Consider the following 60,948-nt stretch of genomic DNA (forward strand, 5'->3'; position numbering starts at 1 on the left):
CACAACTCAAGCGCATCAATTAATGGAAAACATCCACATTCAGCAGCAAAGTAAGTCTTCTGGCTGGTCCCTTAGGAGGTACTGATCATGATTGCTAGATGATGGGATTTTTTTCCAGCTACGAGTATTTCAATTTTCATCTACTCTCTTAAGTTTTTGAGCTGATCTCCCAATGCTTCAGTGCCAGCGAGGTAGGATCCCTGCAAGGGTGATACCCATCCAGCACACTTGCTACAGCCCAGAGGCCAAATGTTTGACGTGGTGGCCAACCTCAACTCCTCTCGCTCTCCTGGCTGTGGTTTGGGGTACAGCACAGGCTTGAGGTCCTTCCCAACAGGTGGGAAGGGATGAGACCACCCTCTTGGGGGAGAGGCTCAGCACTGCAGGCTCCAGCGGTGCTGTGACACCACGTCTCTGGGCCAGGGAATGGGCCCTGGCTCCTTTTAGCTGCTGGAGTAGATGTAGTCCTGGAAGATGTGCAAGGTGGCAGAAAGTGAGTTTCATCTTACTCGTGGTTCAAGATGCTTTTCCGTCTAACCAACGAGTAGTGCAGAGCGAGGGCGAGGGTGAGGGCATTGCAAGGGAAATCCAGGAGAACGGGCAGAGAGAGGAGAGGATGTAGGGACATCAGCAAGGGGAGGAGATGCAGAAGGGATGCACCAGCCCCAAAAGTGATCAGCTCCTGTGAGGAGGCAGGTGAAAGCAAAAGTTTTAAAAGATCATGTGAGAAGCTATTGCATATCTCAGGAGGAAGAAAAATCAACGCAATACTGCCTAAGGATAGATGGTGGCATTATTTAGGCTCAAATGCCAGAAAAATTGTTGCAGTCCAAGTGATCCTTTCTACCGAATATATCACAAAAAGGCAGCTCATGGTGCAAGAGCTCTCCACCATCCCTCAGCAGCACCCATCAGAGGTCTTTGTTTGGGAATGGGTCCTTGCTGCTGATGCTCGCACCCTCCCAGTGCTCCGGTCCGGTGGCTCTTCTCACTGCTAGGAATGGCACTGGGGGAATCCCCAAAGTCGCTGGTGCAGTACGGGAACCCAAAATTATTGCTTCTGAAAGGGGAATCATTCACCCTCCCTGGGAGCAGGAATTAGTGGCACTAAAGAGCCATGACAGATATATGGAGGGCGTAGGATTTTCTTACAGTGCTGAATTCCTGGGAAACCATCTTCCACCTGATTTGACTCGAACAATAATTCTTTCACTGGGCCACCATCAGTGAACGGGGTGGGCTGAACCATTTTCCCTTCTTGTTTTTATTTCAACCCCCCCTGTGCTGGTAGTGCCATGTCAGCTGTATCAAAATGAAAATGTCTTTTGCTGTGGGTTTTTTTCCACTCTGTTTTTCTACAAGAGTAAAAGTCAATATGACAACATTTTGCTGAGCCCTGTTTCTGTCTCTTTTTTATCTATGTAACTCAAGCCAATGGAAACATTAGCCACTCTTTCAAACAGCAAGCTGCAGAGGCCAGCAAAACACATGTGGTTTGTTTTTATATATATATATATATATAAAAAAAAACATTAAAATCATGCCTACTTGCTTTTTTTCTTCCTTTTATTTTTAAAAACAGTAAAAAGTCATGGATGTTTGAGGGAAGATTTCAAGATGAAGCACTTTTCTAAGTGTTGTTTTGGTAAGAGGAAAGCCAAGAGTAGATTCTCAGCTGCTTACATGGATGTGGCTCCTTTCTGAGAGCAGGGATTGACACCAGGGAAGATCTAGTCTTTTGTGGGTTCAAAGATCAACCCATATAGAGTTTCTGCCCCCTGCGTGTCTTCCATTTTATGGGCAAACAAATGTTATCTATTGTTAGCTCTGCAGAGCCAAAAGAAGTACGGAAGGAAAAGCTGGATTGTGTTCCACCTTGTAGCACTGTATTTGTGTGTAAGTTATTACATAGGTCCCAATAGATGTATGTTATAGGCAGGTTTAGGTATTAGAGATATCTGTGTGTATATTATGATATATATAACACATATTACTACAGTCAGTGAAGCTCTGACAGACTGTCCATCATGTTAAGGGTGAGGCAGCCAACTCATGTCCCCTGGTAGTGACCGCCGCAGGCCCCAGACTTGGAAGGGTGGGAGGGAGGGAGGAGGTCCCAAATGCAGGATAGACACCTTTCCCCACGAGGCATCGCGTCCCTGTAGCAGGAGGAGGAGTGTGAGTCTTCATACTGTGGTCCCAGGTGGTTGCAGAGCATTTGTTTCTCAGCAGGCTTCAGCCTTTAAATATCTTTTATGTATTTTTCCAGTCAGTGCCCGTGTCTCATTGCTTTGTGCTCACTTGGTTGATTGACACTACAGAAGAGACTGGCTTGACGTTGGGGGTTTTATCGTGGAAAACTTAAGCTAATTCAGGGAATATAGGCATTTCTGCCACTTTTAGCAGGATTCTTTGGCTCTCCAAGGGACAGATGCTGTTGCTTTCATTTCTGTGTCCATCTGAGTGGTGTAAGGTCTCCCATGCACCTAGTCCTGGAAAGCTTTGTGGGTTACAGCAAGTGCTGGGGACAAGTAGGGATTTCAGTCAGAAATTCAGAAAATCTCCCTGTGGAGGAGTCATCCCGAGCCACCATTGGTGGGGAGGCACAGCAGGACCTCTGCCGAGCCCTGGGAACTGGGAACAGCACACTTTAGGCTGCCATTATCATACTTTTTTCAGAGCATTGGTCATTTTTTTTTTTCACTTAGCATCTTTCAACTGGCTGAAAATTATAACCTTCACAACATATAAATAGTACGTCCTTATAAACACCATGCACGGTTTAAAAACTCCTTTGGGCTCTTGCCCTGCAGCAGAAATACCCTGTAAAGGAGAATGAAAGTGTTATTTTTATGCCGGAGGACAGAGGTGCTCTGCACACCCGTGTGTCTGTAGGTGTAGAGGACCAGACTTAGTGGGAGCAGAGCGGGTGCGGGTCCCCAGGCGGCTGCTGTGGGGAGCTCCGGGGGGACCCTGCCCGGCCACCTCCACCAGCCCTTCAGGGCATCAGCAAAACGGCTATTGAAATATTTTGTGACCATTAAAATTCATGTGTTATATTGTCCGCTTTTGTGAAAGGGCCTTTAAAGGAACCAAAAACATTAAAATCTCCCCCAGGTGCAAACATTTTTGACAGACTAATAGAAAGTAATGCACTACACAGTGTTGAGGGATATCTTTTTAAACTGCAATCCCAAACTTTCTCTTGTATTGTACAAACATTGCCATTAAGTGAAAAAATACATCTGTATGTTATGGTACAATTTTATTGGTGGGTGTTGACATGAAGTTTCAGCCTTCTATACTGGATTAATATGTGTGATTATATGTAACATGTAGTAATCAGTGGGGTTTTTAAAATTCATTGCATTATTCTTGTTCTGTTAAACGGTCACGGGTTTCCCAGCTAATTGTGAATATTTTCTTTTTAAGGCATGAATTTTAGACAGTGGGGGCTGCCTTATTCTATTGTAATAACTCTTTGAGCCTCCTTCCCTGCTTTGCACCGAGGCCCGGGGCGCAGCTCACGATCCCAGAGGGCTTTGCCCCCTAATATGAACTGCCCCGGGAAGCCCCAGCACAGTGGTGGTGCTGAAAAGGTGGTTTATAAGCTGTGCTGGAGAAAGAGAGGCATGTCTCTCTAAATGAGACTCATCCAGTGCTGGATGTTGGTGATGTTGAGCTAAATATCCCAAGCACCTGCTGCTCTCGCACTTGGGAGAGGGATGCAGAGGAGGGCCATGGGGCTCAGCGGTCCCCCCACTGCCCGCCAGTCCCATGTCCCCACCATTCTCCCTCTGCCTTGGATGGGGGGAAGCCCTCCCCAGCACCTCTTTATGCCCCAACCCAGGTTGTCTTTTCATTTTTAATATTTTCTCTTTCACCTGTTGCAAAGGGGCCAAAGCCAACTTCAGCTGAGGATGCCCCAGTGTTTGCATTGTTTGCAGATCCCATGCAGCTTTATATCTGCTTCCACTTTCACCAGAGCCATCTATTGCAGTTGGTTCCTGGTATTGCGTATCCCGGGAACTGGTCAGTAACCATCACTGACTCAGATGAGCACAGGAATATTTTCTTGTTGCTGACACTTTGCCTTTCATCCCTGCTTCTTGCAGGTGAAAGTCTCTCACTCCTCCCGGCCTCTCCCGCGTCTTGCCCCTGGTGCGTGCATGTCCTGCGGGGCTCTGGTAAGGCGATGTGCAGAGAGAAAAAAAGGAAATGTGGGGGAAGGAGTGGATTTTAGCTAGAGTTACAAGGAAATCTGAGACACCAGTGTCGTGTGTCTGCCTGCAGGATAAGGCTGTGGAGGTGAGTCGGAGCCAGGTGGAGGCAGGCGCTGCTTCTTCCCCCTTCCCGAGATGTTTTGCTGGGAGCAGCAGGAGAAGCATCGCGGGCAGGCAAGCAGGAGGGGCCAGTGACCGAGGCTCAGGGATGCGAGGCTGAGCTGGCCAGGCACCTCTGGGGGCCAGCCCGCAGCCCCGCATTGCTGCCACCCTGCATCACTTCAGCAAGGACCACTGCTGCCTCGCCCCAAACCTGGGCAGAGATGCTGGCGACCAAACGTGCATCTCTGTGGCTATGAATAAAACCTCAGCCGTGTGTCATTTTGACAGACCCTAATTTTACCTAGCTGGTGCAGCGCCCAGCTGTGCTTCGTCGAGGTGCCCCGATACACACGGAGGGCAGCGCTTTTGCCCCTTTGCTTGGGCAAACGAGGCGTATGAGGGGGTTTTTTTCTGCCGGAGGCTGGGGATGCAGGAGGAAGAGGAAGAGGGAGGCGCGTTGTCTTAGGAGGACAGGGTTAAGAGAGTGTCGGCGATGGGACCAAGCCCCCGGCGCAGCCAGCTCCAGCGAGCCCTTGGTGTTTGGGTTGTCCAGGCGCCCGTGGTAGTTCCAATGTGCGCGCAGTATGACAGATGACCTATTGAAATAATTTCGGAGCAGTGCTGGGGTTGCCAGGACAACTAGTGCTCCCTGGGCTTGCGCCTGGCCATGTGACAGCCGCCTTGACGTCAGCTGGAGGCAGAGCCTGCGGTTTCAGCCGCGCAGCCAAAGCCTTGTGAGAACCTAGTGGATGCTGGATTTATCCCCGCCGCCGCCACCGCCGCTGCTGTTTCTCAGGGGCTGCCAGAGCATGGACTATTAAAAACTTGCATTTCTGCAGTGTGAGGTAACCATTTGCTTTATGTTCTCGTCAGGTATTTTTTTTTTTTCCTTTAAAAAAAAATAGAATAGAAAGCGGCTTATCGTGACTGATATTTTTTCACTTGTTTGTTTTGGCTGGAAGTTTGCCTTGATGTACAAGACCAGCACTATCAGATAAATGCAAAGCAGCTTCCAGTTACTAATTCTGTGTGCAGACGGCAAAGCGGAGTTAAATTTAGATTAATGATCCATGAAAGGAGAATAAAATGATATTGTTCTCGTTTGACACTTTAGGAATATAAATGAACACAAGTAATCCTAGGCTAATGCATTCGGGAGTTAAAAGAAATTATGTTTAGGTATTGTGTTGATTTGGGCTTCTCTACAGCTTTATACCTCTGTTGGAGCTTGTAGTTTTTTAGTGCTGCCCAATTCAGGTGGGTTTGTACCCAACGTGTTCAGTGAGGGGGAAGCCAGCAGCCGATGCAGCTAGGAACAGCTTGAAATCCAACTCCCAAAGTTGGAGTCTTTAAATCATCTTTGTTCACACAGAGTCCCCGCACCCTGCACGCTCCCCAGGCTTTCTGTCCCTCTCCGGGGGCACGCGGCACTCTTGACCGTATAGCGTTTACAGAGGAAAGGATCAAGAGCTTCCTGAAAAATTATCATCTGAAATATGCCAAGAGAGCAACATTGCTGTAACACAGGCTTTCACCCTTTTTCTCACATGCACATGCACAGCTTGGTTTTTGCCTTTTTTTTTTCTGTTGTGGGTTGAGAGCGGTTAGAATAGCTAAAAAAAGAACTGCAGCATGAACAGCACCACAGTAATTGAAAAATGAAAAGCTATTTGGGTCTTTTTGTAAAAAGAAGAGAGAGTTTGGGTCTGTTGCTGTATTGCACTTAGTTCGAGAGGGCTGTTGTGGGGAAGGAGATCCCAGGGCTCCTGAAGTTTAGTGCCACAGCCTGAGTTTGTTTGTGTGGGAACATATAGATTCATTTTAAGAACAAATTACAGCTGAAGCATCATGTGCATTGTTTCCTGGAAAAGTATGCTAGATTGTTCTTATCTTCTCTAATTATATACTGCTGTTCCCTTCCTCCCAAAGTTCAAAGGGTTTATTGATAATGGTAATGATTTTCTAAAGCAGCTGCCACTCTGAAACAATCACGGAGCTACAAAACAATTTAAAACACAGAGCAATAAAAGATAAAAAAATTCTATAAAAATTATTCTGATCTTACCAAATGCAGCAGAAGTAATTGTTTCAGAAAGGGAGCCATGGCAGAGATTAAAACTGAAAGCATTTCTGTAAGGAAAGTTATGGCTTAATGCTCTGGATTTCACTGCATTTGGCATTCTTAACAGAGCAACAAGGATAAATGCATCTGAAACCTCTAAACCATTTCACTTGGCGTTATTTCATCTGTTTTCTCGAATTTAACTCTTGTGCCTAAAATATCAATGTTTTGGGGGGCTGAAATATTTTAAATTTTCTCTGTTAAATTCTTCACCTGATGCTAATGCGTCAGTGCATGAGGAATCTCAGCTGGCTCCTCATAGGTGAGTTTAACCAAGGTTTACAGGAGCCTCGCAGCTTCAGTGTGGAGGTGCTAGCACCCCGTGCGCAGCATTCCCACGGGGAGTGGGGCTTTTGGCGTCCTCGCCCGGGTGACCCGCCTGGGCTGAGCTGGGCACAGCTGCTCCCCAGCCAATGTGGGGAGCCGTGTTTCGGCCGACAGCAGTCCGTGCCCCGCCACCTGCATGTGAGTCCCCCCGGCATCTGGGCAGTGGGGTAGGAGGGGAGGGCAGGGGGAGGTGGTCAATGCGACCCACCACCCTCCGAGGTCTGCTTGTTCACCAGCTTACACCGGTGGGGCAAGTCCGGCAAGGGACTGAGGCATGGAGTACGGGGACAGATTTGAGCTGAGCGGCACCTGCCATTCAAGAAAAGTCATTCACCTTCACGTCTGGAAGATTTGGCTCCATGTATAGCTGCAGTTGCCTGCCAGGTTTGACTTGAGTTATCAATGTGGCAATGATGCTCAGTGAGGGCTGGGGCTTCACCTCATTCATTTAGGCTTGAATACAGTGTCCTGTAGCATTCGATGCCTTGAAAACACCTGCAAGGGGAAAAATAATTGATGCAACTTTTGCTCAAGAGCTATTCATTAGAAATATTTTAAAAACAGGTTTCATATCTCCAGTTGGAATAGACAAGTCTTGCTTTAGCGACACTGAGCAAGTCTTCAAAAGGGACTAACTTGACTTGAGAGAGGAGGATGATAAGCTGCTCCACGTTTTACCAGAAGGGTCCCGGCTGTGTTGTGGCAGGAGGTCTGAGAGGCAGCGTTACTGGGGAAGCTGGTGAGTGCTGCTGAGGTTACAACAGGGATGTGTCCTGCTTGGCTGAGTAACCAGCTCTGTCCCCTCTCGCTGAGTCTTTGGGAGCTTTGGGCATCCCATCAGCCCAGGCTCCTTTGAGTCCCGGAGGTGGGGATGGCTGAGATGCGGTCAGGAAGGCAGCTTGCAGGCAGTGCGAGAGTCTGCAACTGGAGGAAAAGGCACAGGTCCCTCCTCAGGGGAAGGGCAGGGGACGGTGTGAGAGAGTTTTCCCAGGGCTGCATGCCTCTGCTTGGTGATTTCATGCTCTCCTTTTCGCTGGTCAGCTCTGTACCAAACCTTTTCAACAAAAACTTGGATTTTACCTTGGGAGTGTGTGAAATTGCCAGGCAATGTAATGCTAAGCATCCCGCTGTCTCTGCCCTGCCATGGTTTCACCCACCATGAGAAAAGAACAGTCTGTAGGTTCCTTCCTACCGCCGAGAGGCGGGGAAGATGGCTGCAGCCCATCCCTCATCTTCTGCCCAATGCCGCAACCGTGAGACTGCCAACTTACTTGGAATTGAAATCCTCTGACATAAAGAGAAAAAAATTAGATGCACACAGGCTCAGTGACACTCCACCTTCTTCTGGGGAGGCCAGGTTGACCCTCATACCTCCCATCAGGCTTCGTATAATTTGCAAATGTCACCCCCTTGCACACACACGAGGAGGAGATGATCTCTTCTGACAGTCTCCTTGTCCATGGAGAAAGGCGAGCAGACCAGCAATTCCTGAGGAATCGGAGCACTTCACCTTAGGAGAGGCCTTGACTGAAAACAGGACTGAGATCTCCTTGAGTCACTTCTCACACAACTGGATACAGTCAGGGAAATTAAAAACAGAGGCGAGCTGTTGATGCCTCTAGCCTAGTAATAATAACACACTCAAGCCTTTAGTGTGCTCTACCTTGATTTGGTTGAGTTGATGGGCAATGACAATCTAAATTTAGGCTAGAAGCATAATAAAACCTAAAAAAACCTTGCAACGCAGAACACTGACTCCTTCTTGCATTTTTCAAACAGAAGGAGATTTCTGCTGTCTTTTTAAAGGTCCTAGCCACTACTCAAGGCAATAATTTGGGGGGGGAATAAAATCCCCCATACGGGGGGGAATTGTCAGACAGTGGGAACTGATGTAGCAGTATGGAGTTTCAGTCTCTTAAATTACATATTGCAGAAGTTGGTTTCCACCCTGCTAAAAATCATTACGTTGTGCTAATTTAATGTCCTGCATCAACATTAGCAACAACTGGTTTAAATGATAACTGAGCTACAGACGAAATTCAGCATTTTAATCAACAGTTGCTTTTCCAATGAAACAGAGATGCCATGCGTATGGTACCCTGAATGCAAAATAAAAGTTGACCTGATTGTTGGTTCCAAGCTAAAGCAACAAAAATCCTAACTCTGGAATGTTTTTGGTAGTCATATTTTAGAAATAATCTTCCATGGTAAGCCCAAATCTATGCAGACAGTTATAGTCAGATAACAGTTAAAAAAATAGACTATGTTTTGGCTGTACTTTTGCTGCTGTTAAATTTATCTTCTTAAATAGCTGGGAGTAAGAGTTGAGGTTTGAGAAACAGTAGTTTTGTAATTATTTTACATGGATCGAATTATTCTGTCATCAAATTTGCATTTCAGACAGCCTTACAGTATGAAAATATAACTAGAAACTGTAATTCAGGAATTGCTGAATGTGATATTTCCCAGAGGGAGCACTGTGAAGAAGCTGCCCTCACTACAACTTTAGCAAATGTTGAAATCCTGTAGGTGGAAAATGTGAAGGCCAAGTTGTAAAGTTCCTCTCCCTTCTGCGGTCTGCACACGCTGTCAACTTTCTGCCGAACTTCATTTTTTGGTAAGATTCATTTCCACAGAAACATCTAATCATTAAGAGCTGAAGTGCTCAGATCCTGTTCTGCTGAATTTCAGTCTGGCTGTGCTGATAGTTGCTGAATTGCTTTCAGCCACAAAATGACACTGAGATAATGTAAGGATCTGATTTACGCACAGAAAAGCCAAGAAACTTGTAGTTGGGGCTGAAATGCTGGTTTTAATTTGCCCAGCGCCCGGAATTCCCAGCAATGCCTTCTCTCACAGGAGAGAGCAGAGGATGGGTCTCGGTTTAGCTCTGTTACTCTTATTTTGTAATTCAAGACTTTTTGCTCTACATATTCACAGACTTGCGCAAAGTTTTAGCTGCGTAAATCTCACTGATGTCAATCCTTACTTTTTTTACTATTCTTGTTATGATCTTTGGTTTATCATAGGCTTGTTAGCTGGAAACGAACACATCCTCTCTTTTTAATTGGGCTTGTGTTTATAAATCCTGTCCCATTTTGTCTGAGACACACACTTCTTTGGAGAGCATCATCCACGGCCAGTTTTTCTCACCACCTTGATGGGGCGTTGGACAGGCCCATATGTGGAGCAAAGCCTGTGATGCACAAAGCAAAGCCGGCATTGGAAGGAGGAAGAAGCTGAGTGTGTGACATGTTTGATGCTTCGATGTCCCCATACATCTCTCACAGTCCTGCTGAGAGACAGTCCCAGTGCTCCTCCAGAGGAAATGTCAAGGCAGGGCAGGAAAAGGAGAAGTGTGGACCTGTGAACTCAGGACTGCTTGGATAAATGGGCTGGCTGATGACATGGTTCCTAGTAACTCAGGGACACTGTCACCCCCCAGTGTGCTCTGAGGAACAAGACCGTTTTCCTGTGCCTGCCCAGGGTCATCTTCCTGCACCCTACACCCAGCCCTGGCGCTTTGCCTGGGCGCAGGGGAGGACGTCTGCCCCATCGCTCGCATTTTGAGTGATGCACGCCTGCAACCTGAGTCTGGTATTTGCAATGTGAGCAAAAGGCAGGAGCTGCAAGGCATCACTGCAGATGACCTGAGAAGGCATTTTTGTTAGGAAGGGTGCAATAAGCCAGGCTGGCTCTTTATGGATAAGTGGCCTCGCTTGGGGAGCCCTGTGTGAGTGCTGGTTTGCAGGTGGGGCACGAGCAGCTCCTGAGCATCACACCCATATTTTTGCGCACTTGCTTAGAAACTCTGGAGAGGCAGGAGACAGTGTTTCAGCCGGCTTTTTCTGTGCACGGAAGCAGGTGCGCACTGGGGCTGAAAGGCTTTGAGACAGGTTTATACGTGCCACATTTGTCACAAAGCATCTTAGCAGTGTGCTGAATTTCACCGTCAAGAGAACGAGGCCTTGGGAGCGGGCCAGAGCCAGGCCGGCCTGCCGCAGGGGCACGATGGACCAGGTGGGACGGGGCAAGTCGGGGAAGGAAAGCCCTGGGCAGGACTAAATGACCAGGTGATAGCGGGATGATGCCAGGAGCAGGCTTGCCACATCTTGGCTGTTCTGCTGTCACTGTTCCTGCACTGCTGCGTTTGCCCCAGCAGGGACCTCTGGTAGCATTGCCCAGTGTCCCTGGGCATCTGCGGTACAGGCCAGCCAACCCTCGTGTGAAATGGAGCTGTCTGAGGGAGTTAGGAAGCTAAATGCTTCCTATGTTCATAGTGATGCTCTGTCATTTTGCTGCCTTCTGATGTAACAGTGGCTAAAAGGGCTGCTCTCTCTGCTGGACTCTGGATTCAAAATGGGGCTGGAGAAACACTGCACAGTCAACCCTTGCACAGTACGTGCTACTGGAGGACAAAGATTTTGCCTTTAAGAGCTTCATGCTTGTTCTCATATTATAGAAGAGATCAGGTTTTGGAGAGACCCAAGATTACACGTACGGAGGTTTTATTAGACAAGCAGATCAGGTAGTTTACAGGCTTTCACTGCAGAGAAGACAAGTTAAAGCTGAAGAATGTCAAAGTTAGCTTCTTTCCTCGCCAAATTCCCTCGCTCCTAGAGCAGGCAGATTCCCTGATTATGCCTCACACGGCCTTTCTACGTCTCCTCCAGGACTGCAAAAACACAATGGATCCAGCTCATTTGAAGTGTCTAACTTCAGCTGAATAATACTCAAAGAGACTTCAGCCATGAAGCAATTCAGCCCCGAGAACCTTTAACTCGAAAGAAAATATTCTGTTCATGTTGTGTGCATATTCCTAATGGCAAATCCAAGATACCAGGGGGAAGCGAGCACAAAGCCGTTGATTATTTCCACAACTGCTATATGCTTTCTATCACAACACTATTCTTTTGTGCAGAATGGCAGCATGATTGCAGAGTCCTCTTTAACTTTACCATTTTAGCAAGCCCAGGTCCAATTAGAGCAATTATATCTCGGCAGAAACACTGTCTGTTGTCCTCTGGACCTGTCTGTCAACTGTCCTATTCATAGCTGTTTATCTTGTGTGAGGTTTTTCACGTAAAGTCGTTCTGACCCTACTAAAACGTCTCATCTGAAGGGTAGCCTGCATTTTTGTAGACTTATTTCACAGGCTGATGTGAACAAGAAGAGTGCAAAATTACGGCTGGCCAAGGATACATCTTTCAGTCTAACCACAGTCTCCTCTTGCTTGAGCGTTATTGCTGATTTGACACAGCACGCAGATTTCACTTTCAATTATTTCACTTCACCTTTCACTTTCAATTACTTAATGCTAAAAGTTGAGAACATTATCAGAATTTGCAGTTCTTCCTTGCCGCATTGGAGGGTTTCCTCAATCAAAATCCCCACCGTGAGTTGCAAGGCATATAATGTTTGACGGCACATGATATTAAACTACTTACAGCTCTGAGGTCTGTGTGGGACTATCTGGTCACTGAGTTATTGAAGAGCCACTGGGTAGTGGGCACTTCTGCAGAAAGCCTATCTAAGTTTTGCTTTACCTCGGCTATCAGAGCCTGATGAAGGAGCTGAGTGACTCCTGCTAAGGAAGTCTCCCTTGTCCCTGCTAAGGTAAAAGCTGAGAAGCAGAGCTCAGTGAAAGGAAGAAGTGCTGGGACTTGGGAAGGTCAGGGGCAGTGGAAAGAAGAACTCTTCTCTTTCTGAACAAAAAATAGATTTTTATTTTCTCATACTTGTCCTGGAAGGGAAAATCCAGGGAGCAGTGTTTGGAATCTTTTTCCTGAAACAAAATGAATTCTTTTCTGACAATTCAGAAATGAGATTGCCTGTGAGAGAGCAGCCCCCATCCCTGCCGCTGGCTCCATGGCATCCATGGGAGTCCCAACCAACACACACAGCAGCACTTGGGCAGAGCAGTGTCACTTTAGGAACTGAAAACACAAGCTCAGACCTCAGTCATTCTTCTTCCAGCATCATCAGGGAAGCAACTCCACCACATTTATTTCCTATTTTGCCTCTCTTCTGCTAGATTTTAGCCCACAAGGGAAGGCAGCCGGTCTCTTTTGTCAGGAGGACCTGCAGAGCCGCCCGCAGTGGTGGCCCAGACGTCACCTGTGCCTTCCCTTGGCACAGGATGCTGCAGGCAGGAGACCCATGCCAGTGCTGACCAGGGCTGCAAAGAGACCTTGCAGACCTGGTCATGCTAGTGGCAAGGATAAATGAGAGCTGATGAAACAGCAGTATAACATGCTCCACACCAGCTCCGTGGGGGTCTTGGTGAATTTGTTAAGATAAGTTTACAATGTTTACCTGGATCTGCAGCCTTGGCAGATTCAGTTTCTTTTCTTGTAGCAGTGATGGCATTTTCTCTGTGAATCACGGGCAGTGAGCTGCTGTGCAGGGTTAGACACCCCCCCTCACCATGTTCACATAATGCTTGTGATGCCCCAATTAGAAAAATACAATTCTTTCAGAGATGACAAAAAGTGACAGAAGCACTAGTAGGGTGACTGCTGCCTGACTTTTGCTCTTTTTATTAGACACTGGGAGCCTTGCAGAAACTCCCACCTCACTTAATTCAAAGTGTCTGATTAAAAATTGAAGTGTATTTTGCTATTAGTTCACCCTGTGTCAGTTATTAGTTCACTGTGGTGTTGCTCCCGCACCGAAAGCCTTTAGTAAATCACAGCTTTCCTGTGCTTGTGGATGGCACTCCAGGCAGGGTGGTGGAGAGGCAGAGGGGAGGGAAAGGGTTAAAACAAGCCACAGTTACCACTTTGAGGCATTTTCGAAAATAGCAGCTTTTCTTTTGTTTGCTGAATTCCCCGTGCTTTTCCAGTGCTGTTCCCATTATTCATTTCTTTCCCAAAATAACATTTTTAAGCAGAGGAATGGCTTGAGCGGGGAGAGGAGGGGATCTGCAGCCCGAGCCGGACAGCTGCACGCGCTCCTGTGTCTGCACCGAGGGGGCTCCGAGCTGCCCTTGGATGCTAATGGCAGACTACCAGGCAGGTGGCAATTCCCAGTATTTCAGGCAATTTTGCCTCCTTGGTGGCGAGCCTGGCAATTCCTTCCTGACAGCCCTCAGCGGTGCTTCTCGGGGGCAAGCTTTGGGTTTGCACAGCTTGCAGCTGCCCTTGCAGAGAAACGTTTATTATTCTTTCAAAAGGGAAGCCTGAACACATCCGAATGGCTTCCAGCTACACAGGGGACGTGCTCATGGCCAGCGTGATGGGAAGCGTGCTCCTGCCGTCCAGCGTCTTTGCAGCCCAACTTGACCAGAAGCATCTCTTGCTGGTGGACGCTCCTTTGAAGGAGAAGGAGGGGAAGCCTCTGGGAAAATAAGCCCAAGAGAGCCTGGCCCCAGGACTGGTGATGCAGGCAGATCCCACTGAGCCGGGATGCAGCCCCAGCCCTCGCTTGGGGTGCCTCGGGTGTCCCATTCTTGAATGCTGACCTGGGAAAGCAGCTGCTCTGAAGGGGCTCCCTAGCAGCACCCACCAGGGCTGGCCGGGGACACCCCTCTCTCATCCCTCACGGTCAGGCATGCAGCCAAACACTGCAAGCTCCAGAAACAGGTTCTGGCAGCCTTTCCCTGGGGGTGCGGGGGGGGACGGTGAAAAGGAGCCCTGAGAGGAATTAAAAATTAAATGCTAACGACAGCAGCTTGCTGTCACCACATCCCAGCAGTTCACCTTCGCTGTGGCTGGCTGGCCGCCCAAGCGCTGAGTGGGAGGAGAGGAGCATCCCATCCTCACTGCCCTCACTGGAGACCAGCCAGCCCTCCCGCGGCCCTGGTGGGGGGATGGAGAGGAGCTGCCCCCCAGCTCTGCCCCACCAGAGCCAGCAGCGCCCACCTCTCCATGGAAATCCCCAGAGTCATAGTGAAAGGCACCGCATGAGGAGGTGGCCAGACCCAGATAAGTCACACACCGCTTGGACAGATGCTGCTGCTAAATAAGGGGTGCTGGGGAGCTGGACCGGCCGTACCACAGCCCTCTCTCTGGTCTGGCGTCTGAAATAACCCCAGCAATGGGCTTGCTTAGAGTGGGCAGAGGCTGAGCCCATTGGCATTTAGGGCGCAAGGGTCAAGCTTACCAAGGTTGGTATTTGGGGGTACAAGGGCTGAGCCCCATTGGGGCTGGCATTCAGGGGTGCCACTGACACATTTGTGAAGAGTGGTGTCCATTGCAGTGGAGAGCAGGACCCACATATACGCAGCGTGGGAGCAAGGCTCTGGGCTCTGTGTCGCTGTCAGCAGAGGGCTGCCAAAATCAGGCAGAAGCCTGGGTGCAGAGCTGCAATGGCGATGCCCTGGCCCCTGCCCGCTTGTATCACCAGAGAGCACCGGCGCCTGGCAGACATCGTCCTGCAGCACCCTCCTCCCCAGCTGGGGCTGCCACTGCCCACCTCACCATTCCCACCTCCCCTGGCCCTTCCCACTGGCATTTTTCCCCTGTGTTCACCAGCAGCACTTTTGGCCCTCCTTGTCGTACCAGTCCAGCTCCTTGGTCTGCAAGTGCCCTGAAACCCCTTCAGAGCCCCAGCAAGCCCATCACAGAGCCCAAGGCCACTTGCAGAGCGTGTCCCAAATGATTTGGACCTTCGGTCTAGTTCATAATCCCCTCTCAATACCCCTTTCCCAGTGAGTAAGAGCTTGCTTCCCCCAAGCCTTGACATTTATTATTTTAGCATTAACATTCAAGAAGGTGACAAACTATCGGGTTTCCTGAGATAATGGCTGTGTCTGTACTATGGACGCTGGCTGTGTCCATACTGCATGAAATAGGGAGCATCCCCAGCACCAGAGCTCAGTGATTGAAACCGCTCTCTGTCCGGAGCGGTCCCTATCCCAGTTTTGCTCCCAGCCAATTCATATCCTCCCAGCTGGTGCCCAAGCCCAGTCTGGGACATAGCCTGCGCCACTGGGCCTGTCCCACGGGGCAGATGGCACATGGTCACTCTTCAGGAGGGTGCAAAGTTCAATAGCATAGATGAGGGAACTTCTGTACCAGTTGGCCCCCGTGCGGGGGAATGCCCCCAGATGCATTTGCTTCGTAGTCACAGGTGATGCGGTAAATGTCATCATGCATACATGGGTGAGAATCCTTGGAAAAAAGAACCTTAAAAATATGAAAGTGTTTTTTCTGAAGCCCAGGGCTGAGGAGAGCTCATGAGCTGCAAGCTCTCACCGCAGCCACCAGCAGGAAACCAGCCCGCTGGAGCATGACAAAAAGGCTGGCAGCTCCAGCCTGTCAAACAAAGCAGTGGGTTTTTAATAGGACCAAAGCGAAGGAAGTGAGGAACATGGCTAGAAGGAAGGATAAAGAAAAACCTTTGGTCTACAGAGAAACATGCTTTTTACTCAGCCATCTGTATAGAGGGATATTATCACGTACGCTGCTGACCTGACTATGTACAGAGGTTTCTTCCCCCCTTGTGTGGGTTTGATGCTGATTTCATGTCATTCCTTGATAGACACACTTCATCCTGCCTGGTTCAGTTTTAATCCTTTTCTAGTTTACAATCCATTTATTTTAAAGATGTGAAAATTGCAGAGGTGAATAACCAGTACTACACCCCTTCTGCTCCGCAGTTTCTCCAGAATGACTAAATTGTTATCATCTGTATTAACCTTCTCAATGAGAGACCAACATGATCCACTTTTCTAATGCTATGTTGTGCCTACTATCTGTTTTCTAAACCCTCCCTTGCCTGAAGTGAGCGCTGTGCGCTGCATAATGCCACCACAGCTCCCCGGCTGCCACAGCCCCGCACGCAGCACTGCGTCTGCCATGCAGCGCTGTCAAGTATTTCGTATTTCACTCTGCAAGAGGGAAATGATGTCCAGGTGCTCTCTTCATAAAACTTCAGGGTTGAAAGACATAAAAAGCAAAGGAGATTTCTGAATGCAGTTTTGTCCGGTGCTTCTGTTCTTGTTGAATTCAACATTTACGTTTTTGGCCTTGGAGCATAATGTTTGAGAGAGCCAGGGAAGCATTTACCTATCTCCTTGCCTGCAGCTTTTCAAGCAGGTTTGATTGTTTTTAGTACTTCCCCTGTTAGACGTGGAGCGTTTTCCACTTTCCCTGGATTTCCCAGTCAGATCCGGCTGCCTGTGCCTCTGTTCTGGTGCAGCAGCCTCCTGTCCCTGGGGACATCGCTGGCCGTGCGGCCGCTGGGATGGGACTCGCCTTCCACCTTGCTGCATGCTGGAAATGCAGCTCATTTATCAGATGCCGAGCAGAGGTAGGCTTGGTAGAGGGCAAAATATGTCACTCTGGGACTCTTTAGGCTGGGGTCCTCATTTAAACCCCTCCACAGACTCACTTGTAACCCCAGGCAAATCACTTAATGTCAGTGGCCATCCCAGTCAGACGAACGTGACCACGACTATAATGTCTTGGCAGGTCCTTTCATGGAAGCCATCGCGTGGCACTCTGATATTATTTGCAGCTTTACATCAAAGCCCTGCAGAGCACAAGGATATTGGCTGGGATCTTTTGAACAGTGGGGTTAGTAAGGCAGGACCGCAGCTTTTAGTAAAGCAGGACATGGCCATGACTGCATGGAAGTATAAAGTTTTCCCCTTTCACTTGCAAACAGAAGTTGCTGTGCTCATATTGCTCCAAATAATACAGGGCATTTAGGAAGACTAGGATTAAGACATTTTTTCAGAGTCATTGAATATGTTTTAATCCTTATTAGCCTTGAGCAATTGTTTCCCAGTGAACTCACAGAAGGATAGGTATAATTAAAGATCTGTCCTGCGCAGCCTGTCGTGCATTTTTAGCTACACAACTGGACTCACTAGTGAAACAGAAATATGTCTTTCTAAAGGAAAGCTCAACAACAGGAAATATTTCTTTCACAAAACTGAACACAAGTGTTTCTTCCAAGCATCATCAGATAAAAGCAAAAACTTACTTAAATTTCTAGTTCCACTGTTGTGGTTTAACCCCAGCTGGCAACTAAGCACCACACAGCCGCTCGCTCACTCCCCCCCCACCCAGTGCGATGGGGGAGAGAATCAGAAAAAAAAACCCCTCGTGGGTTGAGATAAAGGCAGTTTAACAGGACAGAAAGGAATGAAAAACAATGATAATGATAATAATAATATGACAATAGTAATACTAAAAGAATTAAACTATACAAAGCAAGTGGTGCACAATGCAATTGCTCACCACTCGTTGACCGATGCCCAGTTAGTTCCCGAGCCGCGATCCGCCCCTCCCAGCCAACTCCCCCAGTTTATATACTGGGCATGATGCCGTATGTTATGGAATAGCTCTTTGGCCAGTTTGGGTCAGCTGTCCTGGCTGTGCCCCCTCCCATCTTCTTGTGCCCCTCCAGCCTTCTTGCTGGCTGGGCATGAGAAGCTGAAAAATCCTTGACTTAGTATAAACACTACTTAGCAACAACTAAAAACATCAGTGTGTTATCAACATTATTTTCCTACTAAATCCAAAACACAGCACTATACCAGCTACTAGGAAGAAAATTAACTCTGTCCTAGCCAAAACCAGGACATCCACTAAGCACCTGGCTCTAATGTACAATTCCTTGACTTTGTTCATTTTTTAACCAAAATGTGATCCTGTTTTAGATCACAGTTGTTTCATCTGGTAATAAAAGCCTATTCAACTGTCTGCGTGTTTCATCAGTGTTTGCATTCCTTGTTCTGTATCATAACTTGCGTTTTGCTTCAATCTTTCCACTGAAGAATCAGTGTTGTCCAACGTGCCACTGCTCAACTGGACCTAACTCCCTAAACTTACTACTTAAAGTTAGTTATCTAATTCTGCTGGTGGATAATTTTGATCAAGATTTCATAGCATGCTAAATTTGTCCACGCAGATGATACAGTGACAGGCTTTTCTCCCAGTCATTGCTGAAATCCCCCACCCCACCAGTTGCAGAGGTTTATGATCGCTGCCTCTCAGGTGTCTGGCACAAATGGAAGCGGCATCATTGTGTGACATGCTCGTTACTTCAGGCATTAGCCTTGAGAAGTGCTGGGTAATTGGATGGTTTGTCATGTCTAAGTGCATTATCCCTGAAACTGCTCCTCCTCCAATCAATAAAAGACTCCATAAAATTGTTTAAACATATTAAGAAAAATGTGATTTACTCCAGGAATCTTTATTGCATTTCATTATAAGCCGCTGAATCTAATATACAAAGAAGATCACTTGAATTATAAGTGGACAAAAGGAAGATCTACGTTACATTCCTACTAAGCAACTATCAGTAACATGCACCTTCTCCATCTAATGCAGTTACATAAACTAATTGGGTTTGGTGTTTCTAATGGGAACAGTGGTTAACTATATTACACAGCCCCTGAGAGAAATTGGCATCAGATGAATTTGTTAGGTATCGTGCTATCTGTTCTCAGCTATTTTTTCCTGCCCTGAGGAAACTCATGAGATTAGATAGCCAAAATGTGGGCAGAGAGTTCAGACGATGGGCCATTGATCTCCCTGTCTCATCTCGAACCAGTTTCACTGTGCTCGGTGCTGCCCTCTGGAAGCTCATCAGATAGATAGCAGAGGACTGTGGTGTTACTCTCTGCTTGCAGACCTGTGCATGGCTAGTTTTTGTTTTACAAAGCGAAGTGCCTTGGTGTCATTCACTACTGTTTTGTACTTTATTGCTATTTCAAATCCTGGGTAGACAATTTTTGGAGGAGGAAAAGAGAAAACTCTGTCCAAGGTGATGTTCTAGAGCAACAGCTCCCTTCCACCTGTGTTCTTTCCCATTAAGTGGACAGTTGACAACTTTCATACAGGTTAACTTCTTGACCTTTTGCATATAAGCACCTGATAGCTAAACAGCAGAATCAAACATCCTCTGTACCCTGCAGCATCCAAAAGATCTGTGTTACTCTACTGTAGGAGCAGCGCTTCTTAAAACTGTCATTTATAACATTTGAAACATAGAGAAGACACATCGAAGGGTGAATATTATGTTATTTTGTTACATGAAGTACTTTCCGGCGACGAATATCTGAGGGTCTTTTTTCCCTCTGTGGAGGAATGGGTGTGCTGAGGCTAGCAAGGAAAGAAGGAGGCCCAGCAGCAGGGCAATATGTGAAGTAATGCTGGGGATGCAGGATCGGGAGCACAGGGGTGCGGGAGTGCAAACCCGAGCAATGAAGCAGTGCCTGTGCACCGTGGCCGTGGGAGCAGCCCCGTGCATTCAGGGCGCTGCTGCGTGAAGGTGATAAGCAGAGGAATTCCTCCATGTCTGTCATGGTGTGGCTTGGAGGGGAGCACGGGGCAAGGTGCCTCCCCAGTGTCACAACCAAGACAGTCCTGGACATGTCCTGGAGCAGAAGGGTGGCCGTCAGGAGGTTTAAGTGCCAACAGCCTCTATGCCCTGGTAGGGTCGGGCAGTGCCTGATAAAGGTCTGTCCTGTGCTCGTCCCCCTATGAGTTCCTGCCAGTCCAGGAGCCTTGAAAACTGACCCCAACTGGTCCAGGAGCACAGGACCAGGTGATACAAAAAGCCATACAGATGTTTTAGAAAATCCTTTCCTCCCTCTTCCTGTGCATGGGTTCAGTCAACTCTGAAATGCAGCTGTCACACAGTAATCTTTGTAAAGTGGTCAGAGATCTTCAGATGAAAAGGCACTGTGGTATTAATAAATTATTGTGTTCTCTATAGGAGACAAAGCAATCACGTTAAGGAAGAAAAACTTTGTAGAAAGCATGAATTGCTCCATCAATACTGAATAGAAACTGGGCACATGATTCACTTTCGAAGAAAATGGAAAACTTACTATTTCATGGATTTGGACAGCATATTCTGCTAATCCTCCTGACTCCAAGGTTAAGCCCAACCAGCTGTGAACTTTATTGAGGTTACTTGTAAATCTTAATTTCAATTAAATTTTTTGCAATAATCGTATTGCTGCTCCCAGTGCTCTCTGATGCTTGAATTGACAGAGCTGGCTGGTTCTCTTGACCCTTCTGCTGCATCCTGGCACTCGCTCATCTGCCTGTATAACCCTCTGCTCACATTCCTGCCGCTCCACATTACTCATGTGCGGCGGTGGGTGACTACATACTGCAGAGGAAGACAAAGATATCATAAACACTTTCACTTAACATTACTGCCTTTGACTCTCCTCTTGGTGATCCTTTGTGCCAGAAAGACTCTGCCCGCTGTAAGAAATGCACTTGGGTTTTAGGATGCCGTTTCTCTTCCAGAGGAAGGCAGGACAGGAGGGGACCTCCTGACTCATCCTGTCCACTGCAGGTATCTACGTCATGTAGACCCTATTTGTGGATTTTTCAAACTCCATTTTCACATGAGCTAGGCCATTTGTCTTGTGATCATCGGAGAAGGCTGTTCCACAGACTTCACTGCTCCAGTGGTTAGAGATTTGCTTCTCATTCCCAGCCAAAATTTATTCATGGCTAGTTTAAACCCATTTGTTCTTGTGCCAGCATTGTCCTTCAGTTTAAATAGCTTTTCTCCTTCCCTAGTGTTTACCCCCTCTGATGTATTTATAGACTACAACCATATCCCCTCTTGGCCTTTCTTTAGCTAGGCTAAACAGCCGAGTGCCTCTGGTCTCCTCTGAGAGCACAGGCTTTCCATTCCCTTATTTGGCTTAACAGCCCTGCTCTGCAGCCACTGCGGGCCAAAATCCCTTTTCCTGAGCATGCTTTCCTGGCCACGTACTACAGTAGTCCAGGTGAGCCCTCGTATCTCCAAACCTTTGTACAACCTGCTGTGTTTTCATTAATAGCATTGGTATTTCCCCCTCCCTGGACTCACCAGATCCGTCTCAGCAGGTTCATTAGGAAGCGTCATTTGTCTCCTGCAGGTCACATCATATTGGTGTTTTCCAGTTCTCTTATGGCTACATAAGATCTTCAGCTCTTCCTCCTGCTTCATCATTTCTAGTTAAAAACATCAGTCCTTCCTACTGGCCCTCAGAAACTGCACTTTGTGATAAGGAATTCCATCCCATTGCACTATTCCAGTGCTAAAATCATCCCATTCTTCTTGTGTGGTAGCCTGGCTGTCCAGCTGACAGCGCCTCTCACCTTGGTGTCATCAGCAACTGCACTGCTTTGGGATTATGCATCATGGTTATTAACAAAAATGATAAACAAGATCCATCCTAAGACTAACCTTTGGAGAGCCCTGTTGTAACCACCTTCCACCTGAGATTTCCCCTTTCTTTTCAACCCATGATCCTTAAAGAGGAAACATCTGTCTGACTCTGTCCAGCACATCCCCTAGCAGGAATCATTTACTTTGATTTTGCCTAAGTGGTTTTGAATTAACCTTTCTATATACATCTACACACCCATTAGAAACGAAAGTTTATGTGCTGGTTTGAAAGCCAGTGCAGGCAGACTTTTGACGGGGTTTCCATATAAGGTCAGTTCTGCCAAGAAACTTCAGTTCTAACCTCTAACATTTCTACAACTGCAGTCTGAGATCTCTCTTCAGCAGGACTTGCCAATTGTGGTGCTCAAGTCAGGGTGTTAGCAGACGTGTTTTGCTCTGCTTCAGTCTCTCAGCGGGTTATGAAGCCAAATTCATGACTCAAATGACTAAACTCATTATTCAGGCTTAGTAACTTTTTTATGGGATTTTGGAATGGGGTGAAAATTCTTTTGTGCTCTGGCCTGTGTTCCTCAGATCTTGGCCTGCAGAGAAATAGCAAAAATGGTATTTGTACCCTTTACATTCAAAATGGGTGAGACTATAAATATATTGTAGTCCTAAAACAACATTCCTGCTAGTTCCTCAATTAGGACTGCGAGACGTCTCCCTCAACATCTCCCTGCGATTCCTCACAAAGATCTGACTGTCTTCTTTTCTTCTTTGTGCCAAAGGGTTTAGAGACTTTTGGAGGAGTTGGTGGTGACATCCCACAAACCAAAGAACAGAGCTACTTCTCTTTTAGGCTCAAATAAAGCAAGAGAGGAGAAATTACTGAATATTTGGCTGCCCTTTTGATGACAGGAAAAGCAGTCCTTCCCCTCCTTCCCTTGAACAGTTCAAGTTTTGGATATCTCTCAATGTTATCAGCTAGTTCTTCTGAATGTATTGTATAAATGATACATGAACTGAATGATTCTCTCTTTAAAAAGAAGAGGAAAAAGCCTTCAGAAATATCAAATCAGTCTAGTTAAGCTTGTTCCCTGCATTATAATTTAGCTTTTTTTATTAACATTAGAGAATTCTCTGATCTGAAGAATACACTTTCACCTTTGCATATTGAGGGCTGGCTGAGAAGCCTTCACCTCGTGCCTACATCTGAGATGTTGTAAAGCCAAGGACCAGATACTCATCTTGCTTGCTTGGTGGACAGTTATCCTGGCTGCAGCTCTAAGAATAATTGATTTGAGGATTTGTCTGCTGAGCAATCGGGCATAAAAGGCTTTAATTTGGCATGAAGTTGCATTTTCCAGCTCTTTTTGCTAAAATGAAGGAACTCCACAACAACAACAAATGATATAATTCAATTTGACATTGGATGTTGAGCAAACTGAGACCATGTTCTCCTCAAGCAGTTTTATGAAACTAGCCTCCAATATTTCTGTTTCTGCCTGAAATCAGCCCATGAATTTGGAGTTTGCTCAGTTCACTCTCTAGACTCCAGAGATGGTATTGACTAGATTTCCATAGCTTGTATGGAGACAACTAAATTTAGGTTTCTGAATCCGAAGTTAGATGCCCCCTGCTTTCCGTAGGTAAGTAATGTGTAGAGTTTGATACTAAACCGATCACTTCCTGAGCTGCTGTCAAAGGATGTACCTTGGTAAAGGTTGTTTCTAGATTCAAAGCATTTAGTGTGTACCTGCACACATACTCTGACCCAGTCCAGCCCCCTTGCTCTGTTCAGGCAACAGTGCGGACTCTGTCTGTGAATTTCCAGCAGAGGATCCCTTCTACCAAGGAAGCTCCCTGCTGATCCGAACCCAGCAGAGGGAACACTTTTGCTGGTCTCTGCCTCTCCTGTCAATACAAGACACAGGCTGAAGATGAGCAGAGCCAGGCAGCTGGGTCCCCAGTGCATACAGAGCTCGAGGTATCAGTCGGAGATGTCCCTGGGAGCTGCAGACCCAAGCCACTGCATCAGCTAGTGCAGAGTCACAGGGTTCAGCCAGGTGCCTGGAGCCAGATTTTTCCCCCTCTCCTCTTCTCCCCTCCTGGAGCATCGTCTGTTGCTGAGAGAACTTGGATGTAGGAAGCATCCGAACCAAAAGCATAGGGAGGGGACTGTACCAGCCTGCAGCTGCTTAGCATCTCAAAGGGAAGACTGAATTCTTTGTATCTGGCAATCGAGATGCAGGCAGTCACTTTATTGACAGAATTAGTTCATATTTCAGTCCATCATGTGTACAGATAATGCACTCTGAGATTAAGCTACTGTAGCAATAAATCTGCTAACCTAATTTTAAAAGATAAAAGCTCCAGTGAAGTGAGGCTTCATGGCACGCTCCACTCCATTTGATTTCCAGCGCTTCGGAAGAGCAGGCAAGAAAGCCCTCCCTCAGGTAGCTGCTCCGCACCTCCAATCTCCTCCTCCAAAAGCAAATCTTCTGGGGAAGGAAATAGAGCAGCACTAAAACTCTCCTCCCTCTGGGTACCAGCATCTGCTGTTGCTTGGCAGCTCACGTGAAAGGTCATATGGAGCAGGGCTTGGAGAAGCCCTGCGAGCAAAATAAGGAGTGCTGTCCTGCATCAGGAGAAGACCTGCCTCCCCTTGCCCACTGCCTCCCCACTTCTGCAGCAGTTCCTGACCACCCTCCTCTCCCTGTGAGTTTCGGATAGCCGCAAGCACCACCATCCCAGCCCCTGGACCTCTTACTGGTCTGGAAACAGGGGTAGCTTCTGAGTACTGGTGGCACAGGAGATGCTGATTTCCGCGGGCTGTTGCTGCTCAGCAGCAAGAAGTGGCACCAGAAGGAGGAGGGACAGAGCAGCCTGCAGCACAGCGGTGCTGGGCAGACAGCTCGGGGCTTTGTACATGTTTCGGGTGAGGGATGGCTGAACGTGCTGGGCATTGCACAAGGTTGGATGGTGTCTGGGCCTCCTGTGGCAGCAATTTAGGGATAGATATTGCAGCTGGTAAGGAAACCCCAAGAGCTGGGCATTTCAAGCTGGATGGCACCTCAGACCTCAGCAGAGGAACCGCTGAACTTGTCCATCTCTGCAGCCTCAGAGACGGGAATGGCTCTACCACGGTGTGGCCAAGACCTAGGGAAGGAGGTGGCTGCATGTGCATGGACAGCTGTGCAAAGAGGCAGTCAGGTGTTTTGTGCCCCTCGCCCCCCAAGGCATCACAAGTCTTAACAGGTCATTGATTTTCACTCAGGATTGAGCTGCCTTGCATTGCTAGTGGGACCAGAGTTTCTCATGCAACTTAACTGAATTAAATTTTTCATCTGGCCATGCTGCAAGGACGGCATTGTTAGAAACCACAGGCATGAAGCCCATGTAATGTTGGTGGCAGTAGCTTTATTTCTCTTGGCCATGCTAAGGGAGTTTGCAAGCTACACCAAACTTCCCTGAGCATTTGGTTGTCTTCATATTTGAAAAGGCAGTATTTACATTGCAGGCTTTAGCAATGTGCTCAATATGTGCTAGTTTAACATAATTTTAAATAATTGATCAGGACAAAAAGAAATCCCTGTGTTGATTATGTTGTCTTCCTTTATGAAGGCCCAAATGGACAATGCTCCAAACGGTGTGCTAAAAGCATCTGCAGTAAGGTGATGGTGGCATCTTGTTAGCTTGGAACCCCCTGGGAAAAAATACACATTGCTTCTATATTACCAAATTACAAATCAATTAGTGCTGTTTGTGCTGTTTGAGTGCTTACAGCGCACTGCAGTTCAAAGGGAAATCACACAAAAAATGTAACGTTTTCAGGCACTCCCGCCCTGTCCATAATTGTTGCCCGTATGGAAAGCTGCTGTAACCTATTTACTTGCACCAGCTTCGCAACTGGCCTCCAGCCAGCAGCTGGGGTTCACCCCAGTTCTAGATGTGAACCTCAGACAAGATTTTAAGGAAGCTTTCAAAAATACTAGTCGGTGGTTTCAGTAGGGTTTGCCAGGACCAGCTCCCCAGGCCTTCCTTTGCCTGCTTATTTTCAGATCTAGGCGTTTCACCATGTGCACATTTCAAAGAGGAGTGTTTGCAAGTTTTTTATGAACCAAGGCTGATATTAGGCAATTGGGTGGAAAAACATTTTTTGCCTGGACCCTTTGGCCAATATGCACATTGCTTACAAGCTCCTGTTTGAACAAGTTGTCATATAGGTGTATAAAACACTGCACTCAGAGAAGTCTTTTCCTTCACTGCTGGCTCTTGGTGCAATCGGTTTCAGTCATCCTGCACAGCTCCTGGAGCTGGTTATCAGCTCTGTGTGCAGCACATACATATTATCCCCCACCACTTCTGTCTCAGCTTGTCCTGCCCCTCTCTGCTGTGATTTTTATTTTGTTGGGCTTCGTTTGACTAATGACCTTCTTCTTCTCCACTTGTATGTGCTTAAGGAGCTGCAGTGCCTGGTGGGATGCAAGGTGGAGTGGACTAGCCAAGCCTTGGCCCTCGGGCAAGACAGTGTTAAAGAAGACACTGGAGGCAGCAGGGCAGTGAGCAGGGTTTGATGAGGGCAGGTGTTTTTGAGGAGTCTCATCAGTTTCCATCAGTTCTCCCTCGGCCAATCCAAGGAGGTCTCCAGGCTCAGTTCTTTGGGATCCTCCAGAAACGCTGCTTGTAGCTGCTGGGCTTCGCTGGTGTAAGCAGCTATCGCTTCACTGATCTAAGGGAAGGAGACAGCTGCATGTTAGGGGAAGATCTGGCCCACTTCCATCATGCTACATTGTCATTTTCCACAAAAGCATTTACCAGCAATTGCTCCAGCCCATTGCCAAAAAAGAGCAGTTTTTCTTCCTTCAAATAAGAGTGAATGTAGAAGCACTTGAGCCATACCACGTTCTCATAAATGATAGTTTCTCACAATAAGTGTACCACATGCATAGGAAGAAATCATAATAGAGGGACCAGCACACACGTCAAGGCTTTGACTGTAAACTTCCAGCTCTAGGAAGGAGATGAGCAACCTTTATGTTGAATTATAACTGCAGATATTTCCTTTTTCCTAAGCTAGTGTCTGTTACCATGGCCACAACCTTCAGAATTTTCTGGCTATTTTACAGTCATTAATAGGAATGAAAGAGCAGATGTTTAATTACATTCTTCTTATTCCATTCACTAAGGTACAGCTGACATTTTAGGAGTCTTCAGTAAAATAATTTGGTTTTATGGTTTATCATTTTCCTAGAGAAAAATAGCAGAAGTTAATTAATATATGTCAGCATGCACTTTGTCTATGACTTCTAAGTAGAGATGAGGAAACCAGTTTCTTTACATCTTAAAGACTGAATATTAAACTCATATTAGCAGCAGTCAGAGGCAGGTGAAAACCATGCTGTAGAAAATAGACCAGGAGCTTCCAATTCCTGTCCTGGCCACTGACGGCCCCAAAGGACTGAGCATGTCTTTTGAATCCTCTGGTTTCCACCCAAAGAAATGCTGTTGAGCCAGGGCCCCTCTCTCTGTGTATTTTTACATCACCAGCAGAGTCCTGCACGGGCCCTGCAGGAGCTCCTGGTAAGCTGGCCAGGTGTTGTGACTGTTGATACACTCCCAGCATCCCCACTGCGCAGACAAACCTCTGGGATTTATTAAAACACGAGACCTCGCAAGAAGCTTCTTCACCACATCATGGCACTTCTGGTTTGTGAAGACAGACAATAATTACCCAGGAGATTTCTCAGTCAACAGGACTGCACTGCATGCAGTCCCCTAGGTCTCTCATGGACTGTTTTGGTCCTCTTTACTTAGGCAATGTTACCACACGTGTCACAGTATAGAAGATCTGTTCATTTAAGCTTTCTGGACAGAGAAAACCAAATATAGGGTTGCCTAAGTTTAACATTTTATCTCTAAATGATGGTCACCCCAGCACATCATGAGAGCCTTGGCATCTCCCTGTGCACGTCTCCCCGCTAGACTGTCTCAGGCCAAAGTAACAACTAGTTTCTGGATCATAAGAAAAATCAAGTATGACGTAGGTGCTGAGTCCTACTGAGACTGATATGTAACTTGGTTTATGCTGAGAAATGTGATAAGAAGGCAATCTCTGATGTCTGCACACTTCCAGGGACAAATGGCTACTGAGCAGGGACTTTTGGCTGTTTGGCTTGAGCATGTTTGGATGGAGGTACCCTACTTCTCATCTCGCTCTTACTTTCAGTGTCTAGCTTATTTGGATCTGTCTTATTGCTCTGTGCCTGAGCTCTTCACCAAAGACTTCCTTGATGGACTGAAGTGTTGGGAAAGTGAATGCCCTAGAGGAGTGGCTCCCAAGACGTGAATTCAGATCTGCATATTCAGGCTGTCCTCCCATTCCCTTCTAAAGACAGTTGCTCTAGTCCAATGCCGTTTAACTCCCTTATTAGCATTTTCTTGACTTGGAGCTGCCAGGTATCACCTCTTTGATGAGTTATGAGATTTCATTGTTTTGCCGTTGTTGCCTGGCTCCTCTTGGTGTTGAAGTTTGCTCTAGCTAGTACTGCTGCTAACTTGAAGCTATTCATGCACTAAGCAGACCATAGTCTCAGCAGCAATTATGCTGATGAACACTGATTTAAAGATTTGGCGAACCAGGGCAAAGGACAGTGCTGTCTTTCCTTCAAAAGCAGAGCGCAGGCTATGGAGGGAGATCCAGCATGGGATTCTCACTGAAATCCCAAATGGAAACAGAGATGCCAAAAGAGGGAGTTTAGGTAGGGTCAACTGCTGCAGAAAGTCCCACAGTGAGAGATGTGGTCAGTGTATAGCAGCTTCTCAATCCCTGTTACTACGTAGTGCTTACAGCATCTCCACTGCACAGCTGCCTCTGGGTGGGCAAGGGAACAGCTGAACGATGACGGACATGCCTCTCAGCCGTGGCGGGGAGCAGGCTGGCTGGCCAACAGTCCCTTCTCCTTTGACCATGTGAAGGCTGGCTGTCATGTTTTTGCCATTATTTTTGGCTATGAAATTGTTTTGCTAAGTTGCAATCCATTTTGTTGCTGTAAAAGCTGCTTTTGTCTATGCAGTCTATGTAATTAGATGTGTCCCCTCTCATTATTTCATGCCTACAGTGCACTATCCACTATCCAAAACTCTCATTTTCCTACACTTTTTCCCATTCACCTGTTTCTCAGAGGTAGTGTCATTTCCTTGGTGGCAGCCCTCCTGATTAGGGGGCTTGAGCTTTGGGCTTTAGGAACTGATTCTTTCTACAACAGTAGTATAATGCTACAGACTTATCCTAAATAACTTGGTAAAAGCTTAATACCATGCTACCTAGCCTGGCTGAGTTGGTGTAGGACAGGAATAATCTGCTACCTACATAGAGCAGAAACATAATCTCCCTGGAGCAGGAGAGGAAGAATAAGAGAGTCCTTTCAGTGGGCAGCACGTTTTTAGGCAATCCCTTACTTAAGGCAGATTTTTAGTTTGCAGTCATGGAAGAGAAGCAAGTGCCCAGCTTCCAACATCTGCTTCATACTCCGTGCGTGACTGATCACATCTCTCACTGCAGCAGCTCAACAGACCTGCAGCGCCAAGGTCACGCCAAGGTGCAGTCAGTTCTGTGCAAAGCAGCTCTGATGGCTGACCTCAGGCCTGTCCCGTCTAGCAGATCCGAAGGACCCATTTGGTTCTCTCCCCAAGGCATTCACAGTTCAGTCTTACATCCCACCTCTGCAGCCTGCTCCCCACTCTGGTTTGTACTAATCTATCTATCTGGTAACCTAATCAGGGGGTCTCTTGTTTTCTCCTGTTGAAAGTGTGTCCATCTTTCTATGTTATGTTAGTCTAAGCTAATGTTATATTTATACACATAAACACACACATATATATACAAATATATAGTTCATACGTGTACATATACATATGCTACATGAAAAGATAAAGGTGAATTTTCAAAGTCAAATAGTTGGAAAAGTTGAAATTTGGGTGATCTGTGCTTTCATCTCTCAACTCTTCCAGCTTGCACCTATTGTCATATAATTAGAGCATATATAGGAATGCAGTGAGATGTGCCTTTCCTTTATGCTTCATTTTTGTGACACCCCTTGGAAACTAGTTGCAGAAGTTCAAGAGTGGGATCTGTGAATGAGGAAGATCGCTTTGGAGAGGGGGAATTTACTTATAATTCAAAAGCTGTGCACCCCTGAGCCTTTTATTCAGTGCGTCCTCAAATGTAGAGAGTCTTTACTTGCAAATTGGTGGAACCTCCCCTGCATTGCACGACAACTCTCCCCCCCGAATAGTTTGAGTGTTTCTATATGTGAGCGTATAAGGGGACTTACACACATTACTGTCCCATCAAGTGCAACTTTGCCCATTTGCTTGAGTCTGGGTCTGTGAATATCTCAAGAAATATCTGGAGAACTTCCTATTTCAAACAACCCAATCTATGTGTCTTTCTCAGAAATAATAAGATGCATCCAGACGTTCTTGTTCTGTGGTGATTACAATGCACCCTTCAGTAGGGTCTCAGTGTGTTTCTAGAAGATCATCTCATCAAGGAGCCATAGTTTCCTCTGTGAATGAAATATTCTAGACATTTTTCTGTCAAATTTTAATTAAATATGCTTTTGTTATCAGCTAGCTTTGTAAATGAATGGGTTTGGAATATATAAGAGCTGCAGAACTCCCAGATGAAAAATGTGGTTTCCCAAGTGGCCATTCAATGGAGACAAGAGTCGTAATCTGCTGACATAGACTTCTGCAGAAAAAAAATCAACAGAATAATGCTTTTTTGTTTGAGACTACTTTCAAAGTTCATGTGTTGCATTTTTTAGGAAATAACATACTGTTGAGTTCAGTGATGATATTTTTGTCCCTCTTTGCATCAATAATTTGCTTTGCTTAAATTTGGGTGTTAGATCTGGCAACAGTATTGGAAAAAACAGTCTGTGCTTTGTGTATAATGGGTGTATTTGTCATACAGTAAGATTATATAAATTTAAACAAACTGTTCTTTCACCTCTGTGACCATTAGTATGTTGGTAATTCAGCAGATATATATAGAATGACTCAGAAATGAGAGATGGAATCATCCTAGCATTGTATCAAACCTCTGTCAAATGTAGGACTTTTTTGTTCTCCAAAATGTAGCTCCTTTCATCATTTCTCCAGTCCAGCTACTACCTACAGAGGCTACTTTTTCTGAGCATCTCACGTGTATTCTGAAGAACAAAAAATTTAGTGATAAACCTGAGCTGCCTAATCTTTCCTGAGCACCCTTGTTTACTTTAGGCCCACTTTAAAGCTCTGCCTGAAAGGATTGCTATTTATTTAACAAAGAGTAAAATTAGATTCTAGGTGAAATATGTAAAATACTAGGATGTTCATGCTCGTGATTCCAAGGGGAGCTGGACAGCACATGTTCTGCTCAGTGTAAGGTCCCATGTGCTGCCTGGTGCAGAGGGCATTTGGAGGTATGTCCTCAAGTTGTTGCTACGTGTTTGGCCTAGGCAGTCCAGTTCTGCCTTCTACCTTGGGGCAGAAGGAAAAAAATCCCCTGCATGTGTGCACAGATGAACAACTCGAAACTCTTAGCCGATAAGATGCTGGCAAAACTGAGCATCCGCTTGGCTGTGAGGTGTCTGTGTTTAGACCTGTTATAGCATTCAGGAGTTGCCTTCTCCATTTCTTCATGCTATACTTTATTGTCATCCATCAAGAATTAGACAAGTGAATACATGTGTGCATGGATATACCTACCCATATAATGTGAAACAGATATTGTCACCATGATGGTTTAAGAGTATAAGAGATTTGTAAGGGAGATAATATATTTATTACATTCGTTCACATACTGTGAAAAAGCAGAATGTACCTTTGGCGTATACCAGTGAGTGTTACAGGCTGGAGTCTACATGGAGAAATCATTAAAGAATTACAGCCTGGGCTGGAATGAGGTCACACCTGGAAATAAGTTTTTTCCTGAGGACTCCCACTTGATTTCAAGTAGCCTCCAACCTCACCCAGTTCATCAGCAGAAGTCAATTTTCCCAAGAACCAAGAAGCATTAGGTGAAATCAGGCCTTACCAAAGACCCCCCAAGGCCTTCAGAACCAGTGGGTTCCAGACATGTTTGTCACCAGATATGATACAGATCTTCTAACGCGTTATCTGCCTCCTTTAAAATGAAGAAGATGAGACTGCATAAGGTCTGCAAGTCAGAATGAGCTCACACAGACAACTGAGTAGAGAGACGTATAAACATGATTAGGAAAATGTTCTTTTGTAAAATGGCCACTCTAATACTGGCCTCACAGTCCTGATCCTGAAGAGGAGGCCTATATAAAATCTTTAAAATGATCTTGAGTTGTCTAATATAGACCAGGGTCTCAGGTTTGGCACAGTTTGTGGCCCACTGCAATACACCTCTCAGCACACTTTTACTAATCTGCTGCTTTTCAGTTGCTAACTGCCTATCGCCTGCTCCATGGAGGTTAATGACCACCTCCACTAATATCCCTCTCTGCTCCAAACATGCTAATTACCCTTTTCTGTCATGTTTGTAGTGCATTAACAATGATTGCTTTACAGGCAACCTGTTTCTCTCCTGCGTTTAGCTTGGGCCTCACTGCTTTGTCTGGCCCACTAAGGTACCTGTGAGAGTGCCTTTATTTTTACCTCATTAGGTGGTCAAATAAAAGATTTGTGAAGATGTTTCTTCACAAATACAGCTTCTTAGCAGTGGCTTTTAACCATTCTTATGCGGTTCTGCAGTATTTATCCTTTTCTGTCCATATCATGTGCAAAAGAGGATGAAGACACACAAGCTTTGTGCCGTTGAGGACTACCTGCTGGTACCCTGCTAAGGGGCAGCAAGTGGGGCCTTTCAGGAGTGCTAATATGGACCTCCAGTTAGAAAGTAAACCCATTATTGGATTTCCAGATGCATATGTAAGCAGTGGGTGGAGAAGGGTACACAAAACTTGTTCAGAAAGACCTTTTTTTTCCCTGCATAAGCAATAGGGAAAATCTAAGTGATGAGACTTGTATTATTTCACAGCAGCTCCCCAACTTTCAACGTTGTGCTTGAGGTGGCTACAACAACTGTTGTGCTAGGACTACAGCAGACCATGTCGCTGCCAGCGTGAATCCTCATCTCTTGGCCAATACAGGTTTTTTTACCACTCGCTAGCCACATGCAAAACTTCCTTATGGCTGAGCCAGCATCAAGGGGCATGGATTGTCCTCCACGCAGTCATGTTCCTGGTACCCAGTAGTCCCTGTTAGAGGCCCTAGTATGTCCATGTCCCAGGCTCCTTTGGAAGGATATATAGATACGTGGGCAAGAAGATTGCTTCCAGGACTCTGTGAGATAAATCAGGATTTATTCAGGGACTGGGAACTGGGGGCTCACCATAGGACGCCTCCGCCCACATAGCACTGATGTACACTTGTTTCTGTGCATATATAAAACTCAGAGTACAGGGATCCCATCGTTTAAGTGAAGTACATGTAGTTGAACTTTGGCCTCTACTGCTTTGACTACAGCAGAAAACAAGGGTCTAAAAATAAGGAAATGTTTGCCTCTTGGAAATTTTCTAAGCAATTAATCTAAGAATTATTGATGTTTCTAATTTTGTCAGCACAAGGAGGACCATCAGTCATGCTCAGAAATGCCAGCTCTTTGCTGATAACTCATAAAGTGGAATGGCTTTTTAATGAAGTTGCCAGAAGAAAGGTTTGCTGCCAAAATCAAGGATACTGCTCTATCCCACTCCTACTCCTTCATCAAGGAAACTTACAAGAAAATTCTGGCTTTCTCCCAAAGTTGTTGTGTGGGGTTTTTCTTTTCTTCTTTTTTATTTGAGTGCCTGAAAACCAACTCCGAAGCCAACTTTACTGCCAACCTTTTAGAAATCAGAGGAATGACAAGATATGGTGATAGGAGGTTTCACAAATCAGCATGAGATCACTGAAACTGGTTCCCATCTGATCACAAATGAATGAAAATGTGTGGGTCTGAACCGTGTTCATGATATGATGATAGCTACGTCTTTCATTTAGATTGAGATCAAATGAATTTTACCAAGTGCTGGGTGGTAAACTGTTGGTAAGTGACTGTTTTATTATCCTGTGGAGACTAATGTGAAAACGTCCTTATTTTAATTTAACTGAGTGATAGATTTTAGAGCACCTTGCAATGAAATATATACTGTTTCTTCATGAATGGCTCCCTTTCCTAGAACATTCATTAAAAAGCAGTAAGCCTCATGGGGAACATCCTTCTTTTAATAAAGAAAAAGCAAGTAGGAAATCAGAAGTTTTATATACAGATATTTGCATAGTTATCAATTTCTTAATCTTTCTTGGAGGATTCCTTTGGCAATTCACAGGAGGATCCCTGTGTTGCTCACTGATTTAAGTGACTTTCCAGTGAATTCATTAGAACATTAAGATATGAGACATGTTTGGTGGAACAGGATGTGCTTTTATTATTGAATAAGTGATTTGTATGGTGATTTTATATGGCACTTCACCAACAGTGGGCTGATTCTTCAGTGTTCATCCTGTTTCTAAGCAGCGGAGCTTCACTGGTTTTCATAACATCGGTAGCAGAGGAGAGAATTAGGAAATATTTGATGCATGAAGTGAGAGGAAGCGTGGAGTGTCCAGGGAGTGGGTTGGGACAGAACTTATTGGTGAAGATGATGTGGAAGAGAGAATTGTCAGCTGAAGATATTTTAAGGACATCTTAAAAGCTATATGTAGCAAGCAGTGAGAGGGAGACATTTCAAGTACAAGACCTTTATTTTTATAAGGCATGATACTGAGAATGCAAGAGGTTAAGGTTACTGCAGAAAGAATGGGGCATACGGGGCATACAGAGCAAGCAAAGAAACTGGAACAAATAATGCCAGAGATAGAGATCTCTATCGGTGAGATTATGATTACATAAAAGCGTATGTCGCTGAATGGATCTGAAATATTAGCCATCATGTAACTGGTGAATCTTCCATTAGCCACAGGCAAAAAATTCTGATTAGAGTCAGTATCTCACACACTCGCATACATTTCTACTCCTTTCCATGTCTGAAAAGGATTGTTTACCAGGAAGAGGAATCAGATCATCAAAATCTGAATTTCTAATCAAACATTGGTGATGATGCTGTTCAGAGTTCAGAAACTGCTCTTCATAACAGCAGCACTGGTACTCTACCATTAAGATAAAAGCAACAAGGCAAAAATATGGTAGATGAAATGGTAATAATTTGCTAGGCATTAGGTACGGAATAAATCTTCCCTACCTATTTCTTTTGGATGATTTAATTAGAGAAAGAGACACAGAGACTAAGCCATAGGTGGTCTCCGTCCAAGGTCTCCAAATCCTGCTGCTTTGGTCATAATATATTTCATTGTTAGGATACTGTTTCAACACAGTGTATGGTGTGGGAAACGCCAATATTTGGAAATGCTAACAATAGGAACAGAAAAACAGAGGAAATAATAGAGAAAAAATTAAGAGCAATTATATGGCATGGACTTTTTCAAAGATAATAGAAAAAGTAAGAAAGATGGTGTTTGTTCTAGGGAGCTAAGAAAAAATAGTGAAAAGTAAGACCTAAGGGAAAAGAGAAATAAAACACCAAAGAAAGAACAAAGTTTTATACAATAACACAATAAATAAAAGTCCTAGGAAGTGAAAAATGGGGAGAGGTACTAAAAGTCACATACAAGAAATCTCAGAGAAGCTGACATCTTGAGAACAGCAAAGAGGCAAAAGTAAACTGGCCTGAAAATGTAATAGGATCAGCATTTCTATTTATTTACAGTCACTAGGAAGTGGTGAAAAGTGGCATTTTATTCCATGTTGGATAAAATCTAGTTTTCCTAAAGTTAAACTTTGGAAAGAAGTTTTCTGGTTCTGCCACTTCTACTTTTCTACAACAATAATACAAATTGTTTGTTGTTCACATGAGAAAAAAAATGTTTGTTTGTCTGAAAACAGTTATCTGATGAACTTTGTTTACTTTCTCGGAGGATGTTAATAGTGAAGGCAGAAATGCTGTTAACCCATTCTTTTGTGGAGGAGTTCGTCTTTTAGTTGAATTTACAGAAAATTTTCAGTGATGGCAGAAAAGTTTTCAAATGGATAATTCAGATTTTTCAGTCTCGATTCAGTCCTAGTTTTTATACAGTATTTCTCACTGCAGTTTGTGTAATGCTGTGAACATGTAAATAATTTTTGTTGACTTCTTGCAAACAATTTATTTTTTTTACTACAGTCTGTATTATGACTATATGATAGATGCCATTACAAAGGTTCCTTTGTAAAACAGTATTGTTTATATGAGTGGCTACTACCTACACTTAATATTGAGAACTGCTACGGCTTTGCTTATTGATAACAAATAATAGTAAGAAAATAAAGATTATACAAGCATTTGTTTATATGTATGTGTGAAAGATGGACAGAGAAGCACAGCAAATTATTTTTGCACTTAATTTGTAAAATGTTTTTCTATGCCTCTTAAGGCAGTTTGCTTACCGACCTTTACCATGTTGTTCAAACTCCCAAATTCATTCCTGTTGAGTAATTTCTAAAATCAGGCAGCACACTGTGTTATGCATGAAATAGCAGTTGGGTAAGACACGGGTCTGTGTTTTTCACAGCAGGCTGTCAGGACTGGATGTCATTCTGACTTTCAAAATGAATACAAATCAAAATCTTCTTCCAGTAACCTTATAGATCATATCCAAGCTAAATTTCCCATCAGGTTAGTACATAAAGGGTGCTCAGAGGGAACAGAAAGCAGCATCTCCACATCAAACGCCTGTTGTACACCTTGAGATCCAGCCCTCCCAGGTCAACTGCCCACGTAGAGTGGGGAGAATCAGGTATTCTGAGGTGGCTTGAGTAATCATCAGTTTGTTAGGAAAAAGAGGAGATACCGTCATCACCAAAGGTAACCGCATTCTTGTCCACAGGAAACTTTTCAGGGGACACAACAAAGTGCCTGAACTGGGGTCCACGGCTGAGCTTAGCAAGCAGACTGGATTACTAGACCTGCTTGGGGGCAATTATGTGGTTTTCCTGTACCTTATCTGCAGCATGAAGAATATACCTGTGAAGACAGAGAAGAGCTTTTAGGAAAAATAACAAAAACATTGTCTTAAACCAGAATTAAAATGTTATTTTATTTTGTTGGTGCTAAAGTCCTTCGTGTCAATATGACTTCTCAAATAGAATTCAAATTATGAGTCAGCTGGATGAAGTTATCTTTTAAAAACAAATAGATTTATCTTCCTATTAGTGTTCAACAATAGGCATTTATCATGGAACAAATATTTTATTTGAATTATCAATTTAAAACTTTTGTAAAATGAAAGTAGCCTACTGCACTGTAATTTGGGAATTACAAATTCCCTTCAGATGTAGGGGCTGTAGGCTGTGCCATATGTCACTGGGAGGATGTTTTCTCATACATTCGCAGGAAAATCTTGGGTTTGAATGATGAATTCCGTGAATTTGGCAAGACAGCATGAAGAATAAAATAGAAGTGGCTAGCCTCAAACTTCCCTAGACAACTAGGAGCTAGAAACTTGCCATATGTCATTGACTTCCATGAGCGATGCTGAACAGTAGAATATCACCCTGTTCTGCAGCATTACATACTGCCCTAAGTCATTAATACAAAGCAGATGGCTTTGTTGTTGATTAGAGCTGGTTAGAATCTGAAATTCCCATTCCAAAGGAAATTTTGACATTTATATTTATTTTCACTGCAAATTGGAACAAAACATCAAAATTTCCCAGTGGGATGGAAGTTAAAAATGATCTGGAAACACCGAGTTATTTCACTTCATTGGCAATGAATTGTCTTCTCAATAATGTCAAAACCACTGTAATGCTAAAATTAACATCTAATATAAACGCCAAAACAAAATTAATAAAAAGATAAAGTCACACTGAAACTTTTTGCTTTGTTAAAAGGAAAAGATGAAGTTGAAATGATAAATTCTGACATTTTCCCAGAATTTGTTTTCCTGAATGTGACACATTTCCACAAAACATTTTGATTTCAGCTAAGCTGCATTACCTGATGGAAACGGCTTCTACTGAAAAAACATTCACCCAGTGCTGTTCTTCCAGGGCCAGTAATTCACAGACTCATCTTGCAAGTTCAAGGATGTAAAAATTCTGAGAAATAAGACATGCACAAAGAGAAAATTAACACGTTGCCTGCAGTTTAGAAACGTCTTTGAAGACTGCTTTAAAAAATTCCTACAACTCCCACAAAATTCTTTTAGTCATCCATATCACCTCTTACATTAGGTCCGTTGTGTTCAGGCACACTTGACAGTCCTAGGTGCTGGACAAATCTTCCCTGGCATGGACCTTTATATTTATGAACTTATAAACTCTGACATTATCTTAGTGCATCTTGTTTCCACCTCCTTAGCAAAATTCTGGTCCTGGCTGCCAGAACCTCCCACTCTCCTGTTGCCTACTTTCCCGGAGAAAGTTCCACTAAATTTCTTCAATATGGAACAAAAACTCACAGTTACTCTCCAGGTAGGAACGTCCACCATCATTCCTTTCCCCATCATAAGAACATCTTTAAAAATATCTAGTTTGCCAGTTAATGGCTCCGGTTTTTCCAATATCATGCTTTCATTTTATCTGTCAACACCAAGTCTCTGCTGTGGGATAGGAGACCATCTGTTAACAATTTTTTTAAGGGTAGAGTAAGCACAAATGTCACTCTTTGGGAGTCACATGCTATTTATTTACAAAGATAAAAAAATCAAGATCATGAATTCACATCAGCTTCTCGTGTTACTTTGTGCAGCAGGAGCTTTCTGCTTTAGTTTCCACTACCCTCCACCAAAGTATTGCATATATGGTTACATAAAAGGACCGAACAAGATGTAGGACAGATTAGAAACCCGATAAAGTTGCTGCTAGAGGAGTTCGATGACTGGTGCGCTTGGGTGCATTGGGGAAGATTATGTTACTACCGGTGAGCGCCTTACACAAAGGAGAGAAGCACTTCAGAAGAAAGGAGAATAAATCGAGTTTGACGTGGCTGGAGATGTGAGTATTGGGATAAAGACAAATTGCAGTGACGCAGGTGTGTAGGAAGGCTGGCTTTTCTAAAGAACTCAGGCCCTTGCTAGGTACCAAAATAAGTGGTGTTATTTTCTGGGAGGTCTCAGTTTACTGGGTACAGATGCTTTTTGAGAAGCTGCCTATTACACAGGTGCCCAAATGGAAGATGTGTTTGCTTTGAGAAGCCCGAGTTTAATTGTGGGTGCTGAGCACTTGAAAAATGTGACCTTGAGCATTTTAGGAAATGTAGTCCAGGAAGGGATTGTTAAACAAAGAGACTTTATGCTCACAACTTGCTCTCATAATAGGAGACACAATAACTGCAGAAAATGTCCATCATTTGGATCTTGATATATGGTCTCCTTTTGAAAGGATGCCGCTAGATAAAGTCACCTCCAGCTGGAACGGGCTGAGAGATTTTGCCAGCTCCCCTGCTGTTAGCTTAACATCCGTGTTTATAAATGCTGCAAATGTCCTGTGCTTAGTGAAACAGTTGAATGCAGTAAAATCTGGAAAAGCAGCCTCCTGAGGGTGGATGTCCTAAAGTACTCTGTTAGCAAAGTCTCTCTTGCCCTTTATCATACAAAATTAGGCAAAGGCAAACATACTTTTACAAAAATACTATTTCCATAGAGTTTGAAGAAATCGAATATATAAATATATATCTAATTCCCAAAAGAGTCATCTGAAGTCTGCCAAGACAAGAGTTAGTTATTTTAAAGACCTTAGATGGTTCTACCCAGGATTAATGAAGAAATTGTTGTTTTTTTCTTACAAAGACAATGGTAAACTGTTGTTTCTCAACTCTTCACAAACAAATGATTATGAACCAAAAAAGCACGTGAATATTGGCATGATTTTTATTGTTGTGAGCTCTTAAAGAATGAGGAAGAAATGAAATGAAATAGTGAGATCCTTTGGGAGTCTGTGAAGAGGGCTTAACCAAATCTGTGTGAGTTTTCCCCCTTTTGTCTGGTTTCTGTTTTCTTTTTTATTTCCTTATTTCTCGGTAAGCAGGGAAAGCGTTACTTTCAAGCTGTTCTGGGTGAGTGAAACCTTTGGTGGTCGGCCCTGGGGAATGACTGACCAACACTGACTGCATCATTTCTCACACTGCTCATAGGGTGGTGGTCCTCTGCGTCACTTCCCAAAGCACTCTGGACAAAGCCCAGGGTGCTGAGAAAGGCTGGAGGGCCAGATTCCCCCACCATGTGCACAGGGGAGCACAGGGCCCCCATTTACACCCACTTACACCTCGGAGGTTCACTGTAGGATTTGGGAACATTGCTTTATGTGTAGCTCCAGCAGTCCCTTTTCTGGCTGTCTTCACTGCCTGTCTACCCTTACATGGGGACAGAGGTAATACCTTAATTGAGCAGAAAACTTTCCTAAAGATGCTTCGGTGTACTCTGTCTGAAGTGGCAGACATTTTGTGCTAAGGCAAGTGAGCTCCACCTCCCCTGTGTAACGGCCAGGCTCTCAATGCAGCAGCAGCGAGTAGCTGATTACCAGTAGGTTAAGAACAGACCTGGTTAATGCCCCCATGCAATCAAAATCTGATGGGTGAAGGTGGAGCGAACAGAGTCCATTACATGAGCAAATACAGAGACACTCCTCTTTGATGGATAGATGTACACCAAGTTTCAGTTAGGAGCAGTTTCACAGACAAGCTCTGAGTCTTAAATGCAAGGCTTTAAGATGGAAAGAGTGACCAACCATGAATGCGAGAGGAGTCACCACGTAATACGACACGCTGTGCAAATCCGCATAACATGCTCTTTTCCCCTGACTCCCAATACTAGAAATACTCATGCCTAGTCATTTTTCTCGTACCACACACTCAGCCTTACAGGAAACGCTTTGGAAACAGGCACTTTCTCTGGAAGCCCCAGTGATGCTTAAGCCGATTCAGAAGTGAGGGGGTGGGAGGGCATCATCCCTTTTGCTGCTCAAGGCCAAAACACCACTTACTGGTCTCAAAACAATTCCAGCCAAGACCATGGGCATTGCTGAGAGTAACTCAGCACTAGGCTGTTACCTAGTTAACCCACTGATGCTGAAGACCCTGATAGTAATGTACTAGCACTTATTGACAGGGGCACTGCCTTTCTGCTGCTTCTCCCTCCTCCACCCCCACACCAGCCCTCATTGCTAAAACGCGCAAAGGAATTACGATAAAGAGAAGCAGGAGACAACATGGAGCAGCTGTAGCATTTCTCTGCTAGGATAAATCTGAAGGGATAAGAGCCTGGGCTTTTGATGTTGGATATCTGTAAGCGCCTCCAAGTTTGAAACACATGAACTCTGTGCAGCTGCTCCTACTTGGACTGCCCACCTCAACTAAAACACAGAGCTATAAAGGTTTTACTTTTATTTCTTGTCTTGAGTTTCTCCTGGGGGCTGTAGCAGGAAAGCACAGAACAAGTACTGTCAAAGGAGCAATTAGGGGCACCTTTTGTAGGGGAAGCATCCCCAGTAAGGGGGGCTGGAGGAGCGGGAAAGTGACACAAAACAAAACAGTAACTTGCAGCAGTGAAAACATCAGGATCCTGGAATCAGACTAAAAGCCTAATACAAAATGAGTGAAATTTATTGTGACAAACAGGTTATGAAGTACCAATGGGTAACTGGACGGCACGTGTCCCCTGTTCCTTCTATTGACAAATAAAGCATAAATACTGAATGATGATCCCATCCACACTTTTTCCTCTGTTTTTTTCCTCTTCATTTCTTCATTGTTCTTCCTTCCTGTTCTTTAATATCACCTATAGCTTTAGCCAGAAGTTTTACTCCACAGTATATGTTTCAGGCATTGGGTACTTGTTATACTGCACTGCAAATCTGTTTACTGCTGTTCCTTGTGAATATTGATAAGAGAATGTCAGATTTTTTTAATGAATCTTGCTGATGAATTTTATCCATTTTTTGCTGTTTGCCAATATAAGCAGATAAATTGAGGATGGCAAGGCTCGAAATTTTATTCTGCATGTATTTGGTTTTTTGCTAAGTCCCTCTGTGATTTTTAATAAGTTTGGTTTTCTTTCAAAAATATGTTCCAAGATGCTGTTTTTAAAAAAATTAAACAAAAGCCTTTCTTGGCAAGCATTGCCACACTGGTTACTCAAATGAACATGTGAAAACAAACTAGAAATGGCCAGAAGGAAACAAAGTGGCTGCTTCCAAGAACCTGCAGGGTAGTTTTCTGTGGGACCGAGAAGAAAAAATCTCTTGACCAGGTACCACTTGCACTTCATGGTGGGAGGCTAAAACCTGAGAAGTTATTCTTCCCAGTGCTGCTGCTGCTGTAACCAAAAGCAGTATGTCCCACGAGTGGGATCCTGCACTGGCACTGAAACTTCCAACAGGAGAGTGGAGAGCAGTGCTGGAGGTGGCTCTGAGGCTGTGAACATCAGAAGGGCAAAATGAGAGCAATGCGAAAGAAGAGTGCTCTGCCCAATCTGCTTGTCAGGAACTCAGTGAACGATTACAGAGTTTCCCAGTACTGGGCCACGGCAGAGATCACTGAACACACATTCCTGCCTTGCTCACCTGAATCTCACTGGAGAGCTACAAGATGACAGCGCATTGCCCACATTCACTGTTGGGTTTGCATTGATGATCATGCCATGGCAACACTGGTGTTCCAGCCACAGGACACAGCATACACAGATGGGAAGAGAACGTGCCATTTGAGATAGCTGCTGCTTTGAACCATCTCATTACATAGCTTGTACAGCAGTTAGCAGTATTACAGCCTGAAGGAATAACTGACCTTATGAATGAAACTTGGGTTTTATACCAGAATGTGTTCACCAAGGCCTTGACTTTTGTAAATGCACATACCTTCCCCCATTCTGTAAGGGCACGGACAAAGAAGAACCAGAGATGCATCTAGAAATGTGCGTACATTGGATCACAAATTACAGCAGAATTTGCAGAGACTGCCACATGCTGTAATTGGTGAACTGGTGTTTGGTATCTGAAGCTTTACCAAGCAATGATAGCAGCTGGCAGAGGAGAAGGAATAGAGTAGCTCTAATTCTGTGAAGTGTTGAGAACAGGGCAAAATTTTGGCCTGGAAGCCCTGGGGACACATCCCCAGCCGAAGTCCCACGTGCTGAGGTGCACTGCAGTCTCCCCCTGACATCCCCCCCTTATCGCAGGGTAACGGGATGCCGTGCTGCAAGGTTTGGTCAACCAGAGGTTTGGTCAACCAGGACAGAGCAGCACCCCTTCTTTGAGCTTGTGACAGAGTGGAGTTGCATAGTGACAGGCAGAGAAGTAACTGGAAGGAGTGGCAGAAAGTGATGGCAGGAGAATTTAGCTTGCGGGAGCCCTGTACGCTGCACTGTGGAGGCTGGTATGCAGTGACAGGAGACAACCACTGGTGGGGAGGACGTGAAAGAAAGCGAGATCCCTGCTGTATCCAGATGTGTAGACAGCTTGAGAGATTGATGGTGTATATGAGTCCACTTGTCACATGTCCAGGTTTTTAGTAACGATCAACAGTTACTCTGGAGGAAAAACGACAGCGGTGATGGTGAGTGGAGAACCACAGGGTCTGCAGAAAGCACTCGTACTGCAGACAAGTCATTAGGCATTGCCACAGGGGACTGACTCATGCTGGAGTGCTACTTTCTCACAACTGTCAGGTAGCAGCACTGGTTCGGAGTGATGCTGTTGTCCCGCTCAGCCTTTGGTTCATTCCAGCGGTCATCAGGAACTTCTTCAGCTGTTTGCCAGAGATTGAAATCCCATGATTGCTAGTCTCAGGGAAATTATCAAATTATTTGTTCAATATGTTAAAGACAGCATTGCCCCCATAAGTGGATTATTTATTGGAAACAGGTCAGACTGTGTGTGTGTAAGAAACCAAGAAACAGCAGTTTCTGAAGACAAACAATAATGAGGCAGTTCATCCCTGTTTTCTGTAATATTACAGAGCCATGTTACTAGTCAGGTAAGCTGGTACTGGTATGTCCATCATCCAGCTGTCTCTCAGCTATGCTGGAGAAATGTCCTCCTCACTTTAGTGGTGTGTTACCGAAACTTTCTCCATCCATGCCCCAGAATTACTTCTGTGTGCATCCTGTGGCTTTAGGACCGTATAAACCAGCTGTGCAAAAGGCTTCCTGCATTGTCCAGTGTTATCCCTCTGCCACTGAAAGATTGTTCCCTGAAGCTTATGTTTTGTTATCTAGTGCTTTCTAATTTTAAATTGTGGAATAGCACTGAAATCACAAAATGGAGCTTTCATTGCTTCTTTCTGAAAAGTTTTCTGCCTTCATTTCTACACAATTGGTCTCTGTAGCCAAGCCTATGGTGTGATTTGCCTTGCTATCCCCACTGGAAATATATCAGGCAGGACTTGTCTTCAAACTGATTCTTCACGCCTTTCAGGTGCTTTGTAGCCTGTTAGCTACGAAGTACCCAATATTCTAAATTCTCCTTTTTTAGAGTAACACTTCCCTGGACAAGTGCTCCTTTCTCATTATACTTTTTCTCAGCAGTGGACTTCCCTTCAGATTTAAGCCTAAATCAAAACTAAGATGTCTTGTTGTCTTTGGCAGACTGAGCTCAATCAAAAAAAAAAAAAAGGGGGGGGTTGTCTTTATATGATGAGTGTCAAGTTTGAATAACAAAAGCAATGTTAGAAATGTGTTGCTAGCACTTGCTTGTTACAGCAAACCCCCAACAGAAAAAACAAATTTTATTTCTTTTAAGGAAGTATGTTTAGATGCTTCCATTGCATTCACACAGCAATGGGCTAGCTGCATGTTCCTGGCTGCTGCAGCTTCCCAGCTCCTGCGAGGCTGTTGCTGAAGCAGGCAATATGTTTGCCTTTCCCTGAAGTTTCAGATCGAGGTAACAACTGTAAATGAGCAGCAGCAAACTGCTGACAAGAGACACATGATGGAATAAGTGTTCATTGCCTTTCTGTCCAGTCAGTTCTCCCTGTTTGAGGAGAAGGCTGTAACAGCACCAATGTCCTGTCTGCACACAATATACTGCACTGCAGGGAAAGTCAGTCAGTGTGGTGTCAGTCACTACTTCATTTATTTGTTCTCTTAGATGCTAAATTGTCACAGCCTGTTGTCTGTCGAACAGCTCTGTCTTCAGTCTCATCTTAAAAACTCCGCACCTAGACATGATTAGAGCAAGCTCTAAGTATTTACTTTATGGAGCAGCGCCTATGACATTTCCTACAATAATCAGTGAACAGACATTCTTTCCATAGCAACCACACAGCAGTGATGCTTTCCTTTGTGATCTTCTGTAGATGTTGGCTGAAACGGTATGAACCCTCCAAGCCATAAACACATCATGTTCTTTTACCAAACAATATTGCCTTCAGAATTAAGATCTTAATAGTTTTGTGTGTCATGTTGTCCCATATAGGAAGTCATTCATATATGTTATGTCTAACACCATTGTATCAGAGGAAGAAATTGTAGAAATGCAATTAAACATAATCATTAAACACTTAATTTGTCTTCGTTTTGTATACCTACAATATCCATTTCTCAGTATTGTCAATATTTTACTTTGCCACTGTGATTGTCGTTCACTATTTACTTGTATTTTTAACATTTAATCATTTATTAGAAATTTGAAAGTTCTACAGAGGTGATAAAGTGTGAAAAAATGCCTAAAATCAGATCCAATTTTATTTCATTCTGTGCATTTATTGCTGTCATTGTCAGCTGACATTGTCTTAGCTCACTGTACTCTGCCCATAATCTAATCTATCCTGAAGAGGCAGGCAGCAGTGTATGAAGTGATTATAAGGATCTTCAAGTGTCTTCAAGGATTTTCTGTACTTGGACTGCAAAAACATTTTGATCTGTTGTTGATAGAATGGGCACAATAAATCCATCGTTACGGTTCCTAGAACACCACCTATTAATAAGGAGCAATCTGGAGGGCAAAGAACATGATACAAATTCATCACAAGTGGACTCAGAAATAATCCTACCGGTTTTGACTGCGTTGCCTGGCATCACAGCGGCCATGAATTTCAACTCCTTACTGCAAGTCACGTGGTTAGCTCTCCCTTTCTGCCTGGAAAACATAGATTTTTCTGATTGTGATGTTTTGCTCCTATCAATGCAATGCAGTGCGTTCTGCTATTCTGTATTTTTTATTATTTGGTAAAAATATGTTGCACCTGCAGCCATGTGCAGCTATAAAGGCATAATTTTTCGGACTGAAACACATTCTTATTGGCTACCTCTTAAAAGCCACTGCCTGCATGTTACCTCACTATTTTATTTTTCAAAAGACTCTGAACTGGAAGCGTGCAAGCCGAGTTTTGCGTTTTCAAATGTTTGAGATGATACTAAAAAGCAGCAAGGGATTATATCGCTAATGCCAGCTCACTCCTACCGCAGCTGGCTTGCACATTAGTCAGAGATCTTCCCTTTCTACTATAATGGTCTGAAAAGTGTGCAGCCCCTGGGACTGCGGAATAGCTGCCAACCGTGGGTGTGGGTAGCTGCTGCTTACTCTGGGGATTTTACTGGTTTGTTTTTTATTAAACTGGTGCCGCTCTAAACTAAGCCTGGCCACTTCACTTGTCCAGTTGCTTTTCCATCCTGCTGGCAGACCCCGCTCGTGTTGTTTTGCCTGACAGAAACCCGTCTGGCTGCCCTAATGTAATCCATTCACTCAGCTAATTCCCAGGTTGTTTATTATGGACCCCGTCCAACACCCGCTGAAGGCAATGCAACCTTCAGCTGCCTCGGCAGCTGTTGAACCGGGCTGATAAAACAGGGTCTTTTTTGCTATTTTCAGGGTATTAAGAGCTTGGATTACTTAAAAGCTGTACGGTATGTTTTGATCAGGATGAAAGGAGGAAAAGCAATAGAAAATATTACCTTTGAGGTGGTATCTTCCACTTTCCAAGTGTTTCAGAGACACTTTGGAGGAAAAGACATCATTTGGATCACGGTAGTCACCCAGGCCCCTGAAATGGTCAGGAGATGGAGAGGCTCACATCAGGCAGGACTCCTCAGCCCTTTCAGCCTCCTTTCTGTGAACAGGGGAGTCTATTCTCCATCAACTGTGTAGGCCACAAGTTTAGACTAGACATCTAGTTGCCAGACAGCCATCAGTGGATCCTGTGGAGACACAGATAGATCTAGGATGGATCCCACCATTTCAGCCTTGAGAAATAAAGCTTTTTGGTCTTTCTGGTCCAAGAACACAGGAGATGATTAAGGAGTCAGTCCTCTAGCTGCCTTGGGGAGTTCAAATTCACCTTGGGGAGAAGGGGAGCTTCTCACCACAGGAAACAATTAGCATCAACCTGGGGGAGCCTCAATTTCTTCTTCCCAGTGCCAAATAGAAGAGACAGTACATTAGCTTCAAATGGTGGTACATTTCTCACTAGCTGCTTCTGACATGTAATGATACTGTATTATTCTTCATTTTTTAGAAGTATTGCCTTGGTCTAGAAAGGACATTTTACTGAATGCTCATTAGCCACTCCAGACATCGTTCATAAATCCATCTCTGTGGCCCAGAGACTCCATTCTGACAGTAGTGTGGAAGTCCTGTATAAATTATTTTGCAATTCTACTTAAGTTATCCATACATCAGATTTTAGTTGTGACTGTCATTCGCATGACAAATTCTCAGACAGGTTTCTGTCGATAGAGAATAGCTTCCCACAATTCAGGTATAATGCTAAGCTTCCAGTAAAACTGACGATGTTGCTTTTGGAGCCAACACACTCAGGCTCCAAAACTTAAAACCCAAAGGGCATCAGTCGTTAGTAAATCTGCTGCACAGCATGATATGTAGCAACTTGCTTTAAATAAAATATAATTAAGGTGATTTAACAGAAGCTGTATCCAATAATGTTTCTTAATGGTTAATTTAAGGGAAATGAGTTTCCAGTTTTGTTGTCTGGGTACTTTTTTTTCCTCCTCCTTTTTTTAAGAGGTTTTTTCAAAGAGCTGTGACCACCCAGATTACCATTACTTAGTAATAGATCTAATTTCTGGCTACAAGGAGAATTAAAAAACACAGTAATAGTTTGGGGTGGGGGAATCCACCATTGATAAAATCTTTTCAGATTTTATCTGCATTTTGAACTAAAATGGGAATTGGTCCATACCAAATAAGAGAGGCAACTTCTGGGTTACTCTGATTCTGGCTATAAAGATATGTCGAGAAGGGTTTTGGAGGTCCTGGTTTCAGTGTACACTGCAGATGCACCTTGATCCCATTTTGGAGCAAGACTAAGTGAACATAGCCCTTTGTAGCAACCTCGTTTCCACCAGAGGTACAAAAAAATGTTACTCATTCAGGTCAGGTCCTTGAGACAGTTCAGTGACTGGGATGGAGGGTGTGCTGCAACACACAGCTACCAGTCAGCTACACCTTGCAACATCCATTGCTTACCTTGTGATTTCAAAGGCTAAGTAAGATGGCAATAAATTCAATGTAATTACAGTTCTCCAGACTGTGAAAAGACAATGTAATCAACATGTAGATTAGGTTTGTTAATTTTTTCAGAGTATACTCATAGTAGTGGATGCTGCCCAAAGTTTCAATTGATTCCCAAGAGTGAACTATCATCAGAAAACTCAGAATCCAGCATACTGTTCTTCTACAGCCTCCAAGCTAATAGTTATTAATAATTAATAACTGATAATAATACTTCATATGTGTTTGCTTTTCCTCTGCAGGTAATATTTTGACACCAATATGGGAAAGCAAAACAGCAAACTACGCCCTGAAGTCATGCAAGATTTGCTAGAAAGTACAGACTTTACAGAACATGAGATCCAGGAGTGGTACAAAGGCTTCTTGAGAGACTGTCCAAGTGGACATTTATCTATGGAGGAGTTTAAAAAAATATATGGGAACTTTTTCCCTTATGGGGACGCTTCTAAGTTTGCAGAACATGTATTCCGCACTTTTGATGCCAATGGAGACGGAACAATAGATTTCAGAGAATTCATCATAGCCTTGAGCGTAACATCGAGAGGTAAACTGGAGCAAAAGCTGAAGTGGGCATTCAGCATGTACGACCTCGATGGGAACGGCTACATCAGTAAGTCAGAGATGCTGGAAATTGTGCAGGTATGTGCTGCTCAGGCACCCCTTGGCCTCCCTCCTTCCAAGCAAATTATGAAGCAATGTTGCAATGAGACACTGAATGAAAAGCTCTGGCAGCATTTGGGGGTTTATGATCTTTGGTTCTTTGTATAACTACTTGAATATAAAACGTTATTTCATTTGGCAAAGATCGTGTCACAATTCAAACTACAGCATTTGATATCCATTGCAAGTTTTTCCTGAGCAACGCACTGTGTGGGAAGTTCTCCCTTGGGAGTTCTGTTGGGCTGGAGCACAGCAATTAACCTGCTGATAAATGTGATTCTGTCCTCTGGGAAATCACTGTCAATTAATTACAATTAATTGCAGTTGGACCAAGTAGGTATCTTAAGTCAACCAGGCAGTGTACTTTTAAGGAAGGCAGGCTTTCTCCCCAATAAGAAAAAATTCTGCTTTGAAATCATGCTGTTATGAAGAACCAGCTCACATGTTTTAAAAGGTGTCTGTCTGCCTAATTCCAGTGAGGTCTACGTACTTAGTATCATACTAACTGTCTTCATATTAAGTTGCCAGTATAGATAAACCTTATCTGGGTAGACAATTATTCCATACACAGCTTCTTTGGATGCATTTTCTTGTGGTGGTAGTAGAAGTCCCACCTTACTTTGGCTTCCTCTAACATGTTTTTACCCTTGAGGCACATCACTCTACTGAAAGCTTTAAAATATTTTTGATATGGTAGTGTATTTACACAGCTTGAATCTGTATAATGCAGTGCTGTTTAAAAAAAAAAAAAAAAAAGCCTGTTATCAAGATCCTTTCTTTCCCTGGAAATTTTGAAGCGTTAACTATGTACTGTATTATTCAGACTTATATTTGTACTGGAAACCAAGGGAAAGGAATGCACACAAATTACAGGCTGTGATGGCAAACTGAGTGTACGGAGTCAGCCTAACGCATGGTGCCCTTGTCTTTCTACCAGGGCTCTTCTCATGTCCTCTGAACAGTAGGTAACACCAGCACTTGCACTACTTCGGCAAGACCGGATACAAAGATCAGCTGCAAACGCAGGGCTGTTGTGTCGCCTTTTACTTATTCTGTTTTGTGTTCCTGTGTCTGAGCTAAAGAGCAGGATTGCATTCAGATGCAGAGTCCTCCCTGTCTCTGTGCCATAACAAACCCCATGGAATATTTGCATTAGAAGATACTCTGTTCCTTACAAATCTTCCTCTCCCCCGGGTAGGGTAAACAGGCTGTCAATTATTGTTTTTCTAGCTGTATTTCTCCTCATGAGAAAACAAAGAGAATCCCAAAAGAACTAACAAAGTACAAAGCAAACACAAGGAGCCAAACCCAAGCAAGCGCCTGCTCCTCAGGAAGAGGAGATGCCCCAGGGACCACAGGACCCCTTGCTGCTGTCGAGTAGCCTGGGAAGGCCTCAGTGCTGAACGGCAGCACAAACACCCCCAGACGAGAAGATTTACAAACATGGAGAACAATGCCACAAATGTGTTCATGTCAAATTTAATGAAAACATCAGTGGCAGGATTCTCTGTAGCGAGCCAAGCAAGGACCAGCAAAACCACCAGCTTTTTTTAGTTACCCCAGATCTGCTCGCCAGCATGACTGAGGCTGAAATGCTCTGCCTCCTCTTCACAGTCGTGTTGGTACCAAATCACAGCGTTGTCCTTTACAACCATGATGCTATTGTCATATGAAACTGCAGCTTAGTGATCAGTATAGGGCGACATTTTGTCAATTTGTACATCCAACCCAGAGCAACACAGTGACTGCATACAGCCTCTCAGCCTGGCACTCCAGCCCTCCCACTGCACTTCTTGGGAGGTTTGGCTCTCTCCTCCTTTCAGATCACACTTGAAACTCAACTGAGTGATGCTTTCTCTCACTTACTCTCACCTCACATTTTTAGGGACCACACAAAAATCGATTATGGAAGCAAACAGCCCAATAAGCCTGAGCAACAGTCATTTCTGCACCATGGACCATCAGTGGTTTTACAGTCAGGAAAGCTGCCCTTTCTGTGATGGAGCTCCCCATGCTACAATGTGCTTGTAGATGTCACCCTGTTTTCTTCTTCCAGTTTTTTATGGTCATAGTGATCTCCCTGTCACCTGTAGCTCCTCCCGGTGCGGTAGGATTTGTTGCGTAGTCTCTGGAAGCGTGTTCGGCTGATATGTGAAACTGAAGTAGATGAGCACATTTGCTTGCTTTATTGAGAGGTTCCTTTGATGTAGAGTGATTAGACATAAAAAACCAGCTAACAACTATCACTTTCATTTACAAAAGATTATTATTTTTTAATATGGAAAGACAGGATTCTGTATCAAATGTCTTCCTGGGGGCCCCAGCCATCACAGTCTTTCTGATAGTGAAAAACAGAACTCTGTTATATCTCTGATATATGTCTCAGAGGAACCTATTACAAGTCCCTTATCTAGCATACATTTGCATATTGATATAGCAGGATTTATTATGTTTTCATCAGGATTTTTGCATGAGACAATACATCAAAATGAATGCTAAAAGAAACATAGTCAATCTAAAGTCTTAGTTTCACAGAAAAAAAACTGCCCCTGTTACTGTGGGATTACTGTATCTTAAATAACATAGGGGCAAGGCATGCTTTTCCTCTTTTTCAGTCTGCTTTTCTTTGTGCTTTGAAAGCCCTCTCTCTGTAGTGATTTTCGCTGTTATACTGGTGGTTACTTGCATTTCCTTTCTCATGCTCTGGCCTAATCTAACGCCGCTGCAGGCAATGCACGCATTGCACTCTTGCTCAACATTGCAGGAAGGTGCTTGTGGTAACAGCGGTAGCAGCAGCAGCAGCACTGAAACAGCAGAGCTACTGGTTAAGATGGCTCATGTCCCACAGGAGCCTTAGTAACTGGCCAGCTGCCAAGGAGATGAACATGAATGGTCCATAACAGCTTTTTGAAGCCTGTTTTCTCTGCAAAGCAATGGGCTAGAGGACAAAGCACCTGCATTCCTTTAAGCTCCGTTTACCATAGTGCTGTTAACCATGTATGCATAGCCTATCACAGACTCACCACGCCTGCTCATGAGCTTCCCCTAGACAAGTCTCCAAAAAGCCCTGCTTAGATACACACATGAGCCATCCACATGGAGCTGGCTGTACAGTTTGGAAGATCACATAACTTGAAGGATTTTACTGGTAGGCTGACGATTGCAGACCCTAATGAAAGAAGGTCCACGGAATACTGCTACACCTACCAGGCATGGCATAGCACATCTGCAAAGTACTGCGGGAAGATGCTTCATAGCCTGCCCTCTTGAGAGACCTTGCCACAGATCCCCTCAGATTCTCCTGCTCTAGAAATGCTTTTCATGTCTCCCATATGTTTACCTATAATCTAAATAGCCCAGTCCACTCAAAAATAGCTTGAAACCAGCTAGAAGATTTGTGTTTGTTTTCCTTGCTGAAATGGGACATATTTGGTGAGAGTCTCTCAAAATAAGAGTTCAAATAAGAGATGGAAACCTTGTTCTAAGGGTACATTTTTTCACCGTATGGAGTCATAAGGCATCTTAAGAATACTGAGCTGAGAGATGAGAATAACATTTTCAGTTTAATACAGAGCGCACACATTTCACTTGCTGGGCTAGCTTATTTGTAAGCCAGGAAGAAACAGAAGCTGATATGGGAAGAAGCAGAAGCTAATATGGCTCTCAGTAAAGACAGTGTCGAAAATCATCATGAGATTGAGAGGAAAGCAATTTTTTCAGGCCGATTATTCACTTCATGAGACTTTTAGCTGTCAAAATTTATTTCAACAGAGTAAAAAGGATTGACTGAAAATTTGTGCTGTCATTGCTGCCATCACCTTAAGGAGCTCTTTGACACTTTGCCAAGTATAGCAGGCATGTGCAGCCCCCACCAATGTTTCTGGCCCCAGTGCAGCAGTGGCAGCCAGCGACTGGGAGAAAACCCTGTGCAAATGGGCAGAGAGGTGAGGTTTGCCCTAAATCACCCATCACCGCTCATCCACATGCAGGTGGAAAACCAAAGGGGAGAGCTCAGTAGGGAACCAGCCAGTTCAGATGAAGCTGGAGCCTGTGCTTGCTCCAGTGATGCACACGGGGCTCTGGAGGCACAATTTCTTGGTGGTATTCAGGGGCACGAGGGAGCCGTAAGGAGCCCTCCTGACAGAAGTCCACTTGCAAAAGCTGCCCTGACTCAGGTGGCTGCTGATAGCTAACCACCTCCAAACCTTCTCCTGCTGAATGCCACCGATGGCTTTCAGCCCAAGTGCTGTGAGGCCGAGGAGTCATACTCCATGTGGAGTGGAGCCCCTGCAGCCTTTCGGTCCCAGTGTCCCAGCCCAGGGTTAGTACAGCCCAGCTCCACGTAATTATCGCATGAAACCAGCTTCCTTTCAAAGCTTGCTCTTTCAAACACAGAGCAATAAAGAGCTCTGTGTAGCTGCATTGAATTAATATGGGGCAAGTCTCAAGATTCTTAATCAGCTTTAGCTGGCTTTTACTTTGGGAAAACTTCCCACTGAACTTCTGAGTAAGGACATAAGAATTTGTCCAGAGTAACCATTTTCAGCATGAAAGGAACGCTTACTATGTTATTCCCATCTGGCTTTCCTAGAATATCTCATCTGTTATTCCCTTCACACGCCTCTGCGAAAAGGACCCTGTAGGATGAAGTCATCCTGAAGTGCTTTTTTTTTTGTCCTAAAAATCTGCATATTCTTACTATGGTTACTTTGATCAGGGTAAACATGCCTGCACTCCCGGTCCGGGGCATTCCTCCCACACTTTCAATACAGATTCTCTGCTTTGCCGTCCTCTCACCCGGAGTGAGGGAATGACCCCTCCACCTCTCTTCCTACCCCAGACAAAAGCCAGACAGCTTAAGATGCTTAAACATTGGCAGATTTATAAGCCTCATCTCTACTCTGACCCCTGCGAGCCTTGCATGCTGATGAGGATGAGGAAGGTGTAAATTCTTACTGTCCACTCTCTCCTTTTTTTCTTCCCCTATTGCCTCCTTCCTCCAGCTCCCTCATCCCTATGTTGATGTGCTTGCATGTTCATCCTTTCTTCTGTTCTCCTGGTTATCAGGTGATCACAGTTGTGTGGACAGCATCCCTGCCTGTACTGAGGCTCTGCCCAATACTCTGGCACCCTAATTCTCTTGGGAGCCTTTGGGCACTCCTGCAGTGCAAATCATGATGATGATGAGGAGGAGGATGACGATTAAAAGGGTGCCCACCACTTTCCCATTCAGCCAGCAGCTGTTCTTGTCTGTTCCCCTGCTTGGGTCCGCAGCCAGTGTTACAGACTTACTGGAGGGCAGACCAGCAAATCCACAGCCACGGTGTTGGTGACATAACTGAGGGAGCAGATGTTTGATTGCGCTGAGCATAAGCGATGAATGATTAATTAAACAGACAAATGCCTTTCTCAGGGTGTAACTCTTTAAGTTATTTCAAGGCCAGGAGATGTGAAAGGTGAGCTGCTGGCAGAGGAGAAGCCAGCAAGATGGCCAAGGAAGCGGGTGCTCCCTAGTCTGAGTGTAAAATGTCTGTGCTGCTTAGCGGCATCCTCCAGCTGGTGAATCTGTGCTGTTACGTTCCTGGAGCCGGCCCTTGGGGACCCTGGGCCAGATGATGGGAGCATGCTAGGCAGAATGCCTTTATGAATGGGAAAAGGGGAGAGGGGAGATCCAGTGAGCAATCTTGGGCTTGCACCAAGGACCAGCCCTCCCAGAGCAGGAGGAAGCAGAAAACAAATAGCTAAAGCAATCACGTCTGCACTTAGTTATCAACTGACCGCTGCAGACACCGTGTTGGGGGGGAAACAAGAATTTGAATCTGTGGAAGAAAGCAATCCACTTCTACAGACCAGGGCTGGAGGGCAAAATGACTGCCCAGTGCAGCACCCGTCAGCCAGAGGCCAACGAGCTGCAACGGGAAGCAGAAGGAGCTGGTCAGACCAGGGCAATGCTGCCTTGGGCTGGGATGTGCTGCCTCTCAAATGGCCGGGAGGCTCCTCCAAAGCCACTACCCTGCAGCCGTCTGGCTGCTGCTGTTCTACAAGCTGTGTGGCACCGTGAAGAAATCTAACACAAAAAACACTTGTTTACTGGTACTGCATGCTCACATTTGCAGGCAATGTTTGGATAACCAGTTCAGAGACAACTACTCATCCTTGCTTTAAAATTAACATTACCTCTCTTTTAGGGGCGGCTAGTACCATACGTGACTAATGGATTTGTCTGTGCAGAGAATAGCTATGGGTGGCACCAGTGCCGTGTGGGACCAGAACATCTGCTCTCTATGGAATGAAGTGTGAATGGGGTTTTGAGCTGTGTATGCACACCAACCCCCAAGGAAAAGCCCACCTCCTTGCTGGTTAAGTCTTCATTATCTGTGAGACACGGCAAATGCAGGGAGTGGGTCACTGCCCTCCCCGCGGGCAGAATGCTGACCAAGGGGGGAGAGGAAGAAGATGGGGGGGAAGCAAAGGGAGAGTGAGGGGACAGGGGTGGTGAGGATGGAGCCTGGGTGACCAAAGCACAGAGACACACCACAGCATGGGACAAGACCTTGGAGGTCTTATCGTTCCCCCAGGTAGTGGGAGTTGCCAGTGCCTAACGCGCTGTTCAAGTGACAAATTCATCCGAAGACTGTTTTAATAAGGAAAAATGTAACCTCAGTCCAAACCCAGATTGTGTTTGACCGTGACTAAATAAGGAAACACAGTATTTCATAAATGAGCATCCCACTGAAGAGGGCAGCTGCATGTACGGCTGCCACCCGACTCCCTTCAGCATCCAGAGAGCAGGTCCCAGCCGATGTTCCCAGGATATTTTCTGCCTGTTTCTGTCACCGGGAGGTAATCATACCTCCGCATTAAGATAATGTGTTTCTTACCAGCTCTTTGCTCCTGTCATATCACACAGGCAATCTATAAGATGGTTTCTTCTGTAATGAAGATGCCGGAAGACGAGTCGACACCAGAGAAGAGAACAGAGAAGATCTTCCGCCAGATGGACACCAACCGTGATGGTAGGCACCCTCCAGATGCTGGGGTGGCCACCTCTGCCCCTGTGCAGGGTGGCTGGGGTGTCCTGCCACATGGACAAACCCAAACCCACCACTCCTCCTTTGGCCACCCAGGCAAAGCCACCACCACCCACAGCCAGCGGGGTGCAAGCAGGCAGGGCTTTGCCTTGCGGGTTGATTTCCCAGGGATTTTCCTTGGGCTCCCCCAGCTTCCTTCCACTGTGCTTGCCCAGAGGTTTGGCAGGTGTGCTGCGACCCACCACATGCGCTAAGCAAACGTGTTTCTTTTCTAGGAAAGCTCTCTCTGGAAGAGTTCATCCGAGGCGCCAAAAGTGATCCATCCATAGTCCGTCTCCTGCAGTGTGATCCCAGCAGTGCCGGGCAGTTCTGAACCCGTTCTTTGGATGAATTATGTATCTGCTTTTTTTTTTTCCTTGCCAAACAACATTCATGGTAGTGTTGCCTCTGTATGGCCAATTATGCCTTCATTTGTGGCATCTTATAGCTTCTTTTGTTGTGGATTAATTATAAGAATGCTGAATTGCTCTTAACAATTTGTCCAGAGCACAGGCAGTACTGTTTTAAACAGATATTGTGGTGTTATCATTGTTTTAAAGATTTCATTTTGTTTTTTTCTTTTAACGTGTCTGTTTTGGAAAGTACGCGTTGAGAAGGAGTAAACCAACAACAAAACCCTTGGCAGCAAGACATACTGACAGATTTTAGATTGCTGCTTTAGTAGCTAAGTATTCACCCGCAGGACCTGAAAGTGTAGTAGATGTTGAACCAAAGGGGTTGTGATGGGTAGGGTAGGATTCACCTGGAACCTCCTCTCCTGTCCAGGGGGCACCAGTTAAGGTTAAAGACAGGATCGAGAAGAAGTACGAAAGTGCAAAACGTGTGCGGGGTGTATCGTCCACGCCCCTGCTCCTATGCCTCGTTGTTCCAATGCTGTGAACATTTTCCAGGTTGTGAAGGAGAAGGGAAAAAACAAAGGTCGACATTTTTTACTAGGTTTACAGTGGTTGATTTCACATGGCTTTATCTGAAAATTCAGCAATTTGCAATCCTGATCCCCAAATCCACAACTGACGATACCTCTTGCCGTTTGGGATCAGCAAAGGCAGACACAGATATGGAAAACTGGGTCTTGACAATGAATTTAAGGGAGATAGATACATGTTGAATGTGAAATTTTCAGGTTAGTAATAAAGCAGTTTCTACTAAGGAGAGTGGGCATTCACGTGAGGAACTTAAGGACCCCTGCAAGCAGCTCCAGCTGAGGCACATCTGCTGTTCTGAATGCTCTTGCATAGTATGAAGTTTTGGGGGTGTTTTTGTCTCTCTCCACGTAGCTAACGGAGTTTCTGGGCCGGCTCTTAGGGGAAGGCCGTCATCAAAACTTGTTTTAAACATAAAATTGTAGCATTTATATTTCATTTATTTTAGTAAGGTTCAAAAAATCTGTACTGAAACGAGGAAATGGTACGCTTTATGGTATATTTATATATATAAAAATTAAAACAAAAAAAAGATCAGCTCTTGAGAGAAATGTTGAATGTTTATCTTTTCGCCTAGATGCAGGAGTTCTGAAAGTTGCTGCTGCAAAATTTTATCCTTTGATCAAAGTTGCTCTATGCAAAGCTAGTACACATACGTGGGATTTCTTAGGGACTTCACAAGCGCTGCTGCAACGGAAAAGGTTTAGCGACAGGAGGCATTATGCTGACTAAATTGGCATTAATCTGTCATTAGCTAAAGTCTGCTCTGTGATCCTGTCGGAGAGGTACCCATGTAGGCAGTGCACAGCGTTGGGAATTCATGAGCTCGTTAGAGTAACCTTTGTCTGGCAGGCAAGGTTGGCGTTTTGTCAAGTGACCTTGTAGATGCTAATCCCCAGTAGCCTTAATTTAAAATAAACTAAGTAAAATAAGTCTGCTTTGCAGACGATGATTAGCTAAGTACTAATTAGAAGTCATGAATAAGTAGCTGAGTATGAATAATTTTTTGTTGAACACTAGCTAGCATGTACAATAACTGAGAGAAAAAAATCCTAGACTTACTTTTTCCATACCATTTGCTTTGCCAGGTGTGAAGTGCAGAGCATATTAAAATAAAATAAAAATAAATTGAAAATAATATTGCTAATCAGTTGTACTAAAATTATTACGAGTGGCTAATTACACTCAATAAATGTCTTCAGGCACACACCTTTGTCTCAAATGATCACGGAAATCCAGTTGATGATATATTCCCATTATATTAATCAAAATACCGAGCAGAGACGTGTGTGGGAAAATGAGAAAGCAAAAGACGCAAAAGACGCCTAACCACAGACACAAACAGATGTTAATACCTAGCTTTTTTACCAAATTTTGCACCAGTTCTTCCGGTTGATGGAAACGTTCCCTATCTCTTTCTCCCTAATCTTCATTAGACATCCTGTGCACAAATCTAACCCTTCAAAGGAGAGCCTGTGCCTACCTTCTTCAAGGTAATTTTCTGCTTTACCTGGGGAGGTTCTGGCCCTCTCTCCCATATCCATCACCTCATGTATATTGAAAGCCATGTTCCCTCTTCAGTGCTTTGAGGGTTGTTTTTCAGCTCGACAAGCCTGGCCAGACTGCTGGGGATTGCTGCAGGAAGGTCAGTGGACACGCACTGTCAACACCCTCTCTGTGGGATGGGAACCACCAGTCCCGCTGCCCCAGCCGTTCCCAGGGTGCTCCATCACCACCACTGCGCGGGCAGGACTGGGTGACGCTAGAGGAACCCTGCTGAGCTTCTAACCTACCGGCTCAGTGCAGGCACCCAGATCCAAAGCAGCCCAGACCTACAGAAGCTGGCATTTACTGAAGGTGAACTTGGATACCTTCTACAGTTCCATCTTCTTCTTAATGTTGTGAAAGCAGTTGCATGTGACTGAAACTTAAAACGTTGCCTTTTATTTAAGTGACTGCATTCCATCTCTTTTTAGTTTTATAAGATATTTCTGGCCTAGAACCTAATCTCTCAGTTTGGTTTTGCTCAGTAGTTTTGGGGCTTTGGGGCCAGGCTTGCTTCACGTGTTAATACTGTACAACATGTGTTTGAAAACACAACCTGCGATATGGCCCCAGGCCAGCAGAGGTGTAATTCTTCCCACAGTTCACAAAATCTGGAAGAATAAGAGTTAGCCTACAGCTGCAGAGGAGGTAGCTGGAGATAAGATTATTGTATAAACATTTACAGAGTGAACTAAGGTTATTCTTTTACCTGACTACCACTGATGATTGGTATTGTTTTAAATTATTAACTATCCCTTTCTTTCTCTGCCTCTGCATGTCCTTTAAAAGTGATGCATAGCTGGAGTTGTGATAGGAGCATCTGCAGACCTCAGATCGGCAGGACAGCAGTGGTGTGCTGTGCCTCAGATTGGAATTTTCTGCTTCGCTGCCATTTGCATTTGCAACCATAACTGCCTTCACAAACCTTTTGAAGACAAAATGACCTATCCTGTATAAAATAGCACAGCAAGTCAGACACTTTCAAGTGATCAATTAGCAATATTTCCATACAGAAATGATGGCAGACAGCATGTACTATTTCACATCATGTCTCAATTTTGTAGATGCATTCTCCAGTGTTAGTTGCACTACTGAAAGAGGTTAGTGAAAGAGGTAACCTTCACTCACGTGTTGTCCAAATGAATTAACGAGTACATCCCACATGTAGACTGAATCCATGGAAAATGCCAGTCCCATTTATCTGGCATTCCCAGTCAGCTTGCCAAACTCTGGGCCGGAAGATGTGAAGCGAGGACTATGGCTTGTGCGATCTGCAGCAGCCTGTCTTTGTTTTGGGGTGCTTTGGGAAGGGAAGAGGGAACACAGCCCTTGTAAAAGCAGCATGCATGTGTTTTTGTGAGCACTTATGGTTTGAGAGGCACTGAAGAAAGATCTGTGTTTCAACATTATTTGAAGCCCTGTGAGTTCACAGCAGTGGGTGTTCCTAAGGTACACTGAGCTGTGCTGTTCCTCTTGCTGTTCTTAGGAGCTTGTAGGATTTTTATCTTATTGTTGGGGCACTTTGTCCTTTGTTGTTCTCTGTTATAAAGCATGACCTCCACATTTTCTAGACGCTGCTGCTTAAAACAGTAAGCCAGGAGTGTGTAACTTCTGTAGCTGGATGAGGTCTATGGGCAGAATTATTGCACATCAGCACAAGAAGTGGTCACACATGACCAAGTCCCCATGGTTTAATAACTGCCCTGGGGGCTGAGTCCCAGGATTTTTCAGCATGTGCTCTCTTCACTGACGGCAAACATGCAATAATGCGGCTTAGCTTAATTTTCTTTCACTGCAGACCAGGCTAAGTCGCATTACCTTGCATTTGCTGTGGGCTGGAAGCGCACACATGGGAAGAAACCTCGGCTCAGCTGACTCATGGAAACTTGGTGAACTGTGGTAACTTGATGTTGAACCCTAATCCGCAGACTAAGCCAAGATGAGAACATGGACGTGGCCGTACTTCTCTCAGTACATGTGAACCGGGGAACACGGTGACAACTGGCAGGTCCCTGGGGACACGTGCGGTGGGGAGGGAATCTCCTGCCTCAGAATGAACGCCCTGAGCTCAGCTGTCTCCCTTCTTTTAAAACTCTCTCTTTTTTTTTTTAGCAACACTGGTGAAGATGCAACATGATAGCAATATAGCACAGTCAGGGTAAAGGAGGCATCCTTCAAAAGAGTTTCCTTTTGAAGCCTAGCATACAAGCGCCAAGTGAAACAAGCAGAGGGGAGGGCTGGACAAGACCTCCTGAACACCCGCTACGCCAGCACCTCCTTTTCTCTTTCTCATGGTGCTCCCTTGATTTCCTGGCGA

General features: G+C 44.7%; 1 protein-coding gene across 1 annotated transcript; it reads left to right on the top strand.

Moving 5' to 3' along the window:
- Positions 1-5,141: 5,141 nt before the first annotated feature.
- On the top strand, positions 5,142-56,476 carry NCALD (neurocalcin delta). The gene is made up of 4 exons (XM_050891838.1): positions 5,142-5,170; positions 48,655-49,051; positions 55,983-56,088; positions 56,379-56,476. The coding sequence occupies exons 2-4, from the start codon at positions 48,674-48,676 to the stop codon at positions 56,474-56,476; spliced, it is 582 nt and encodes a 193-aa protein (XP_050747795.1). The 5' UTR covers positions 5,142-5,170; positions 48,655-48,673.
- Positions 56,477-60,948: the final 4,472 nt, after the last annotated feature.

This window comes from Gymnogyps californianus, chromosome 2 (genome assembly GCF_018139145.2).
Source record: "Gymnogyps californianus isolate 813 chromosome 2, ASM1813914v2, whole genome shotgun sequence".
In the NCBI taxonomy this organism is placed as follows: Eukaryota; Metazoa; Chordata; class Aves; order Accipitriformes; family Cathartidae; genus Gymnogyps; species Gymnogyps californianus.

Coding starts and splice junctions, on each gene's coding strand:
- NCALD (XM_050891838.1), top strand. CDS start 48,674: ATGGGAAAGCAAAACAGCAAACTACGCCCTGAAGTCATGCAAGATTTG. Junction 49,052..55,982: donor AGATGCTGGAAATTGTGCAG/GTATGTGCTGCT, acceptor CATATCACACAG/GCAATCTATAAGATGGTTTC. Junction 56,089..56,378: donor GATGGACACCAACCGTGATG/GTAGGCACCCTC, acceptor TTTCTTTTCTAG/GAAAGCTCTCTCTGGAAGAG.